Here is a 61,206-nt window from a genome sequence, read left to right on the forward strand (position 1 = left end):
ATAATAATAATAACAATAATAATAATAATAGCTAGCACCTTTCTAAATCAATACAGGTGACAGCAACCAAATTCCAAATTCTGGGAAAGAAAAAAGAACTTGATTTTGCCTTAACTGCTTTTTCACATTCTTTAGGGAAGCAAATGCTTTAAAAGCTTGATGGTCTTTTACTAAGTAGATGAATAAATAAAAAAGAAACTTGGCTTGTTCTTAGACAAACAGACTGTGTTCCTGAATTAACCAATGCACTCAAGGAGAAGCAAATTAAAGTGCTGGTAGTTTAATAACGAAAGTCAGATGACTTTTTATGATTTGTGGAATAAAATTGTGGAGTGTCCCCAAGTGAAGGCAGCCTGCAGAGTAACAGGAAAATGAAAGGCTGAGTTTTTCCCTGGCTTTAGCCTTAGCTGTGTCGTTTGAGAAATATCCCTTCTCAGGTTGGTGGGAAGAGATGGATGGTTGTGAAAACAGGGGTGTAAAAAGAGGTGGGGTGAGTGTCTCCACAGATACAGAGGGTGGATGCTGAGCCTAAAAACTTCAATTTTAGGGTAGTCTCAGCCTGTGTGTCTAGTTCAGCCTTTCTTTTTTTTTTTTTTCATTTGTGCCAAATCTCAGAATGACAGTGAGCAGCAGGTCCAGGATCTGCTTTGATACCAAGCTTGTCACCTTCCAGGAGCAAGCACATGGGGAAGAAACAAGAAAGGGCCGGCAACGGGTGCTTCCCGGGGGGAACTTCTGGCTGCAGAGCTGGCTGTGGCTTTTTGGTGGTGGGGTGGGAAGTGGTATGAGAGCCAGGAGAGCTGCTCGTGCCCACTGGGTTTTCATTTCACAGATTGAAGGGGAGTCGCCAGTCGATTCTGCTCCTGGGCCAGTGGCCGAAACAAGCAGGGAGCCTCTGTCCTGGCAGTCTGATAGATCATCAGTTCAGTCCGTAATTCCTACGTGGCCCTCGAGGCAATTTGCTCCAGCCTGCGGACACAAGATACAGCCACGCTTGGTGCCAAAATGAGATGTCAAATTGCTCTGCCCTTCTGAGCGAGACGAGAAATACGCCTCAGACACTGTCGCATTCATCTCGGAGAACTGCCTGCAAATCCCTCGGGTTTTCCTGTGAGGGAATAAACCTGATGGCTGTGCATTGAGCAGGCTCTCAGACACAGCTCCTCTGCACATACGCTGGGATTTATCCGTGCACCAGGAATTTGCCCGGGGAAGCTGGCGGCTGCCTCCACACGGGTGACCTCCCACCCCTGCCAGCAGCCTGGCGAGCCCACGGCAGCCTCTTGTGCACAAGCACATCCTGTCCCTCGCCGGGTCCTGCGGCATCCCACGGCATCCCGCAGCATCCTGCAGCGTCCTGCTGCATCCCACCATGTCCCTCTGCATCCCACTGCCCTGTCACCCGAGGGGAGCTCATTTACTCTTTTCAGCTGAGCTGGTCCAAGGAAAATACACGGCCTTCCTGACCAGCCTTCCCTGGCTCGAATAGAGACGGCACCTACATGTGAGCAGTGCAGTTTATTCAGCTTATGCCCTTTGACGGAATACAGGTCACTGAGGTAATTTAGGCCAGGGAGGTGGCTTGCTCCCCAGCCAGTCTATAAATGCGTCGCCATTTTGGCTGCAAAGGACCGGAGAGAGGGATCGCTGAATGCCAACATTTATGGAGCCACACGTGTTATCAGGGAGGGGAAAAGACAGAAAACACCTTGCTAAAACTAAGCAGCACCGTGGCAGGCAGAGCAAGGTGCCACTCCCACCACCCAGCCAGCAACGTCTGCAGCCCGGCAGGGCTTTGGGCATGGGCCCGGCAGGACCCCACGGCAGCCCTGCGCCGATGGACACCCCCTCCTCTGGCTGCCCCTCACGCCGTGGCATGGGCAAGCAGGTCACGGAGTTGCCAGTTTCCTTACTCTGCTCCTCCAGGCTGTTTCCCTGCCAGGCTCGCCGCGCTGCGTTAGACTGGGCGGTTCGTTTTTTATTAGTTAATTATTAGTTAATTAACCTGGCCCCAGCCTGTGGTGTTTTTGCTGTGCCCTCTTATGGCGACTGCTTGGTCCTTGTGGTCTTGCTCACTTGCTCCTGGAGCTCCCAGGGTGAACACCTCTGAAGTACAGAACAGCTTAACTCCCGATCAATTTTATTTAAATCTCACAGCAGGCACGCACACACCAACACACACACATGCACCTTTTTATTTTTTAACAAAACTAATTCCTCCCACTATTATTCTTTCTCTGCCGGCTTACGCTTGGTTTCTTTACTGGCTCTAAAGCCCGGCTGCTTACCCTGCATTGCCTAGGGAAAGCTCTGGAAAAGACCAGCCCTGCATGGGAAACTCTTAATCACAGGAGGGAGGGAGCGGACACGTTTGCCTTGTTTAATGGTTTGTTTTGGAGGTTTGTCACAGCCTGACACACTTGAGCACCCGCCTTGTCCCGGCACCACCCGTCCCCCATTGCACTCGTGCACCCCGTGGGGACCCTCGGTGCCTTCGGACAGCTTTCCCAGAAACACACTCCCTTGAAAACCAGGGCAGGGAAAGCAGTAATTAGGTATAGGGTTAGTTAGCAGTGTGCATCCTTTTTTGGGGAGGCATGAAAAACAATTTTCAATATGGTAGGGGTGTTTTTCCAGATTAACAGTAGTTTAAAAATATCCTGACCTTTTAGAATGTCTTCATAAACCTGTCTCAAATGGGTTTCTTAAGGGTAAGCCTCACATAAATCTGAAGCAAATATAATTGAAAATATTCCAGATTTTCATTCACACTTTCTTTTTCAGTTTTACAAGGAGCAAAATGTGGTTCTCTCACTTGGACACTGTTGAAGCTGAGCTTTCATCTCAAGGCACCAGCCGGTCAAGAGAGGTGATCATCCCGCTGTGTTCAGCGTTGGTGCAGCCTCACCTTGAGTCTTGTGTGCGGTTCTGGGCCCCACAGTTTAAGAATGATGTGAAAGTCCTTGAGTGCATCCAGCGGAAGACAACAAAGCTGGTGAAAGGGCTGGAAGGAATGTCCTATGAGGAGTGGCTAAGGACTTGGGGCTTGGCTAGTTTGGAGAAAAGGAGGCTGAGGGGCAACCTCATTGCTCTCCACAGCTTCCTGAGGACAGGGAGTGGAGAGGGAGGTGCTGATCTCTTCTCCCTGGTATCCAGTGATAGGACACATGGGAATGGCTCAAAGCTGCATCGGGAGGGGTTTACACTTGACATTAGGAAGCATTTCTTTACCAGGAGGGTGGTCAAATCCTGCAACAGGCTTCCTTGAGAGGTGGTCAATGCCCCAAGCCTGTCAGTATTTAAGAGGCATTTGGACAATGCCCTAATACCATGCTTTAACTTCTGGTCAGCCCTGAAGTGGTCAGGCAGTTGGACTGGATGATCATTGTAGGTCCCTTCCAACTGAAATATTACCCTACCCTACCCTACCCTACCCTACCCTACCCTACCCTACCCTACCCTACCCTACCCTACCCTACCCTACCCTACCCTACCCTACCCTACCCTACCCTACCCTACCCTACCCTACCCTACCCTACCCTACCCTACCCTACCCTACCCTACCCTACCCTACCCTACCCTACCCTACCCTACCCTACCCTACCCTACCCTACCCTACCCTACCCTACCCTACCCTACCCTACCCTACCCTACCCTACCCTACCCTACCCTACCCTACCCTACCCTAAATAAATGATATAGATTGTGCTTTTAATTAAGTTTTTTTTTTTTCCCTCTGTGCAGAAGCACTTTCTATTTGTAGCCAGCCTTGATAACAAGTGGCTGAAAACGAAGGCCAGCACCAGCGAGTGGAGGGGATTTCAAGCATTGGCTGCGTTCCTGGTGCTGCTCATGCCATAGCAATTGCTCCATGGCCCCAGGCACCCTGTGGCTGCTGCAGTACAAAACACCTGAACGTGTATATTAAGATGTACAAATGTTGGTGCATGGCCAAGCGGTTAAGAATAGGAAAGCAGCTCCAGTGCTGACATCCATCAACCGAATGCTGCCAGTGGGATGGAGGATGGTGAAAGGCTTTTAAAGTAATTTTCTTTTTTTTTTTCCCTTATTTTCTTCTTTTCTATTCCATTTCCTGCACCTCTTCAGCTGTTTCTCTGGAGTCAGTCATGGGGCAATACACAGGTAAAGGCTTGCAGAGTTAAAACACAATGGGCTTCTTTAAGCTGCGGCAATAGAGGGATATGAGGGCTTTGGTGGACTTCAAGTAGTTGATTAAAAAAAAAAAATCCACACTGTGGCAATAGAGCCACTTATATTTGTCCTTGATTTTTTTTCCTGCTCCCAACAAACAACAGAAAATGTAAATTGCTTCTCTCCTCAGACAACACTAAATTACCTCTAAGAAGAGTTCAAGAGCCTATTATTTAAACCTGAAGAAGTCTGCATGCTTCCTTCTGCTTGCTTTGAAAAATAAAAGCTTTCTGCCCTTCAAAAACCAGTCGGTGGGCTCCGATGGCTCCCGAGAGCAGAGCAGAGCTGCCGCTGGTCTTGCCCAGATGGAAGCAGTGGCCTCTGTGCTGCGCTGAAGGTGCCAACTGCAGACCTGTCCTCGCTGTGTGGCAGAGGATGGTGAGCTGAATAGCTGTCCCCAGCACAGGGCTGCTGGGCAGGAGAAACCCTGCAGTCCGAGAGCAGCGGTGGAAGAGGAAAGGGGACTGGCTGAATTTTAATTTTTTTTTAAGCAGTGATCCCAGGGGATGGAAAGTACTGGTGGTGCACCTATGCCTGTAAAATTATTCATGTGGTAAAGCACCTCCTGGTGCACACAAACCTTTTGGAGGTCTGGTGTCCCAGAGCTGTGCCTTGTCAGCCACCCTCCTGCTCACAAAAATATGCTATTTTGTATTTTATTTTTATAATGGACCTCTGGGACAAAGAATGAACCCTGGCTGCAGTACATGAGAGAAAACTGTGTCAATACTATGCAGAGAAGTAAAATTGGCTGGAGCAAGGTCCCAGCGAATGGTTATATCAGACTGAGTGGGGACCAGGGAGCTGGGGGGCAGAGGAGAGTCCATGGGTGCTTGTCTGGAAATGAGTACGGAAATGCGTTTCCTCCGCTGGCGCTGCCGCCCCTGGAGGGGGATGCGCAGGGGCTGGAGGTGCCCCGTGCAATGGAGAAGGTGCAGATTTGCCAGAGGCTGGGAGAGGGCTGCGACCTTTTCCGTGGGGCAGAGGTGTCCACTGAAACCTCTCAGTATTCGACGTGTCCCCAAAACCTCATGGCAGGAAACACTGCTTGACTTCGGGTGAGCAGGACCCATCCAGCAACGCGGTCGCTGGTGGGCTACAACAGCAGCCAAACGAATGCAATGAAACCACACAGGCTTTAGAAAAGCCAGCGTCTCTCTTTCTCTCCTTAGCACCGAATAACCCAAGAGCCCGGCTTCCTTGTGCCGTGGGCCTTCGACTGCCGCTTAAACCAACACTCAGTGGGAAGAAAATACCGCTGCCTGGATTTGATGGTTGCACACGCCACCAGTACAATCAGATATAAAGGAATTAATCCACTTTTAAGCTTCAAAATTCAGCCAACTTCAGATGAATTGCAGCTCTCGGTATCTTTGTTGATCATGATCATTTCCACAGGCACCCGGGGGAGAGGAGCCTGCAATGCCTCCTGTGGTGTCATCATTTGCCCTCGGTTTCCAGATGACGCCAACCCAAACTTTCAATTTCCATCACCTTATGTGGATCTGAAGATTGAATCTTTTTCAGCTGTAACAGTTTTATTGAGTTCTTGGGGGTTTAGCAAAACAAACCAGCTACAAAGTTAATTGTGTCTGCAAAATGACAGGGATCTTACAAACTGCAAGCACCCAGCCCACTCGGGATAAAATTGGTTCATGCAGCTCTAGCAGTACATGCTGAAACAGTTTGTCGTAAATACGGGTTTTCAGTAAATATAACCCCCACATTTTCATCAGCAATTTGATTAAAAAAAAAAAAAAAGCACTTTGCATTTTCATGTTTTCGTGGTGAAAAGCTCAATATCCCCCTTCTTGCTCCCAAAGTTTGGAGCATTCGCATGTAAAGAATAGGACAAGAGCAGCATCAGCTGCCGCTGAGCCCCTTCAGCGGGCAGCTGTGCAGGATGTGACGGACGTATCCGCCGAGGCGCTACTTAAACCAGAGGCCTCTGCTGTTTTCATTAACAAAAGGGCCCCGGAGGCCACACTCATCTTTTGTTTCTGGGCGTGTAAATAGCGAGCAATATCTCTGTCATGGTTTGGGTTTCTGAAGGTGCAAGAGGCTCTTTGTGGCCTCCATGTTTTGGGGAGAAAAGCAGGGAAGGGTGGAGAAGCGGGAACCGCATCCACGCAAGCCCGACCGCAGGGACGGTTCGGCGACTTCATGCATGTAAAATGGGCCATCTGGGAACAAACTGGAGACCTTAAGACCTACAGCTTTTGGAAAACGCGATGACCAAGCACAAGCAATATACCACTGGGAATTTCAGGCCGGGAACCACTAACCTCAGCTACAGCAGCGCGGTGTCGGGTTTTAGCACCCAAAAGGCTACGGGGCTGCGGTCAGAGGCCCCTTGCTCCAGTTCTGACTCAACGCTGCGTCTGGAAACCCGCGGCCTGCCCTGGCTTGGGGCAGCTGCCCAGGTAATAAACAGGAGTTCAAGTCCCAGGACATCTCCCTGCAGGTGCTCCACCTGGTCTGAGCGGCTTTTCTTTGCCCGGTGCCAGCTCTTCGCTGACACCTTTTTCCAGTCTCTCAAAAGGCTCTTTCAGATGCTCTGTCTTCACTAAGAGACTATTTCCACGCATGCGCTATACGTGCTGCAGCAACACCAATGACCACGCTAAGTGTTGAAGTCTTTAATCCACTTTTAACAAGGTTCTTGTTTAGTCACACCGCTCACGTTGCGGGCAGGCGTTACGCAAGACAAGCTGATGAAACAGGACTTTGAGAGCCGACCTAGCTAAAGTCCTTCCAGCAGCAGAGCTGGCTGCAGGACCTGGCTGTCTTTGCTCGCCCTGGCTAGGATGTGCTAAACCTCCTCTCGGAAGGATTTATGTAGTGCTGCATTTCAGGTACCAAGGGAGGCATTACTGCACCGAGCAAACAGCCATCCTTCAAACCACGTGGAAGCTGCTGCTCAAAACAGAGATAATTCCTCATGCAGCTCTATAGAAAAACCTTCCTTAAAAGCGATTCCTTTCTTTTAACTGCTCTTTTTCCATGCAAATAAAACACAATTCTCGTGGCACAGTTACCATTTTCAATAGTGGCTTCTATTTCTGGATCTTGGGATTTGGAGGTGGCCACCCCCCTGGAAACCTTGAAGAAATAAAGGACCAGAGATCCCTCTGAATGTGTGATGCACTACAGGGTTTCACAGCCCAGGACAGCTGGAAAACACTCGTCTCAGTCTGGGTGTCCAGAACTAGAGACGTTTGTAAGTCTTTCCCTGTTATGAACTTCTTAAGTCAGTGTGAAAGTACTTTGCTGTTGTTTGTTTTTAACTGAAGATACATGGGCTGTGACCATGCAGCATCTCCTTATCGTGAAGGAGCCTCAGCGAGCGGCGCACGCAGTGACGCTGGAGCTATTGCTAAAAGCAAAGGCGCCCGTCACGCCCGGCGCGGCGGTCCCAGGCGCGGGTGCTTCAAGGGGCTTCTCCTGGTGGCAGCAGAGGACTTCCCATAGCATCCTTGACAATAGGAAGTACAGTCATCCCAGAGGCTTTCCGATAGCCAGGATTACTATTGGAAAGCATGGGAGAAAAACTAGAGGCAGTGGCACAGGAGTTCCTGATGGAGCGGGAAGGACTTCTGCACCACATTATCTGCTGCTTCTCTTCCAGGTCATTAATCACCTAAAGTTGTCCTGGACGCTGCAAACAAATGCGTAATCTCAGTCTAGTGAGCAGCGGAGGGCTGCTTGTGTCCTGCGTGCGTGGGAGGGCACCAGGGTCCCCCTTGTTCTGCCCCCTGCTCCGGTTTTCGACAGAGGGAAGATCCCTGGGACTGGTGCTGGGACCTGCCCTGGTCACAGGTACTGGCTAGGGAGCACTCCTGACCAGGGCACAGCCAGCATGTTCCTGTTTGCAAAACAAACACCAACTCCATGTCAGTAAGTACAAGCTGCGTTGCTTGACATCAGCTGTTGTCCATGCTCAGCTCCAGAGAACGAGCCAAATTCACTTGTGGTGTAGCTCTAGTGAACTTTAAGGTTGGTATGAATAAGCCCACCAGTGGGTGGAGAGATGTACAGAACCACTTTGCAAAACCAATGCAGTTGGAAACTTCTGAAGGTCCCCTCCTCTCTCTACCCACCCTGGGACTTCCAAATAGCATCTAGCAGTGCTTTTCTTTCCTGGCTTCCTTACAACTGCATAACCTGGTGGCTTCTGCAGTGTCTTTGACATGTATCTGCTACCACCCCATCACAGTGCATGGCCTCTTGTATCAGCATAATTTTTCTGAACTGCCACATGCACTTGGTTACAAAAGCACACTGCTGAATTTAATGTTGGACGGAATAATGCCCGAGGCACTGAGCAGTTTGAAGCAAGTGGTTTGGGTCTGGAGCACAAGTCTTATGAGGAGCGGCTGAGGGAACTGGGATTGTTCAGTCTGGAGAAGAGGAGGCTGAGAGGAGACCTTATCGCTCTATACAACTACCTGAAAGGGGGGTGTCGCGACGCGGGTGTTGGTCTCTTCTCCCAAGTAACTAGTGATAGGACAAGAGGAAATGGCCTCAAGTTGTGCCAGGGGAGGTTTAGATTGGATATTAGGAAAAATTTCTTGACTGAGTGGTCAAGCATTGGAACAGGCTGCCCAGGGCGGTGGTGGAGTCACCATCACTGGAGGGGTTCAAAAAACGTGTAGACGTGGCATTTCAGGACATGGTTTAGTGGGCATGGTGGTGTTGGGTTGGTGGTTGGACTTGATGATCTTAGAGGTCTTTTCCAACCGTAATGATTCTATGATTCTATAAGAACTAGCTGCTGCAAAAACCTGAGGCTATTTTTTTTAGTTCAGATTTTATGATTAGGGCAGGAATTGTCACTCCCAGACGATTCAACCACCTACAGTTCTGATGAAGTTTATTTTAAGCTTAACATCTCCATCTACTGCATCCAGTATCCATGCAAAAACATTTGAGGTAGCACCTGTTATGGATAAACCTCCTCAAATCCTCCATAGCTGCTGTATAGGGATCGGGTGATCAGCCTACAGGATTTGGGATGTATAAGCCTGGAGTGGAGCCAAATGTCAGCATGACACTAGAGAACTGGGCCAGGACATAATGAAGCGGCACTCGTTAATTAAGTGGGTAGAACCTGCAGGAGAAGTACTAGGAGCAAGGACAGACTGTGGCCCTAAGCAGAATCGGGTATGAATAAACGACAAGTCAAAATTCATTGCAGGGTAGATGGGAAAGTCGCACCTTGGAGGCAAGAGCAGTCTCTGGTTGAATAATTTGAAAGGGTCTGAAGAAATTTCACTAGCTAAAGGATGAGCTCTCCCTATCAACAAAGCACTTAATAGAGGGTGCCACTGGATGTGGCCACAGTGAGAAGGCAGCACTATCATCAGCTTTCCAGTTTATGAAAAGCATAACAGATCATTTAACGGCCATCAGGGGCTAGGGCTGTGGTTCCACAGCCGATGCAGGAGGATGGCAAACGGGTGCATGACTGTCCGGGTGCACAGGGCAGTGATGTATAGCTGGAAAATCTTGGAAAAAATAGCAGAGTGTTGTTTTGTTCCTGTTTTGAAATTTGCACGCTCCGTTCCAGTGCACGGGCATACGTGGGAGATATAATTTCTGAGATTAGACTGCTAACCTGATAGAAGGTGCTGGTCGTTTCTCCAAGACCTTTACAAATCCAAGAGAAATTTATAAAATGGATAAATCACTGGAAGTTAGTTCACATAAACAAGAGTAAGAAATACAGAACGCTGCGATGCTTAATTCACAACTCTCTTCTCAGTCACTAATTTCAGCCAGACGGCTCCAGCCGGCAACGTGGAGCAGCTGTAGAAGTCCTTGCGGAGTTCAGCGCAAATATTTGGAAGAGTGTACAGGGGCTCTCCTTGGCAATAGACTGAAACCGGGCATTGTTTTAATTGCCTCGTGGAATCTTTTAGCAAACAGTTGCATGCTTTTTGAGGATTGGTCTCATGAATTTAAAGCTTTGTTTTGTCTGATATGACAACTGCTCAACTGCACCGACAGGAATAACTTTAGAAGTTTATTTCTATTTTATTAAAATCAATGTATACAGCTTCAAAAAGCCGTTAATATTTGTTTAGTTAAAATGTTTCACGTAGTAATAGCAGCTTCAAAACGTTGACAAGCCCTAAAGCCCAGCAAGTAACATGCTTTGATGTGTTTGTCTTCTGGCAGCTGAAGAGAGAACTTCCGATTTGAAATGAAAAGAATTAGTTTGCTTAGTATTTTCTTTCCAAATGTGAAACCTCTTTGTTTTTTTCCCTCCAAACTGTGGTTTAAGTTACATTTTATTTATATTATTTTGCAATTTATCTCCCGTAAGAAAATGGAGACATCTCACTTGCCGATATCTTTCTGACCTGGTTCTCTGCCTCTAGGTATCTCGCAGTTTTGGCACATGGAGGCCTCAGAGCGGCACATCTTCCTACCTGTAAGCACGCAAGCAGTCCTGCTTAGGTCACTGCGCCATTACGGTCAGCAGGATTATTTGGTTTATTTAAGATTAAACTCACACACGTTTGCAGGACTGCCGCCATAGTAAGATATTTTACCTTTTGGTATGAAGGGAGCATTTACACTTTATGCATTTCAAAATCTATCTCTAAGGATTTTTTTTTGCGACAAAATACAGCAGTTTTTGAGGCCTGATTCCCAGCTGGGGTAAGTCAGCTTGCAGACACTGAAGGAGCCACGATGGTTGTAGCAGCTGAGGATCTAGATCTACAGTCATGTTGAGTTTTGCTAAACATGTGACACAAACGTACTACTCACACTCACAGTGGCAGCTGAACACAACTGCCTGGCAGTGCATGAGCATCTCTCAGTCCCAAAGGAACCTGTTTATCCCTTATCTACACAAGCAGTCTTTGAAACACTGAAAGCACAACAACTAAACCAAATCTTGTATCACAAAGGCATGGTTAGCGAGGGATTTATGTTCTTTTTGATGAGAAGATCATCAAGTCCATCTCTGAGCAAAAGCCCGGTGATGTTCCAGCCCTTTCTGCTGCCAGCACCGGGCATGTCCCATGAAGGCCTGCAGGACACCAAACATGCTGTGGAAAGATGCGGATGAGTCAAGAAGCTCAAGAGATCCTCGCCCTCCTGCTGGGGCTGCTGCAGAAACTGAGAGGGCACACATGCGTGGCATCCACAGGAAGCTCCTGCTACAACCCCACGACACTCTTAGACCAAATTTAACATCTTGAAAACCTATGAACTCTGCCTACCTGGTATCTGATCCTGTGCCCTTCCGTGAGATCCTGTTTTACAAGCAGAAGAACGTTTCTAACCAGATGGCAACATTTACACATTTCAAAGTGCCATGTTATTTCCCCTCTGGCCTTACAAGATACTGCACCTACACACAGGTGAGTTATTTACAATGGCAATCACTGAACAGTTTGTGTTAAATCCAGCCAGCTAATCTTGCAAAAAATTACCTGCAAAGTCATCCCAACAGAGTTAGTATCAAGACCAAGGAGGCCAGTAGATCAAGTAGAGATGTCTAAACTCAGAGCTGTCTCACCCAGCGAGAGACACTTGCGAAGGAGGTTTCTGCACCTCAGCAGGGACCCGCAGGCTCCCTTTCCACAGAGCGGAGAGAAAGAAGGGCTCTGAGGGCGCGGGGCTCTGCCCTGCTGTGGAGGCGCGTGTCAGGATGCGCAGCTCAGCGGCTCCCGGCTCGCGCTGGCACCGACCGGGCAGATGCCCACCTACCTTCATGGAAGCAGCGCGCCGACCCTTACTGCCACATTTCTATCATAATTAATATAAAGCAGAGAAGGGTCAAGACTTTTTCAGCCAGTAACCAATGAGTCAGTAGGTGTCTTTTCCTCTGCTAAAATCTACATACATAAACCCATGTTCCTCTTATAACAGGACTAAAAGGAGGAAGTTGTGCTTCAGGTACCTTTTTTTTTTTTTCAATTAATTGCATGCTTAAAGCTGTTCACAGGAGACTGAAAGAGTGAGTCCCTTAGCTCTTTGCCCTGTTCTAGTCAATTCTAATCCCAAAATGTAGTTTAGCTACATGTGGATGTGTCATGTTTTATCAGGGTAACGTTATTTACAGGCTGACAGCTCTTATTTAGATTGCTTTCATCTCTTCCTTTCATTGGCATTTTACAGTTTCATGTTACCAATTCTGTCTTTGGAGAAGAGGTCAGTGTATAACACTTTGAAACAAAAGATCCTGAGTGGATTAGGAAGTGACACAGGGTAGGCACTGTGGCTTAACGGGTTGAGGCAATCCATGCCTGGCACAGACCATGAACAAGTTCTGGCCTTACACAACTGGTGGCAAACAAGGCAAAGGCCATCCGAAAGCCTGCGACGAGGAAACGAAACGCAGCAGCTAGTTCAGATATGGTCATGATGGCTAGATAGGTAAGAACCACGCAGCCCGCCGAGGTTAACCCCCGCTGGGATCCATCAGGTCGGCACAGGCTCACGTACCTCTGCACAGCACTGCACCCTTGCAGCTGGTCAGGCCCCTTCCTGCAAAAACCAACGACTGGATTTAACCCGGCTGAAGCAACAGTGAAAGTGCCTAACAAAACTCCACCCAGCCTGTCCTCCACCCACCCACTAGCAAGCAGGATTGACTTCTTCATCAAAACCAGCCTACTCGTGGTAGTGCTCCAGCACAGAAGATCACAGACCCTTCAGGTCAAACTCAGCAAAACCAGCTCCAGCACAGAAGATCACAGACCCTTCAGGTCAAACTCTACAGAGGACACAATGCACCAGCTCTCTGCCACCAAATCGCTCCTCACAAACAAGCAGCAGCTTTTCTTCAGAAGTTGAACAGTCTGATACAAGGCCATGACTGGCCGAATGCTAGCTACTCCGAGTGAAGGGCTGAGTTACCATTAATGCCAGACTGGGAAGTCACTTTGCAATATGGATGGTCATTTATTTATTGTTTTATCATGACACATAAAATGCTATGCCTGCAATATCAAAATATGGTGTCACTTATAAAATACCAGTATTATTAATGCGGTGGTAAGATACTGTTAACATTTACAGAGAGGTGTATAATAATTCGATAGTATTGCCTAATGGTTTGCTCCAGTGACAAAACACCCTGGCAAGCAGATGATGGGTGGAATACAGTGCCTATTTATTATCATGGTTTTTCCTCCTTGATTACTGGATGGCCTATCAATAATTGTTGCTGAATCTAATCCTTTTTAACATGGTAGACGGTCCTTTGCTTTTACAGTATGTGTCAGAATAAAAGAGAAGCATCTGAAAAATAAAGAGACGGCATTTCCTTACAAAATGAGATGAAAAAATAAAACAATATAAATGGAACTTTCAAGTGTTTCTTTTTATATTTAAAGCTCTTATTTCAATATACTGTATTTAAACATTCTTAAATAATAATTCTGTACCTTTGATTTTCTGTTTCATCTTTGGAAACAAATAGAGTAATCTAACTATAAATGTGTGCAAATAGAAAATATATAAATATATTTAAGGCCCATGTCATAAAAAGGTGGTCTCAGAATTGTCACTTTTACAATGATCAGCTGGGGTCCCTTTCATTTTATCCTGCATGTTATTTGAGCTCTGTTCTTTTAAGCCTTTGAAGTCCACATGCAAAGAAGAGCCAAGCACACACATATTGTCTTGTCTTTCATTTTGTAAACTGCTTGATGACACCTGTAAAACAGTCCCAATGCGACTGAACAGCGGAGTTGATGTGATCCACTTCAACAAACTGAAGTCTGCTTGGTCGACTGCTGAGCTCCATGGGAATGTTGCTCCCACAGGCGACGACTCCATCTCTGAAGTGCCGTGTCTAACTTCATGAAATCCCATGGACCTTTCCAGACTACTGGCTGATGAGGGGAGTTTGTTTTCCCCATACAACAGAGCACTCTGGGGAGAGGCAGCCACAGTCCGATCTGTTGTATGCTCTGCCTTTGTGTGCTCTTGGAAAAGCGACTCGCTTGTTTGAGGAGATGTTGGCAAAGGTATGCTTTGGTTAAAAGCCTTATAACAATCACTAGCATTTGAGCCAAGGCTTGGTGAGAAGTTGTCTGCTAAGAGTTGTGTCTGACATATTGTTTCCTTTACATTCAACTTGGTCAGAAGCTGGGTGCGAATCTCTGGGGATAGTTTACTCAACTGGCGTCCAAGCTGAAGCTGGGTTGGGAATAATGTTCCCTGAAGGGTTCTGTATAGAAATCTGCAAGAGGAGAATATGCACATGAAAAGAACTGAAAGAAGGAAGCACCCAAGATACTATTAAGAGAAAATATCCAAGACAAAAGTACAACACAGAAAAAGAAGAGTTTTACGTGCCTTTCTTATGTTTCTCACAAGAAAGCTTGCAGATGAAAATCTCTAAATGCTGTGCTAATATTTTGATTAATAACAAGCAGTGTAATAAATCTGCGCCTTTAGCCAGTGATCCACCTTGTGATTACATGCTGTCTTTCATCTTTCCTGGTGAGGGATCAAAGGCAATGGGGATCAGTCGGCAGAGCAGGCCTCCTACATGCATAAGTAGGCAAGTAAGTCCACAACACACTATCAGAATTTCTTTACTGTGCAAGTTATGGGAGGACGGGTTGAATCTGGAAGCATCGTGGAAAACCTCACAGGGCAGCAAATCTCTGCATGGCCAGGAGGTTTGACCAACTGCTTACAGTTATCCCATTCCTGCGGTCTATGGCCAGGAGCTGTGGTCTGTTCCTGTGGTCAGGAGCACAGAAGAGGTTAGAAAACCTGACTTCATAAAATCAGCAGCTGATAAAAATTGACTTGGCTGGTAAGGCAAAAAGAAAGAGGGGGAGTGGAAAAAGCAATGTTTCTTGCCCTTCCAAGCACATGCATAAAGTGCTTTGATATGTGAGAAAAGATATGAGAGAAGATAGAATACCTGGGCAGCAACGCAACGACTGGTGATATAATGCAGGTTAAATAGAACATAGGGTCTCCCATGAGCCTTTCCATAGTCCAGTAGGGATTGGATGGAGGATGGCATACTGGGCAGGAAGCATTGTAAACCAGGGCGACAAAGAAAAATAAAAGGATACTGAAGATGCAGGATGACCAGTGGAGAAAAGTCTAGAACAAAAAAAACAACAAAAGAATAATGACTCTATATTCTGAGAAATTTGCTGTGATTCTGAATTAATACTTCTTAATTTCTGGAGCCAACTCCATGCACAGCACAGAGTTTAGAGCCTTGTATTCTCAAAAATTCTTATTAGAGATACAACACTGCAAAGCTGTTCACAGATCACAGTTTAAAACCTTTTTCATCTTTGCTTTAAATGCTTGCTAAAAATAGTATGTGCTGAGGGAATGAAACAACCATCATCTGTTTTTGAAGAATGTCACTAAGAAAAGAATTACATATATGCCAGCACGTTTCTATGTAGGCTGTGGGTACCTTACCCAAGTTTTGGTTTCAATAGCCAAATGTAGTATGATGGTGAAAAGAGCTATTGTGGTGATGGGAGTTCCCCAGGTGAAGATATCCACCTCTGAATCATAGTAAGTCTGTAAAGAAGGAGACAGAATTTAGCCTGAGCTGTGTTGCCAGGTCTCCTCAAAATGCTTGAATGGCTCAAACAAAACACTTACGAAATAGGGGATGAAGAAGCAAACCAGGCTTTGATACATAGCATCAATCATGTTCATCCAAAACATGTGTGGTTGGTACTCCTGTGGCACAAAAGAAGTTAAGAAAATCAGAGCCTAATGAAAATGCTGTTTGCTGGGACAGGTATTTTGAGGGCGATATTCCAATGAGCACTTTAAAGCTTCACAACTTTGCCAATCAGTTAGATACCCTTGGAGACGAAGTATGAGGAGTCTACTGGCAAGTCGGTCTTCTGTCTTCCCCCCCACCCCCTGGCAAAGGGTGTAATTTTAATCTGACACTCAGGTCAGCAAACATTTATGAAGGTGCCCAACTTTAATGCACTACAGTTAGACCACTGATTTCAGGAGGAGCTCTCTGAGGTGTAAGCACGGGACTAAATGCATTTTACATCATGTACATAACAAGTACAGAGTATTTATCCACGAGACAAAACAGAGAATGCACACATAGTTAGAAAAGAATATCCACAACAATGATCTTTATCAAGCAATGCAGTAACGTAGGCTATGTTATAAATATGTCAACAAATATATATACACACACACATATTTCTGTATGTCTGGGCATAAAATTGCTCACTAAGAAAAAATATTAAACAAACATTTTGGTTTAAGGAAATACACAGTTGCAGGGATATGGACTGTCACGTAGAAGACCTGGATATAAAGAAAAATAGTTTGTAAATGACAATTTATTTATTTATTTATTTAATTTTGGGATATAGGTTACATCTGCAACCACTGAGCTCATCAGGGCCCTTTAACTCTATGGAGAATATAATTGCAGACTAAAAATCAGAATTGAGAGATGCTTAGAAACAATTCTGGTGTTCTTCGGCCTACTGAAATAACATGTGGTTAAGCACAGGAACAGGCTGCTCAAAAAGACCACGAAATTTCCATTCTTGGAGACCTTCAAAACTAGACTAGATAAAGATCGAAGAAACCTTACCAAGCTTTGAAACTATTTTGAGCAGGGGGCTGGATCAGATGGCCTCCAGAGGTCCCTTTCAACCTAAATTATTCTACAATTCTACAGGCTTTGAATAGATGATACCTTCTTGAAAGAGATCCTACCTGAAGCAGGATTTTTGGCAAGTTTTAAAAATGCCTTTTTAGGTAACTATTCAGAGAAAATGCTCACTAGACTTCAAACTTAGAATTGTCCCTGGGCCTGCCTATGAGAAGTAATTGTACTGTGAACCTGGGAGACTTCTCAGGTTGCCAGCTGAAGACACGAAGACACAACTTCTCAACAAGCTTCAGCCATTACACGATTTCTATCACCTTAAAAATGTGCAACAAAGGAAGGTATTAAAGTTATAATCTTTGAAGTGCAAAGCACTGGAACAAAATAATCTAGAAAATGGAAAACAACAGCTTGGTGACAAAGAGAGAATTTGGACCAAAGCATTAAATATAAGTTACACTAAGATTCTCCTTTTATCTTTCCAGGACATTGTCTGGCAATGTCACTAGATGTGTAGGGTACCAAATGGAGGTGTACAGTTAGAGGCAAAAGACACTCACTGTCTCCTCTCAGAGGGCATGATGTCAGATACTTTTAAGAAAGGCTTTTGCCTTGGAAGCAATGTCTCAATATGGATAGTTTTGCCAAGCAGATTTTCCCACAGTACACTGTAGCTGTAATTACCAGAAATGGTTTGGCTCAAATCCCTCCTGCAATTCCTTCTGTTTTCATTGTACAATTCAAGCAGATGGGGACAAGGTGTTTTAACCAGACATTTCAGATGAATTTATCATCTGCTGATGACTACCTCCCTCAGAGTCTAAGTCTATCGACTTCTGTGCTTACTCCTAAAGCCATCTTTCCCTTCTGACTGTAAAGGGCTAGGGCCTGAAGTTTTGAGTAAGTACTGTGAGGTTATTCTGTGAAAGTCCACAGAAGATATAATCTGCTTCACTTTTGTGGTTATTTGTGAACCTGGACCATGAGGGAGGTGTTCAGCTTAGGTTGACTTAAAGCATTCAGCCTTCCTTCCTGTTACATTTTTCAAAATATAGCTGGGGTTTTTTGTTTGTTTCTTTTAAATGTACTTTTGGCATTTAGATCAGATGAGGGTGGTGAGACACTGGAACAGGTGTGCCAGGTGTTCCAGGGTGCCCCATCCCTGGAAGTGTTCAAGGCCAGGTTGGATGGGGCTTTGAGCAACCTGGTCTAGTGGAAGATGTCCCTGCCCATGGCAGGGGGGTTGGAACTAGACGATCTTTAAGGTCACTTCCAACCCAAACCATTCTATGAAATATCACAAAATAATAATAGTGTCTTTTCAGACTGTTTTTATCAGTCATCCACTCTCTGGGAGCAGGGTTGGTTTTCAGTTGAAACTAAAGACATCTAGGAAAAAAATAACAAACAGCAAGAAGTTTTTACCTCCATATTCTGGCCACTTTTATAAAGCTGAGGTACAGCAATTAACACTTCAGCTGGCACATCCTTATCCAGCACACCAGTAATCAGTTGTGGAAGAGAAGAGAAGAGTAAATTAAAGAAGATGAGATACCACTGATCAACCATTGATGAGCCAGAGAACCCGCAGTAGAACTGGTACCAGAAGAGAAGGGCCACAAACATCTGAAACAGAATGAACAATGCTGTAAATATGACAACATAAGCAGGATCATCATCCCATTGTGTTCTGAAACCATTCTGATTCCAGTTCTGCAAGGCCTTGTCTATGAATGCTAAACACATGAGCAATCCTTCTAAGGATACCTAGTCTTTAACTTGCTGTTCCTGGTGCCTGGACCACTTCGCTAAGCTACAAACATTTGGCACACCTGCAAGTCTTTGTGCTGCTGGAACCTCAGATCTCAGACATCAGGGATGACTTCACACAAAATTAACTTTCAGTTCAAGTGAAACTCTGAGATGCAATTTAAATAACCGTATAAAGCTCTCCCAATCATCGTTGACCTCTAGATATATGAGTACTGACCTCATAGCACTTACATTACTGTTGTAAGAATAAGCATTTCCATAATAATATCCTCCGCTGGCTTGAGATGTTTTGGAAGGCTCAGCTGGTCTACAACAGCTAAACGCAGAGCTTTTTTCCAAGACCAGCATGAGACTAGCAAGGGAACAGAAGAAATCTAGATCCCTAGCAGGAGAGGTGGAACTGTAAGATCTAGTAAAGCCATGATAACTATTCTATCTCTGCGCTTTGAAATTCAGCAAATTAGCAGTGCTCTAGAGTCCTCAGTCTCCCTTACTCTTCAGCTGTATAAAGAAATCAGCTGCATACACAGCTGCAGTGGGATTGTTCACGTAGTTGGGTTAGAATCATCCAAAAAGGGACAAACCATGCAACTTGTTTCTTCTACAATCTCTGCAGCATGGAGAATCCAGAGCTTTTTAGGACTCGGGAGAGGTGCTGATCTCACCTGTGAGGGGGGATCTGAGGCTTAGAAAGAGATGGGTAGTTTCCTACAGAAGGAAATAAATTCCCAGGGTTGGTCCTCCTAAAACTGCTATTTTTATTATTATTTCTAAAGTGATTAACACTAAATGGAAGGCAACCAGAAAAACCTTGGTAACTGTCCCGCAAGGGTTTTCCCCATTTTAAACATGAAGAAAGGAAATTACATGACCTCTCCTTTCACTTCCTTTTCTTTTTGTATTCTGTTCTCAAAAGCTTTCAGCCTGCTGGAATATATTAACCCTTCATTTTTAGATATACAGAGGAAAATATAGATCTGTTCTATCTGTGCACCAAAATGTGGTTGAAATTTAAATGTAGGAGATGAAAAAAAGCTGTGGTCTGCTTAGTCAGTGAAAACTGCTATAAGGACAGTAAGCCTATCTTTTGAAGGGGAATTGCCATAGAATGAGAGGCAATTCCTGCTAATTTCTGTATATATAGATATATTGTACACATATGTTCAGGCAATGTTTGCATACTACGTTGAAGTGGCTTGTATATCAGCAGTAACATACCTTTCACTGTTTGTGAGCCCATACTATAAACTAACTTATTAAAAGTTAAATGATAGCGTTTTTTTAAAGATCACCTCTAGAAATGTTTCTGTAAATACATTTCATGAAAAATATCTTCCTCTGGCCAAAACAAGACTGAGTTACCACAGCTTACCTTCTTCAGTACAGTTGGCTGGGAGATGGCAATTTCATTTCAAAATTGGAATTTTGGAATTTATTTCCTTTCCACACCCAAAAAATTAAACAAAACTTCCTGAGTCTTTTCTCAAAACGGAATTGCAATAAATATGTGGATTTAGATACTTTTCTCTCACTCACTTGAAATAAACAAAATCCAGGACCAAAGAAATTTTCCTCTCTAGAGCCTTACTAAAATTAACCTGTCTTAAAGAGTTTGTCTCTGACAAAAATGGGTAGTTTGATGAAAATACAGTCAGCTGAAAATTTTCCTACCACCTCTAGTATAGGTCTCAGCAGTGCTGTCAAAGTAAGCTGTACAAATAAATGACATTTCAGTAACCAAGCTCAAATCAGATTTTTTTCCCCCAGAAATTTCATTTTGAACTAAACAAGTGTTTAGTTTAATTTCAAATACAATGTACCCTCTTGCTTCAGTGCATGACCTCCCTGAAAAAGTCAAAACAAACTGACATAAAAATTGAATTAGATTTTAAATAGAAAAGGTTTCCTTTTTGTCCCCTGGATGAGACTGTTGAATGAACGTGGCTCCCGACAGAGTTTATCAGTGAATGAAGTATATGTCAAAAAATGTCCAGTGCTGTCTTGCAGAGATAACATATAAAAGGGAAGAAGCAGTGCATGCTTGTGCAGGTAGAATTTTGTTTACATGAAATCCCTTTTCATCAAGCTCAGATATTTCCAGTCATGCTATGTTTTAGTTTCTATTTTACTTGTATTTTTATTATTTCCGCCAAGCTAAACATCTTCTTGGATAAGTCGTCTGAATTTCCAAATGGCTTTTGCAGCAATCTGGAGTTTAAACTTTGAGTTAGATAGGTTCTAGTGGAGAATGGAAAATTTCATAATATGAACAAATGGGGAAAAAAACACTTGAGGAAACAGAAAACTTGCAGAACATTTGCAGCGTAGCTATCCTGACTGTCTGCGGAGAATCACCCAAAATAGTCTCCTTGCAAAAGGATCAGGCGCTCACATCTTTCATTTTCGAATATTCTTTCCTTAAGGGCAGGCAATGTGTCAGACGTATTCATGTCTATATGCTGGATCCCCCCCCCCCAGTTTTAGAGTCAGTAGCAACAAGTATTGCTCAGAAAGCTCTCAAGGCTGCCAAAGCAGAGCCAACACAAAGAGATATTCTTCAGTTATATTCTAGCCTTGAGGCAGCAGCTTCTGAAAATGTCTTACTAAAAATGGCATGAGAGAGAATACTTGTAATCAAGGGGAGTTGTACCAAAGGAAATGGAAGATTTTAGAAGAGCTGAAAAAAAATGTAGATGTATAAACAACATCTCTGGCTGCGGATTGCTGGAACGTCTTATGTGTATTCTTTTTTAATTTTAATTTAATGTAAGATAGCTCTGCATACACTTCTTGGAAGTTCAGATTTGACAGTGTCAAGCCAAAGGGTATTCTGGAAACATACAGCACTGGGGATGGGAGTACAGACATTTTGCATCACTCAGGATCAAGCCTTAAAACTCAGACATTTGAACACCAGCACATATTTCACTGTTGTGCTTCAACAGGTGGCTCTCCACTCAGTGTAGCGTTATTTAAATCTGCTTGCTGTTTCAGACTCAGGCAGCAGTTCAGACCATCCAGGTCCCTTCTTTCTTTTGTGTCTGGAAGGCTGCTTGCATGCAGTTTCTGATCAGACCACAGAACGTATTTTAACACGCTTGTGTTAACACAAAGACACTTTATTAATTCTTTAGCTCCCTGAGGTATTCCTATGGTGTTCAAAATTCTGAGCAAGTTATGGTCTTCTCCTGATAAAATACCCACCTTCAGCTTGAGATCAGTCAGGCCAAGAGGAATTTGCATTAAAAAGTTGTCACTGATTAAAAAAATTGAGGATTAGATTAAATTTGGAAAGCAACTTTTCCAAAATTGAGAGTTACTTTTTTTCTGGTATTGAGGATAAATCCCATTCTCCCCTTCACAATTCACCCTGGAGCAAACAGAGATCTGAGAACTCTGGCTCTCTTTTTCCTGCTTCTTCATATTCCTTGCTCCCAAGATTTGTAGGTGTTGCAAGTGAGCAGATTTGTGTGCCTGCCAGTGACTCCCACACAGCTAATGGAATTCTTGGTTGTCTTGTTAGGCAGTTTTCAGTCATCTTTGCACTCCAAGATCAATGCAAAAGGCCTTTGTTAGGGCCAACGAGTCAAGCTGCTGCTGGGTCAGTGCCCAGTACCGGAATAACTCCCGTTTCATATGCTAGGGGGGAAACGCAGACCCATAGTCTGTTCTTTACCATGGTTTGCTTCCTTTCTAATGAACTCTTTTCAATAGTTGGGAGTAAGACAAATCAAGAAAAAAACCTTCCCAATCTTTGCATCTGAGACACACAGAGGACTCAAATCATCTCAGGTCACTAGGGAATATGTACAGTGATTCATAAGCAACAAGAAGATAGGGTCAGGAAGAGAAAACACACTCAATTGCTACTCTGGACCAATGCTGGATGGCTTTGGCATTAAAGACTCCTGTGTCTAGCCAGCTAAATTCTGCAAAACTGTTTTTATAAAGAAAATTCTTAAGCAGTGCTTGTTATTTCTGTTACCTAATTTGCACATTCAGCAGCACACTGTAGCTGTTATGGAGTGTGTCCTGTATTTCTGCAAATGGCAGCCAGCTGTCTTTCAACTCTGCAAATTTCTTTGCAACTTATTTATAAACCATTTGAAGGCTGACCTAATGCTCACTTAGCACAAAATAAACCCTGGAAACACGTGGTGCCATAAAGCTGCCAAGTCAAACACTTACTGCATTTTTGTAGAAGAAATACAGCACCATGTTGGCAAGTCGGGAATAACACCAGTGGCCATGAACAAGCAAGAGCTTCTCCAAATGCCGGAACCTTGGGATTGCGAAGTCGCTTGCCATCACCGCCTTTAATGAAAGAAGAGTTGGAGTCATTATTCTAAAGCATCATTTCCAATACCAACAGTGAACCTAGTCATCTTCTTAACTCATACAGTCAATGGAATGATGAAGAATTAAATCCATTACATTGCATCTGAAATGCAGCTATTGCTGCATTGATTTGGAATACCTGCGAGCAAACCTGGCGGCTTGGCAGGACATGCAAGGCGACCCGGTCCTTGCCCAAAGGAGATTACAGTCCTTGTTCCAGATGGTGACAACCAGCAGCAAAAAGTGAGAAGTGGGAGAATGGCTGGCAATTGCAGTTGCATGAGCACGAAGGCTGAGAGCCCACGTGTGAACATCTTGGTGGCTGTAACATCTTTCTCTGTAAAAACTGCAGGGTACTTACAGGGCAAAATGAATTTCCAGAGAATAAAATAAGGAAAGCAGAATTAAGTGATTGCATCGTAATTACTGGACTTTAAAAGACAAAGCAATAAGAATACTAGTTTTAATTAACATTTGCAGTCCTGGCTTATAAAGTTTACTTGGCTGTCCTGATATATCAGTAGTTTGAGGGATTTTTAAAATCGCATGTTTTCTAAAACTGTCTGTGAAAAAATATCACACGAGATGAGACTCCTCTGGGACTGTGCAGACTGCCAAATCACATTGACAAAATGAATCACCCAGTTTCTCTCTACTTATGACTAAAGTATAGGGTACTGTACATGTAGATGACACTTTCTTGTAAATGATGGTGTTATCACGGTGGTTTCATGATCTTCCATATCCCTAGGATCACATTAAGATTTCATTTAATATTATTTTACATTTAATTTTCTATTTTGGTATCACCTTTCTTCTCACAGTTCAGCAAAAACTTGAGGAAAGGTGAAAACCTCCAAAGGAGCAATGTCTTCCTCACACTCTGTAAGGTATATTTTGTCTGTATTTTTAAATGACAGACATCTTTCCTTTTAATTTTTCCTAATTCCCTTTCTTGATAAATCATTAAAAGAGCGTAGTCTTCCCTAGTAAGTGCTTGTAGAAGCTATTAAAATAAAGACGAAAACAGTATGCAAGAGAAGGTGTAACAATGCATTGCAATTTAAGCAGTAGATGTATATAAGCACTGGGACATTTTTTAATATGTTGACACATCCCAGGATTCCTCAGGTACTGAGATACACCTGTTATAACCTCCCTGCACAGAACAGTCTGATTTGTGTTGCAGACATACCGCTGTCTTGCAGTTTGAGGAGAAGAGAGCTGTGCTATGTCTGCTTCCTTGTCCTCCACCTCATCTCAGCCTATTCCAATGTTAAAACAAAACCGCTAGCTTCTTTTCATTTGTGCTTCTAACACAGTACTTCACAACACATCGCTAGAAGTGTCAGGTTTTTTTTCTTTTTTATTCCATTTTGATTACAGTGAGGAACATAGTGTTATCCAATTACATTTGCATGTTTATTTTGTCTCAAAATACCCCCTTCATTTTCATATTTTTATTTTTTCTTCCAGCTTTTTCACAGGAAAAAGTGATTCATACTCCACATGCTTCCATAGAATGTGGAAAGAAAATAAATCAGAGAGTATTGCTGGTTTAGACATCTAAATGCTCAACGCCTTCTGAGTACCTGCATGTGTAAGATTCTGACAGTTGTTTATAGTAAAGAGGCCTGCATAGTTCCTTCGGACCTTGCAGTAAAGGAAGGGATTTATAAACATTTTCCACTCCGTTGAGCTTTCATTTAGAAAAAAACAGGTAGTTTAATGGTTAATGAGCAAATAGCTTTCAGATTTGAATATACTGCAAAAGCCAGGGGCATCTGAGGACTGGTTATTGTAACTGTATGAGCTCAACTGAAAGTGGCATAATGGGGAGAGGAGTAAAAATAAATGCTATGAGCACTGTATGTCTGCATTAGGAAAAAAGTGATTTGAATAAATACATAGATGATAGGAGCCGATAAGTTCATAAGAGATTATAAGACACAAGGAGTTTGGGGCAGACTTATTTGAATTGATAAGCTTGGAGGGGACCCCACAAAAAGAGTCTCCTCTGGGCTCTCTGGAGCCTGGACTGCCTGCAGTGACACTGCAGAAGTTATGCAAATCTCTCAGAGCCTGGTGAAGCCTGTGGAGTAACAAATACACTTGGTATCAGCTTAAGCCAAGACTTCCTTTTTTCCTGCCCTCTCTGGCCATGAAAGTCAGACTTGCAGGGTCTATGGCTGGGGTGCCATATGCACAGTGAATGTCTGAATATTTTTGTGGTAGCTTCTTTCCAGTCTAATTTACTGCTGCTAACATGTTTGGAGAAGCATTTTTAATGGATTGCAGGCCTGAAATCTGTTTGAAGAGCACTGACGGACATTTATTTGCCCTGGAGATTACTTTGACTGAACCCACTGAATGATTACAAGAAGGAGAACAAGTGTAATAGCTCTGCTGGGTCAGGCTGAAGCCCATCTTCCCTAGTATCCATCCTCCAACAATGGGCAACAGAGGATTCCTTCAGAAGAGTGTATGAATAAATAAGAAAAACATCTACTGATTTTTCTCCAGAGTACTGTCCTAGCTTCTGGATGAAGAAAGCTGACATCCAAGTTCATAGCTCAGTTAAATTTTTGTTTCATAAATTTGTGTGTTGACCCAATTAAGTTACAGAAATCCCATGGAATAAAGTTCTATAGCCAACTTGCACACTGTATGAAGGAGGCCTTTCTTCCCTTTCAAGCACAACATCCAGCCAGTGTTGCAAAAAATGAAATGTGGGTCAGAGAAACACCCACTGGTAACTAAGTTAAGGAGCATGCTCATCTGCTCAGGTCCTCAGGATGGAAACACTTCCCATCTTCTCTGAACAGCTCTTTGTGATACACTCAGCTACTTTATTTTCTCATGCAATCAGTCTGCACCCGGCCCAAATACAAAGTCGGTTGTGGAAATGAGGTATTTTCCTCATTCTCTGTGTCATACTGCCACATCTGGTGCTAACTAGGCAACTGAACACCACTAGCAGTAGAGGAGGCAGAGGTAAGAGGTAAAACAGTAGGTAAGACATCCTATACATACACATCCTCTCTTCTCGGGATGGGAGAAATGCCTCTTATACAGTGGCAAATACAGTGATCACAGGCTGAACACATCCAAAAAACTACAGGGCAAGTCCCCTTACCTTGCTGCTCCCTGTGGCAGGAAATGTGGAGAAAACCAAGACTGGGAATAGCGCGTAGGGAGCAGTGGTTCTGCAAAGGGCTGCTATTTTCTCTTTCTTCACTGTTCTGCTGTCTGAATAGGCTGAGTGAAATGTGTGGGTGGTTGGGCTAAGGGTCACCCCCACACTGTGCAAATAAGCTGCACAGCTGGATAGGCTTGCACAGCCACTCTACAGGAGAAGTATACCCAACCATACAGGAGAGAGCAGAGTAGAAGCCAGAATAAGGTGTTCCTGTATTTCCTAAATAATGCATAGCTGAGCTTTTTTCCTCCTTTAAACCAGTATTTAAAAAATTATTTCTTTAAACATATTGCTTAGAGGGATCTGATAAGTTGAATTTTCTGAGAAGGTAGCATGTTCAAACTCAGCACAGATCTGAGAACAAACACAAGCTCAAACTGAAGCTGAAATCATCCTTATGACATGCAACTGGCACTCCCGAGCACAACTTGCCTCTTCTCCTTTATTTGTGCTGGCTATCCAAAGGCAGCTTGGTCAAGCTGACATATGGGAAGTGCCTATTTCACCCTTTCATGGGAGTGCTTTTCAGTGAACAAGCAATATTACCTGCATGCCTTCTTGACCAGAGATCCCCACGCCAACATCTGCTACTTGGATCATGCTGACATCATTAGCACCATCACCTAAAGATGACAAGAAACAGTTTTGTTGTCACTAGTAGACCAGCAACAGTTAGCAGAGCAGCAAAGCAAAGGAAAACCAGCTGTTACTGAGTGTTGGATAAGTATGGTAAGAGAGATGTGGGGTAGGAAAGGATACATCTTTGGAATATAAGGTTCAAAGCTTGGCAAAGCTGCCAAGACATTCTGATCTTTGTTGACTTTTTTTATCACGGAAAAGTAAAAACAAAACAAATCCCTCTCTTATTATTAAGACCTAAAATACAAGTATCTGGCCTGGACTGTACAAATACTACAACACGGGAAGGCTGAGAATGAGCTTCTCAATACTTCTGCTTCCTGATAACTGTCTGCCTGAAATCAGGTATGACTAAGAATGAAATGTGCAAGAAGGCCTAATGCCAGTGAGAATGTCTACACAGTAAAAAATACAATAAAGTTAAAAAGTACATGAATTCTTGACTTGGGTTGACCGGTCTCAGATCTTTAATATGCCCATCACAGGTAGGTTTAACTGCAATGGTTGCACAGTCTTGCTCTGCTTCCAATCATGATGCCACAAGTGCTAGGTGCCATAGAAAGGATGCCAGAGTATCCTCACCAAGAGTGCTGACCTGACAAAGCTGATGTCTTTGTGACTGTGCAACACAACCCCAACTTAGCTCGTGTTGGTTAAAAGGGAGGATGTGCACAGCTAGGCTAGGAGCAGAGCTAGCCAGAGCAGGAGCTTGAGTTCAAATCACAGGCTCAAGATGCTCAGAAACAATGAAAACGTAAGCTGTGCAGTCTCCACCAGTATTTTTAAGCATTCTGGATAATCCAAGTTAACCAGCCAAACATTTTTGACAACATATACAAATGATTATGTCCATAGCCAGTCAGCCAAAGATCTAAATTCAGTACGAGGGAGGCATATTTGAGCTAGATATAGTGAGCATGATGATTGTTACAATTAGCACGCATTTGGTGATGTGGATGTCACAGGAGTCTGGCAATTATATATGTACTTGGGGTTTCTCATGGGTAGGTGTAACCCACATGTGTTCCTGCTGTGAATAAATAAGACAGGCAGATGAAAGCTAATGTGTTTGTGACGATATATGCTGCAATCGTATCTTCTAATGCAATACGAGCCTAAACTTGCCATGGGGAAAGAAGAGCTCGTTGACTTTTCTTATGCAAAAATCATGGAAACATTTAAGACACTGCCAGATTTAAGACAGGGTGATTGACAAAATCTCCTCTTTGCCAACTGAGCAATTAGCTGGGAAGGAGTGTAAGTGCTGGCCCAATGCCAGTTATAAATCCATTCTCTATACTGACAAGGCAAAGTCATATCCTATGCTGTATGTCTGACTTGTGATGAAAAACGCAGATCCTTGAGTTTAAACACGATTGGATGAAACAACACGGAGTGCAATTTTGTCCTGTGTGACATGGTGATTGCAAAATGGCGTTCTGCACAGCATCAGCTAACCCAATTCTTCACAGCTGTGTTTGGACATGCCAAAACCTCATAGCATATCTGGGTCCCAATTACCTAACTTCTGTAGGAAAAAATCCCAAATACTACTCTAGAGTTCTATCTTGGTGTTGAATACATATGTTAGAGTTGTCCAAACCATTTTCAGACAAAACTGGAAAGCTATTTGAGTCGTGAGGCAGCTGGAAGGGTCCTATTGCAAGGAATCAAAATACCAAAATTCTCAAGGCACAATATACATCAAGGCAGGCTAGTTTAAACTGAGATATTTACCTATTGCCAAGGTCATTGCTTTGAGTTTGTCTCTGACTAGTTTCACTACCATGCTCTTTTGGAGTGGGGTAGAGCGACAACACAGTACTGAACGGCATCGCTTGGCTAGTGCAAGAAATTTATCTTCTAGTGTAGGTTCCAGGGCATAAGCTAGAGTCCTTCCGTCAATCACTAGGCCCAAGCTGGAAAGCACAGAGGAAGAGGGTGGATAGAAAGGGGTGAACCCAACAGTCATGTTTCCAGTAGCTTCGTCTATTGTGTTGTTTGAAAATTTAGACTCTACGCATTGCAGACACTGTTCCAGCAAGACAGCACATGTCTCCTGAAAAAAAATTCAAAATAAATATGCTTGAGAGAAAAGAACATGTATTCAAACATTTCTGTTTGCTAGTATATTTAGGCATAAGGAATATGGGGAATGTGCTATATTTGCTGCACTATTAAAGTTTTAATTTCTAATAATCTTCTTTTCTATTCACTCTAAACACACTTAATTCTTGCAGAAGCCATGACAGCAATGAGGACTCAAAAGGCTTAAAATCTCACTCCTCTTTAACATGCAGTATTGTATGCTAAACGAATTTCTTTTAGCTCCTTCTCAGAATAACAGTGCTGGGAAATGATATAATCAGCATCAGTACCAAGTTAAGTATGGTGATGAACACCATATATACGCCTACAACTCAGATCAAATAGTTATGCATTGTTAAAGACCAGTTAGAGGTTGTTTAAGCTGAATTCTCTCTCCTAGCCATACTCAACTAAAAGATGTTATTCACAATACATAAACATTTAAAATGAAATGCTATTGGTCTTATAGCAAAGTACAACAAAATAGAAAGATCATGGAAAATCAATTTACCAGTTCAGTTGATACACTCAAGAACGGAAAATGCTGTTATCTTTTCTTCCTTTTGAAAAGAAATTGGAGCTGGATACTGCTGGCCTACCTCTCCTCTGCTGATCTGAAGTCCAATTTTATCAACCCATTAAAGGACTATAGCACTATCAGTCTGGTTCCTTGTATGTTAAGACCATATCAGTAAACTCTTTGTGACTGTCTGCTTGCAACAAGTTGAGCACAGGAAAGATCAGTAATTCAGAAGAATTAGAAAAGGTCTGTTAGGAAGCAAGGCATTACTGTAGATGTGGTTTTCTGACTCTCAGTGTTAGCATCGAAATTTAAGTATTGCTTCTATCTCCAGAGAAAAAGCCACCTGAGAAAACATGAATGACTGAGTTATCTAAATACTACATTTCAGTGGTGTAAAATAAAGCACAAATTCTCAATAGGTAATTGTTTTCTTCCTCATAGAATCATAGAATCTTTGGGTTGGAAGGGTTGCTTTTGGAGACTCATTAATGCCAATAAGCAAAACTAGGGGTGTTTTGAGAATGCATACCAAAGGAAGGCATTTATGCTGCTATGACATATTTTCATTCACGGTGGAGCCCACTAGACACAGTTACATATCTTCAGTAAGTTTACGATACATGACAGTATGACTTAGAAGCATGAAACAAAATACATTCACTGAAAAGTATTCAAAGAAGACATGTCCTACCTGAAAATTACAGATGAAGCAGGAAAAGAAGAAAAAAAAAGAGGGAAAGGAAAAAAAAGCCATCAAACTTTTAATTGTACAAGTTGAAAATAAAGCAAAGCTAGTTCACAAGTCAACTTGTGTATTGAATCTGCTTACTGGTGATTCAGCATTCAAAGTGATGATTTCTTCATCGTGATCTAGTAGCTTGCAGGCATATGCAATATTAACAGCTGTTTCTTGCTTGTCTCCAGTAAGAACCCAAATCTGCAACCCAGCTTTGCGCAAGTTTGCGATCGTTTCAGGAACACCATCCTGTAAACGGTCTTCAATGCCAGTTGCACCTAAGCACATAGAAAAAGCAAAATATTCTACATCAAATGAACAATTTGGGTTCACCAGAAATTGTAAGCTTGGATTTTTCAAAAAAAACCCAGCAGTGACTTCTATTGGGAAATAACTAAGCTACCAATGGTTGCAAGATTTGGGCAGCTTTTTTGGGGTATCAAGAAAGAGGAGCAGAAAGTAGCTGGGGTAAACATCTGCATCAAGAGTCAACAACAAATCCAGAATTTAAAACTTCAAAAGAAATCTGATGCCACTTCTAGTCTCACGGGTTCACAAGGCTGGTTCACCTTTGCTTATTGTCCCTCTGCTCTGTATCTTCACCGTTTCTTCTGAATGTTGCTAGAGAAGCTATTGTTCCTTCTAGATCTTTTCAGTTCTTAAGGATCTTAACTGCCTTTCCTCAACTAGAAGGGGCTGGGTGACTAGAGATTTCTCCATTTTGAAAGGGAATGACAGCAGGACTGCAGCTTGGCAACAGCACATTAGGCTGCAGACATAAACCTTTTCCTGCCTTGTTGCTGCTCTTTGCTCTTGCAGAAAGACACTGGCTACCAAATGAGATATAGCAGAGAATAAATCATAAATGTTGGCCATGATGTGAAAGTAAAATGTGGCTTTTTCACGCTTTCAATGCATCTTTCTACTTGTTTATAAAAGACTGAGTATCTTTCCTATGCTTTCATAAATCAATTGACAGAGACAAGATTTTTAACTACTGTAGCAAAAGCTGCTCAGGACCAAGCTCAGTGTCACCACTGATACATCAGTGCTCCACTGAGTTTCAGAAAGGCTTCAATGTGAGGAAATGTAAGCCCTCACTACTGGAGAATGGGGAGGTGACAGACATGCAAGTTACCTGGAAAAACAGAAAAGCAAAGTAAACTTTTCTCAGCTATTTATTATTCCTATGGTTGTTCCTTGGAAAAAAAAAAATAGCAAGAGAAGTCCACCTGAAGTCTGAGCACCAGTCATGTAGGTGGAAACACATTCTTAGGGCAATGTCAGGAAAGCTATTATTATCCAAACAGTGTTCAAAGGAAAAGAGATTCCTTTTCCAGACTCACTTTTTTATTCCCACAGCCTAATCATGACTGATCGCTGCAAGATACAATCCACAGTATGAGGTTCTTGGGGAATGACTGAATGGGTAGTTTACCTCTGGCTAGAGCTCAATTATTTGTATGGCAGTTCAATTGCACTTTTTTTTTCCCCTTCCCAGAGTGCAGGCAGAGCCAACAGGCACAACCATGGTGGGATCCTCCTGATTAATGTAGTCTGAATTAGTCACCTCATGTTCCCCTTTAAGTCAGAGGAGAGAAACAGACACTTCAAGGGTGTGATTCATCTAACCCTAAAGTGGGTATCCAAGACAGACCAAATGAACTGCACTTTCTTTTTTTGTCTCCATTGGTTATATGGGGAGCTTTAGAGATCTGTAGTAGATACATCAGAAGCTGGATGAGGGGATCTCATCTCCCAGAGACAGACATGTTGGCAATTAATAAAGGTTGTTATTGCCAACAGTGTTATGGCTGTCCCAGTTTCTTTGCCAGAGAAAGCAATTGGATACGTGGAGTAGTAGTGAATATATATCCATTTTAGAACCTCAGTACTTTCAACATCTCAACTCATCAGATGAAAAGTATGACTTAGTGCTTGGATTACATTTTACATACACTGATTTTAACTGCATCATTACGAAGTACTGCAATCCCCTGCCACAGAATACACAGGCCCCGAGTGCATCTGCTATGCCTCTCACAAATGCAGTTTATGAGCTTTGCTTGATGAGTGTCTCTGGAGTCATGGAAGTCTCTGACATGTTGAAGTGGCACTACGCTAATGAAATTCTGTAGACAGTTTGGGCCAAGTCCTTCTCCTGTTTAGAGCAGCAGTTCCCATTTATGATATTGTGTCAAATTCATCTCTGGTATTACTCCACTCATTTTACTAGTGATAAAATGATGGCAGAAGCAAGGAAAACAGGGCATGTCTGTTATGTTAATTATAGCCCATTCCTTTGTGGTGCTGCCCATGACAAAGTCCAAAAGAAGCCAATTTTGGTACTGTCAGAAACCATTTAAGGGAAATAACGAATTTCATAGCCAAGCTTTCAGAATTTTTAACACGTTTTAATTTCACGTCCAGCTCTCCTTTCATTACCTAGCAGATGCAGATTTTTCTCTATCCGCAGTGCTGACTGAAACAGAAGTTCTTCACGATTTTCAATAGAGGATTCTGCTTCTAAATGACTTTTTAACCAACAGGCATACTCTTCCTTGCTGAGAACCTATTAAAAAGAGTATGTGAGGGCACAGTCAGTGTGATGCAGAGGCATTCATACTTTACTGAATAAAATGAAAAAGAAGTTATGAATCAAGAACAATAAATTAATAAACGCCTGCAGAAATCTTTGTCAAGACTCTCCTTAAAAGCAAGGCAAGATTCTTAATTTACTTACTCTTTTTGCAATACAGAGGGTCCGCAGCCCATCTACAGCATACAGATTAAGGTAATTCTGGGTTTTGCTTTGGATTTTTTTTTGATGTTTGCCCCGAGGGTCATCTAGACAAGAATAAAAAAAGAAATTAGTGATTGAAAAATAACAGCAGCTGAATGGCCTCAGAGAATAAAAACTAGACTATAGTACTCACTGTACCGACACTTTATAACTGATACTTTAAGGAGCTGTTGATGTCCCTGGGAAACTCAAGTAAAACATTCCATTTAGAAAAAAAAAACCCTCTTGTCTTTTTGTTCTCTCTTCTGTCTTCTCTCTTCAAAAGTCATTGTGAATGTATGTTAGAAAGACCTTGTTTTTCTTACTCCTTAATTATTTGCTTGGCCTGAATACTTTAAGAAATCATGATAATCTTCACAGAAAACAATAATGTCAGAAAGAGAAGTATGATTTCAAATACACACTAGCAAATGCTTTTCTACATCTCATCATGTGCGGAAAAATGACACTTACTTAAAAAGAGCACTTAGTTTTCCACCAAGGTTAATATGTCAAAAGAACCAGAAACAGTGTTCTGTTTTGTACATCTAAGTGTATGAAGGTACTTCTGTTACTGCCTTACTGATACTACCTATCAGCCTGAGTTAATGCAAGAAGTTCTGGCCATGACTGTGATTTCCTTTAGAAGAGAATTTACACTTGTGCAGATCTCACAGCTAGCTTCTACCTTGAATGCAGCAGCACAACTTCCACTTAGCTCAACTCTTCACTTAAAGCCATGTGTAAGAACTCAAAATCTGGACTGAGCATCTGTTTCTTTTCTCTCTTTAGCTGGGATTGTTTCAATGTGCTCACATTGTGATCAAAAAGAGTAATGAATATGATGGTAACACATTTTGTTCCATCTCATTACCTGAAATGATGTCTTCAAAAGTTAAAAGCAAGTGATATGCATCTTTTTTATCATCTAGGATCAAGACAGATTCATGTACAATGTACTGTAGTAGCAATCTTAAATAACATGAATTGCAGGGTTAGTACTAAAGTAAATGTACAAGCTGGTAAGTTTTTGGATTGAAACCATTGAGTGAGAATGACCAGTACCTTATGGCAGTTTTTCCTATTCCCTGATGTCATATAATTTTTTTTTCTAAAGTCTGCATGTCTTTTGGGGGTGTAGAATCATTTCAGGATTATAATTTTGTCATTGGAGCTGTTCCGTAATGCAATATTTGTGTTACTGGTGCTTGCACAGTGACCAGTCACAGAGTCGGGTAAATGCCACTCATCACCAGAAGTCCGAGCACCTGAAGTGACCTACTACATATGATCTCAGTTCATAATTGGATGTGCTCATCTCTCTCAACTGACCATACTGAGAACCTATGGGCACTATACCCTTGTATTAAGCACTTAATACAGATATCTAAATTAGATGACACATCTTACTGTTTATACTTTTCGATGCGCACTTCCCCAGTGTGCCTACATACCCAATTTGAACTTGCTTTGTGTGACCATGTATATACACACACCTATCTGTCTGTCCATAAACTTACACAGCATTCAGCACCTTCATATTTATATAGCAGCACGGTGTCTAACCAGGCTTTCAGAGGCTCCAGCACAAACATGTACAAGTATTGATATTGCAGGAAGGAGCTGGGAGCTTGGAATCCCATTCTGGGTTTTGTTCCTGTTATCTCAATCACTTATCAGCACATTTTACTCACATTATAGCTATTTTCTCACCTTTAAAGACTGTCCTATCCTCTCTAGGTGGGAAGAAAAAAGCTGGGAGTGTACAGCTGCTCCTAAGGGACTCAATAAAGACCGTGGTATTTCAAGCATTCCTTCATTTTAGTTCTATCATCTCTGATTAAGGTCATGAATATTGGTAGGGATATTCTGGTGGGCCTGTCCATCTGCCTACTAATGCTACCTATGCTACCACTATAGATTTTCTCAAAGTGTCAGTACAGATGTATTATTCCAGAAGAACATCCCTACAAATATTATTTGCAACTGGAAAGCCCCTTCTTACACTATAGCTTGTGGCTCTGACACACATGCCACGAGGTTCCTTCAGAAGCTGTTAAATCAGCTCATAACTAGATTCAGCTGCAACATGAACTGCAAATGTGCATATGCTAAACTGGCAATCTAACACAGCTTCTTTTAGCTTATTTCCTATTTGTGCATGATAATCTTTTTGACATATGTGACTTGGCTATGTAATATAAGACATTTTTTTCCAGGAGAAGTACTGCAGCAAACCTTCTTGTAAGGCTTCTTGTACTAGTGAGTCAGCTTTTTTAACTTTAGAAGAATAAAGTAGGCAAGCACTCTTCCTAATTTATTGTGATACATTACTATTCTAGAGATAAATGCCATATTTCTTGCATGTCCCACACAAAACTGTCTTATGGGAGTGGCTATTTCAGTCACTCACTGATTTCAAAAGGTGCAAAATTGAATAACACCAAAAGTTGTTCCTGTAACTTTAAGTGTTGTTAACTCTTTCAGGTCTGTCTGAGTACCATGGGCACTAATGCTGTGATCACAATGTCAAATGCTTATAATAACTTCAGTGTAATCCTCTACAAGTAGAGATGTGCCCATTAGTTTCCATGCAAATTCGCAATTCCAGCGTGGAATACTGCATCTCCCTCCTCCACCAGCATATCAGTGAGAGCTAAATCCCTTCTAACCTCTGCACGTGCCTCATCAGTCTTGCCTTGAGATTCATCTTGTGCTCAGAAGTTAAAAGGGGGGAAGGAATCTCTTGCAGACAAAAATCTCTTGGAGTTGTGGAGATTCTTTTTAGCTGGGATGCAGTGTCTGTACTTAGCAGTGTGACCACATGCACTATGGAAGTGAAAACCAGCAAGTAAGTCTTCTCCAGAAGAATGAGAGAGCGCTAGTGGCATTCTGCTTGCTTCATTTCCTTCCATAATCGCAAGCTGCAGAAAGCCAGCCCAGTCTTTGTTTCCTCAATGACTTATGTTCACAGTTCCTGTGCGAGTTGGCTATTGACTCAAACACTAACCTTCTTATTTATGAACATGGTGACTCTTGTGATAAAGTAAAAACAATACACTCTTGGGAATCATTTCAAGGCTTTTGGAAATATCTGTATGCTATCAGAAAATGTCACGTTTCACAGTCTCAACTAGATATACAGGCAGAACAAATGGAGTCAATTTAAAAACTTTTTAAGTTTTGAAGCTTATGGTGATTTCTGATTTGCTGTAAGAAACAACTGAAGCTACAACATAATACATTTGCTTCTAGCTGTTCCTCATGTCGTATTTTAAAATGCTCTTCCTCCCAAACAAACAGGACCTTTGTGTTTGACAGGATCCAGTCATGCAACGTGATGTTAGAGCTGGGAGATTAGGGACACAGTGTTGCTTTGGTCTTTCAGTCTAAGAGCACAAGTACCACAAAGTCTCAAGATGCACGCCTGACTGGTGTACAATTTTCACGTCCCTGAGGCACTAAAATAGCAAAGAGTGAGCACTGGGATTAGCTGTCATGTTGATTCACTTATTGGTCAATTCGTTGAAATGATAAATGCTTGAATTCTTGTAGCATTACATCTCCTCTCACACGTTCCACCATTACCAGAAAACAGGATGAAATCATCAACTTATCCTGCAATATAGGTAATACCCACAGCATAAATCGTCTGAGGCTCCCTCTACGTGGAGAACACCTCCCTGTGACAGGAACAAGATGGCGTTCTCTCAGGAATTGACCACATATCCACTGACATTAGGATACTGCAGGCAGAGACTGCGAATTCAGTTCCAGGAGTGAAGCTGCTCAAGAGAAGTGTCAAACATTTTTCAGACAGATCCGCTGAAATGTACAGAATTACTGAAGCCAGCAGTGTCTTAGAGGGCTAGAGAACAAGGGAAACTGCTTATGAGGTTCTAGTGGCTGCACTTTATATTGCTTGCAAAAGCAAAATATACTAAAGCTCACAGTTCAATTTGGGGTAAAAAAATTAAGAAAAAAAAAGGCACAATTCTAAAGCCACATTCTATTTGCTTGCCTGTAAGGATGGTAGAATGGCTATATTTGCCCAGCTACAGAATCTGCTCACTGCCAGTGCTGATCTTCAGGAATTTCACTCCCCCTTCTCTGATACACACCACCTTTGGTAATGTTGTTATTTGTTTTCTAACTGGCGTTGTTGATTTTACCCAGGTGGGTCCTAGGTCTGCCTGAAATTTGCCTGAAAATTCCTGGATCCATTGAGTCTACTGTGAACAGACACAGCAATTGCAAACACGGTCTGTTATATGGTGACAAAATATTTGAGACTTGGCATAAAATAATCTTTTATTTTCTTTTTAATGCTCAGTTCCCATTCTGAGAACTCATTTCCAAACATTATTTTCTAGGTATGTTATTAGAAATTCTCAGCACTACAAATTCTCTGTTAGTACTCTGGAGGGAAACAAGTTTCCACAGATGCTCTATGTACCTTCTGTGATATCAGATCTTTACTAGAAAATTATTCATGAATACTTTGTTGTTAGTTAAAGACAAGTTGTTCTTAATTTTTTTGGCTCAGCTTTGATTTATATGGCTGTAAACAGAAAACTAATGCCAACATTTTTCTGTATTTCATTAAACTAAAATTACACAGTATAAGCCTTTCACAATTGTTTACTCCAACTAATGTCAAAGTAACCACAAAGTCAATGCATTAGTGAAACATGGGAAGTACCTCTAGCACTTTCAGGCTCTGTCCATTCATACTGGGGTAACCTTTAAACACTGGATTAAATTCAGTGTTGAAAATACAGTAAATTAGATGCAAACTGATTCACACAGACTGAAACTCATGTGTCTCCTCTAACTTCTGAAAGCTTATAGGGTTCTTCTTGAATCCAACTGATTACAATTAGCAGCTATTTAAAGTTGTCCCTGTTTCATGTGACATCTGGGTGCTAGAGAAGTTCTCTATGCTTTAGGGAAGTACTCCATGTTCACAGCTACATGCCTATTCCCTGCTAGTCAACTACATATTTGAAGCCAAGATTTCTCATCTGAACAGCGTCTCTCCTTTTGCCACAACCTTTCTGTTTTGATGGCTGATTGATTCACAGCACCCTTTAGCATCAAACCAGCATAAATGTGTTGATTTATGCAAACACATTGCAGCAAAAGGACATAAAGATTCACAAATGAAACAGAGAGGAGAGCTGCAACAGGAAGTGCTTGGGTTTCATATAAAATACTCAAATAGCCAAGCACTGCCAGACAGGTTTTCCTGAAAAAATGTGAATTGCTTTGGCAGAGTTTCAAGTAATTCCTTCAAAATAAAGTTTGCTAGTAGATCTTGTACAGAAATTAATTTAACTCATACTTGTAAGGTAAGGAACCAGTAATTTGTTACAGAAAATTTGCTATAACAACAAAGTATTATACAGGAAGAGAGATGGCTCCCCTTCTACAATTCCCTATATTAATGACAAAAGCAGGCAGGTCTGCTTGCTAGAGAAGGCAATAAGGTACAATGAGTTCTTCAGCAGTTAAGCAGAACTGCCTCCCTCCCACCCCTACTCCCACAAAGGTAAGTAAGAGGTGTACCTGAAGAGCAGGGTAGAAGAAGATCCATAATAACTGAATCTGCTCCTTTAGTGTAAACATATATTTCATCTGTGAGAGGATGTCTGACCACTACTGACATCCTCTTCCTGACGGAATCAAAGCCCAATGTATGTAATACTTCGAAGCTTAATGTTCCCAGGTGAGGTAGCTCCACTGATACCTGGTCAGACAGCCTTCCAACCAGAGAACAGTTATATGCCCTTGCTGCATAGACGAGAGCAGCTTCATCTGGACTCTCTGCTTCGTAACGGAGTTCCCCTTCCTCAGGTCCACTCCCCACAGCTGTCCGGCCTTGCTGGGAGCTGTAGCCATTGTTATTCATCTGCGCAGAGTATGCCAGCTTCTCTTCCAGTTTTAATAAAGTGCTATCCGTAGATGTAGATGAAAGCACACTTAAACCAAATCTGTGCATTGATTTGCTTGTAGCTAGACTAGATGAACTGCTGCTGTTAGATCCAGAGGTCAAGCGACTTGGAGTGAACCTTCGTATGAAGTCTTCTATGGTTTTTACTGGAGATTTTAGTTCAAATCGATCTCTAACCTTGAGAAGTAAAAAACAAACCAATGAACAAAAAACAAAGCAAAGCTGTACAAGAATTCCTACATTGGTATTCAGTCTAAGCAGCTCCAACTAAAGAGGAGAATAACTCTGAGAACAAAAAGTAATAACATTTGTATTTTGAGAAAGGAAAGTAAATGGACAAAACTGACTTAACAGCAAAAGTCTTACCAGAATTTCAGAATTGTGCCTCTGTGTAAAAGCACGTATGTTTGTATTAAAAACATTTTTAGTTCTTTCACCTCCTCAGATATGGCTAATAGATAGACTATCAATGTTGCACCACCACCAGCATTGCATACTAAAACATATTGTTGGTAGGAAACACTGGCATTCTTTGTGCATATTCAGTGAAAGTAGTAAAAAAAAAGTTATTGAAAGAGTTTTCTATTAAGAAGCATGGTATCAGAAAAGTTTTATTAGAATATACTCATGTTGACAACGTTCTCAATAGGAACATGTTGAAAAAAAACAATTTCTGCTGTCTTCTCTTTCCGCACCAAAGCATTTAACTTCAGTGTTACCACTCATCTCTGTTTACTTAAATCTTTTTTACAGATACAATGTTATTAATAGTAATAGCATATTGATAGTAATATACATTAAATTATTGTGTAACAGTGTAGCATTCCTGAAACAGCAGAATTAAGCCTTCTCCCAATGTTTCCCTGGCACAAAAACATGTCATTTTGCAGACTAGTTCAGTTTTTATTCCAATCTGGAACAGAAACAGCTCTCAACATTTTCTCCAGAGTGGAAATTCCAGTTGCTGGCTAGCTTTAATACTACATTCCATTATATTTTTGTCTTATAGATCATCTTGGGAGTGCAATTTTGAAATTCTCATTCATCAATGGAACTGGCTTAAGCCAATTTAAGCAGTAATGATCATTATTTCTCACAATGACCTTAAGATGCATCTTTTGCACAATTTGAAAGTTTTTAGTGATTTTTTCAAGTATATTCTCTTTTTAAACTTTTAAAAAATGTCTCAGCCTTTTCTTAATTTGATCCATATGTACAAAATATTCACAGACAGCTTATATTCTCTTCTGGGAAGTCTTGCACATTTACAAATGGGTTTCCACACATACTTACACACATACTTACATTTATTAAGTGAATAAGTTACAGTACAAGAAAATGGATAAGTTTCAGTAGTATCTTGAAATTGTACATGAAAGTATATCTTACCTTGAAGGTAAGCTGACATACTCCATTTAACTAATGCTTAACTAAACCTGCCCGTTCACATAGAGGTTCTAAGAGTTGTCTCAGAACTAGTTCTAGTTGTTTCTCGCTAGAACAGGAGGTTTTAATTTCCTCAATTTACAAGATAAATTAGCATCAATGCAAAAGAAGCTTAAACTCTTTTTCGCTGCTGCTTTAACCCACCTTCTGTCGGGGCTGATTTGGTGCAGTAACCACAACTGTATTACATATAGTCAAAGCAATGAAGAAGTCAAAAATGTCACATAGTTCTGGACTCAGATGGGATAATGGTTGTTCATGGCTCCTCATGACCTCCAGATGCTTTGCACATTCATTCACCTTTTCTAACAAGCTCGGGTCAGGTGTGATGTCCTTCTCCTAGCAATAAACAGCAGTGATGAATAGCTGTGATTCTACAAATTTCCAAAGCAGCAACAAACAATCAAAGAATCGAAAGAGTGAGGCATTACACCACAGAGTGGAGGTGGACTGTAAGACGCCCTGTCTAGACAATAAACAGTTAACAATGAGCCTTCCAATAGAAATGGAAATGTCAGCAACTGTGTTGTCAACTTTTTCACTACAGATAATATAGCGGCAATATTAATCTACTTTGGGGGTAGTAGATAGGAGAAGAGCTACATACTAATATTCCTCCCTCCTGTCTAATTCAATACATTTATTATGTATTACTAAAGGGTGGTATACTACACAGACCAAAAGAGTGGAAAAATTAGACAGTAATGACATTCAAAGCTCTGTCTTACATCAGCACAATAAAATGAAACCATCTTGGATTGTTTGTTAGAGAACAACAACCATCCACACATTTGAGAGCAATTCATGTGGTTTTTTTACACTGAAACACAGAGCATTTTCCACTCTATTTCACCGGCACTTTCCACTTATTTCATCTATTTCTTAATAGAGCAAACCTTGGTATTTCTTAAGATAGCAGAACACAGTGATATGCAAGATTAAAAGATAAACCAACCTAAGGCTTGCACTTCAGTAGAATTTTATCTGCTGATACTCAGCAGCTGATGAATCTGAACCCCGTGTGTAAAAAGTGCAACTTTGAATTGTGCCAAAAAAGCTTAGTCTTGACTGAAATCAAGAAGTTCCACCAGTGCAAACAGCATCTTTCTGTGTCAATATTTTTAATCGGTTTTGAGGGTGAATTTTTGTCCACAGTGCAACAATGCAAAATCCCTAGAGAGACAAGACTTGGCTTCTCTGCTGTCTTACTACCATTCATCTCATGTAAAATTTCCATGAAGTTACAACAGCATAAAATAAATTAACCAAAGTTGTAAGAACATAAATTCATCAACATCTTGAAATGTAAAGGTTTTTCTTTCTTTAGAAAAACAGCACATGCAATCCACTGATAATCTTGAATCGCACTAAAAATTATGCTATAGTGTATGTCATCAGTGTCCAAGTATTGGAATACAGTGTCCAGCCCAGCACTTGTTAGTTTTAAAATCCTCTGACAAAAGAGAAAAGAAGAGGCTTTCAGAGAGCAATTAGAATCCTTGACCTCAAACCTTATGCTACTCTCAGCTTCTGTAGATAAAAGGAAGGCATACATTTCCTTTTCAAAATCAAGGTTGTCTTTACCTTTAGCTTGTTCCCACAGAGAAGATACTTAGATAAGATCTATGCCAACACTTGATTGATTTTGTACAAACAACTGTGACTACAGGAGAAAAAAATGCCAAGATGAAGTCTGTAAGAGGTACACAACGTGCTACAGAGTTCTTTACCTTTCCCTTTTCAGGGCATTGCTCTACTAAAAGATACAGGACACTGTGCATTTAGTTCTCATGACTTACCATTGGGCTACTGAATGCGGTGTGCTTCGAGAGTATGCTTGCTCTTTTTGCTTCAGCTCTGCTACCTGTGCGCCGGTGGGTTTTGGTGCTCTGGCTTCTGTGGATTACTTTGATGCTCTGATGGCTGCAGATACTGTCACGCTGGGATAGATTTCCTCCTTTTGGGGCTGCCTCGTCTTCCTCAGACTCAGGTTCTTGGTACATCGCTAAGCGTTTGGCTATCAGCAGAAATACAGAGGGTGAAATGTTGCATATGTTAAATGTGGCTGAGAAAGAGGGAGTTGGACACAGTGACTTTGTTCAAGTGATCCGGTTTTAATATTATATTGTGCTTTCATGGTAAGAATGAATGAAGAAGAATCCACTATCAGGGGATAAAAAAGTCTAGTCTTAATTGAATGGTAGTATCTAACTGAGAATGGAGATAACGTAATTAGAAATGTAATGCAATACACTGCCTCCCTCATCACCGCACTCTCTCTGAAAGGCAGCTAGACTCTGTCATAACTCACTGCGTTCCTGAAGACTATTCCACAGCTCAGCCTGAATCAAGCAAATAATATGGTCTTCATTTGCAGTCTGAGAAGGAAAGAAGCAATCCAGAAAACTTTCTTGTCCTTTCCAACAGAATATGGAAATGTCACAGGAAGTATTTTCCGGCAAAACTGTCACACCTACCCAGTATCAACTAAGTGGCATCTGAATTGTCCTCAGAACAACACACCTACAGAGCACTGCTACCCTTATTTCATATAGAGAGATGAGGTACAGACGGTGTACTAGCCTCGCTGAAGGTCGGGGCCATCTGCTGCAGAGTAGGGACATGTACCTAGACTCTTGACTCCCAGCCTAGTGCTAAAACCACCATGGAGTCCGCTCCTTCCTTTCTGAACAGCATGATAGGCAGGACAATGCAGCATGCAGTATCAAAATCAGGGTGCCCTCACCTGCTGCAAGACTTGTTTCTACCACAATTGGCTGCAGTGGGCAATACCTAGTGTACACAGAACCAAAGAGTTTTTCCAAAGGATACATTTTAGGCAAATGCTGCCTCAGTCAAGAATCCAACTACAATAATTAATGTTAGAAACCAGTCCTGGCAGCAATATGCAGAAGTTAAAAAGGAAACAGAAAGAAGAGGCGTGAAACAGCCATGGAATCCAGCCACTCTAATGACAGGCTCTGTTTAGCTCTGACTGATGTATAGCGTATTTTCCCATTCCTAAAGACCATGGACATTTAATAATCTGAGTTATTAATTAGGCAGGCACATGCCACTTTAACAGGTATCTATTTATTCCTTCATTAGGTATTCATTGAAAGGCTTTTCATCATACTCTCAAAATAATCCACACTACCCAGATATACAGTACAAGTTACATACTTGTGGCTCAGCTTTATTTTGTTTCTCTGGTGTAACAAATTAGGTTTTCCTAATGCCAAATGATAAATCACTAGTATGTAAGTTAATTATTCAGGTATTTAACAACAACAAAAACAAACCATGAACATTTTTCTTCCAAAATACTTTGTGAGAAAAATAATGCATTACATATAGTGAGTTTGGCATGGGATCACTTTTAATGTAGCAAGCTTTACAATCAAAGAAAAACCCGTCCTTGCCATCCGCTGCAATTTTCAAACATGTTTTAGCTGTCAGAAAGCAGTCAGAGGAGCTGAAATCAGACCACACACAGCACATGGTGATACCTCTATCAGTACAGTATTGTACATCAGGGGTTTTTTCAACTCCATTTGGAACATGTATAGGCTCTGTCTGAAAGCTGGGAGCTGGGTGAGCTTCCGGTCCTGGCTACGAACACACAACCGGTCGTTGCTCTAACTGCACGCCCGGAGTTGCAGCATCCTGTGCTGCACTTTGGCTCCTGCTGGAAGAAAATTTAGGCCATGAAGGTAGAAAGGGCCATAGTGTATTTGGAGACACGGAGAAGAGGCTGCAGGGCACACTGCACATCACTTCTGCCCCATAGCTCCAATACAGCCCTGCAGCCCAGGCCCTGAGGCTAATGCAGGCTAACTGTGGGTGACTGAGGAGTTTCCTTCATTAGCGTTATTTGGTGATTCATACTCCTCCGTGTTATGTTGTGGGAAAGAGGTTGAGCAACCGCACGTTCAGCGCTCATCGAGCCACACAGTTGCAAACACAAGCTGTACACAGCACCGTTACCTTCTCCTTTCAGCTCCAACCTTGTCCTTTGAATCATGTGACAGAACACAGCTCAAAGAATTAGGGAGATCATGGGTCTCCTTGGCCCTTCTGTTGCATGGTAATGAGTTGCAAGGAAATAAAGTTCACTTCACCTGCACAGGCTGGTTCCTGCAACTTGTTGCATGTGCTTTGGGACAGAACAGTTCTAACCTGTCCCATCATTCTTGCTCACTAAATCCCACTTTCTTCTGCTCTGTAAGCTCCTATGCATTTTCCCAGTAGAAGGGCAGATCCCTATACTGTGAATTTAATTCAGCTGGTCATCATCATCATAGAATCATCATCAGAGAATATTTTGGGTTGGAAGGGACCTTTAAAGGTCATCTAGTCCACCTCGGCTGCAATGAGCAGGGACATCTTCAACTAGATCAGGTTGCTCAGAGCCCTGTCCAACCTGACCTTGAATGTTGCCAGCGATGGGGCATCTACCACCTCTCTGGGCAACCTGGGCCAGTGTTTCACCACCCTCGTTGTCAAAAATTTCTTCTTTATGTCTAGCCTAAACCTACCCTCTGTCATTTTAAAACCGTTACCCATTGTCCTATTGCAACAGGCCCTGATAAGATGACTGTCCCTATCTTATAAGCCCCCTTTAAGCACTGGAAGGCTGCAATAAGGGCTGCAATAAGTCTCTTCTCCAGGCTGAGCAACCCCAACTCTCTCAGCCTGTCCTCACAGGAGAGGCGTACCATCCCTCTGATCATTTTGGTGGCCCTTCTCTGGACCCGCTCCACAGGTCCATGTCTTTCCTGTGCTGATGGCTCCAGAGCCGGACGCAGGACTCCAGATGGGGTCTCACCAGAGCTGAGTAGAGGGGCAGAATCACCTCCCTCGACCTGCTGGCCACAGTGCTTTGGATGCAGCCCAGGATGTGGTTGGCTTTCTGGGCTGCGAGTACACATTGCTGGCTCATGTTGAGTTTTTCATCCACCAGTACCCCCAAGTCCTTCTCGGCAGGGCTGCTCTCAATCCCTTCATCTCCAGCCGGTACTGATACCGGGGGTTGCCCTGAGCCAGCTGCAGGACCCTGCGCTTGGCCTTGTTGAACCTCATGAGGTTCACATATGTCTGTATCAGAAGGAGTCTGCGCTGAGGGCCCAAAGTGATCTGCAGTGTGTCATAAGCACTGATCCAGGCCCTCAGCAAAGATGTGAGCCAGGCTGGTCACTGTTCCCCCCCACCAGCATGCCAGTTTCCTTCCAAAGGAAAATGAGGCATGCGAGGAAGGAAGCAGCCATGTGGACATCGTAGTGTGTCACTTCAAGAGGATGCTTCAAGTACCAGTATGGAGTGGCACACTGAAGGACTTACTTCTGTCCTTCCCTGCACTGGGGAGGTATGATGGAGTACACACCCTGCGATGAGGCCTGTGGAGGGCAATGCCCAGCCTGACAGTGCAAGTCTGCCTTAATTATCTTCTCTGCAGGCTCCTAGTTACATGCTGCAAACCCCAGGCTGAAAAACCATTGCCCAAGATGGCACATCAGTAAGGTTTTCTGCACTTCACCAATGTTTAGGAATTGTATCAGTCATAAGAAGTACATTTTTATGCCTCATCTTCACTAAGGCTCCTAGCCGCAAACACAGTCTCAAAGAGAGTTGGCGCCACATGTGGACACTCAGCCTCTGTCAGGAAAAGCATAAGAAAAGCTTGTATTTGCCATAGGGATAATCTTCCTCACTGTAGATGCTGGGTATTTGAATGGTAGACTGACAGAATGCTGTACTTCTCGTAACAGGTAATATTCCTTGACAGGGAAAGGACTGGCTACAAGTACTCTTTTCAGCTTTGCAAAAGGTTCTACCCAGCTGGTCCAACTCCCTTCCTAGCAGAATTTTTTAAAAAAGGACACATGGTTTCTTTCTTTAATAATCACACCTAATTTAAGCTTCTGCTCAGAAAATACATCTTTAAATACATGACTGCAAAGACCTGAACTGATTATCATTTTATTCCATGTAAAAAACTCTACGGTTAAGCAGAGAATGCATTTCATGCACAATACATGGTTATGCTTGCACACCTTATCTCTGTATTCTTCATTGCTCCTTCTTACACTACATCTAAAAAAATTTCGTTTTTTCAACATAGCAAAAGCTGTTTCCTAATGCAGAACTCAGGTTATTTATTGGTGTTATACCAAAAGCACAGTCATTTCTAGTCTATGTAGTATTTGGTATCTCTCGCTCTCAATACAGGCTTTCATTGTAACAACTCATTTAATTGTTCCTGCTGCTGAGAAAGAAGAGAAAAAGGGAAAGTAGATACAAGACTGGAATCTCATTTAACCAAGTCAAATGTAATTCTTTCGATACAAATAGTGTTATTTCAGTTTTATACCATCGTAAGCTTCATAATGAAAAACAGGCCTTAGCATCTTTCAACTTTTTCTCAAGTGCAGTCTTACATATTATGAAGCAAGAATTAAGAAGTTTCAAGAAACAATTAAAGCCAGTTCAACTGTTATGTTATGGCTAAGGTTCATAATGCTTCAGCTGTGCAAAGCGTGCTTCTTCAGGAACATGTTGTTCTCTCCACCCATTCAGTCCTCTCCAATTCAGAACCTTTTCCTGTGAACATTATAACCTGAAAGACATTGTTGCAGGATGCTTTTCAGTTTCAGCACTGAAAATTCATGGCCCTGATCTTTTGTCCGATAAGAGATTTTTTTATTAAGGGGGAAGACACAAACAACTTAGAGAAACACAGCAGTGCAATTCATGAAAGTCAAATTTCACTATCCTCCTATTCATTTTATATTTATGGCACAAAGAAGAAACAATAATTAACACTTCTTCCATGAACTCTTCCATTTTTCGGAAGACAACAGTCAGCTATAAATAAAACTCCTGTAGCAGCTGCTAAGTATTTGAAGAGTCATTCTTTTATTTTTTTATTTTAAAAACCCCTTTATTTAATTATTTTTTGGTTTTGCTTGTTTTTGTTTTACCTTCCACTATATCTATGTTCTGTGATGACGCATCCACTTCACAGGCTGATGGGGACACTGTTGCCACTCAACCAGAAGTTCCACTAACTAGAGAAGTGGGGTCAGGAAACTAGTCTAAAGGACTTCCCTTCAAGCAGAATAAAAATGCAGACCCCCTAAACCAGAATAATTCAGCTGTCTGTGTGTGGACCCTGACTTCACCATGGGATAATTCCATTTCGCCCCAAGCCACTGAATAAGGCTATTACTGAACTACCATGAAGTAAATCTAGATGTGCAGTACTCACACAACCACACCACCATATTTCCTTATCATTTTATGAGTGCAAGCTTACTTCATTTGGAAGTGCACTCTAGTGTCTACATAGAGTCAGTCGAGCAGCTAGCATGCTATAAATTTGTACTAGTGTGCTAACATAATCTAACTTAATTTATTTTGCAAGAACTTGCCCACAAGGACACATCTTGAGATTAGAGAACACCAAGATTCTCCTTCCTCTCCCCTTTTGGCATCCCCAGGAGCTTACAATGAATAACCTTAAGTCCCTCATTAAGAACTCTTTACCCCACTTACAAACAGAGATTATTGCTACTTTTCTGGAGTTTTCCAGAGCAATTGTGAGTGTAGGCATATGCTTAGAAAAAAGTATTACCTGTCTCTAAATATGCTATTCTGTCTTCTGTAGGATTTAAAATGGGGCATTCCCAATGTACTGAGTACTACATCTGCTGGCAGTGGTTCTCTCCTCAGTTACCAATGAAAACTTTTCAAAAAGCAATAACAAATGTAAAGAGAAACTACAAAAAAGCTACACAGAGTGCCTGAAGTTCTGCTAAAAGTTTTGATATTTCTGGGAATGGCCTAAATTGACTATCTTGATTTCTGAAGACTGTCAAATTGTAAAGGCAGCAGATGAGAAGTCCCTTTGCAAGCAACAGCTGCACGTATGGAAAAGGTTTTATTAACTTTTATGCTTTTTTTTTTTTTAGTAAAGCCAACTCTCCAATGTGTCTGGAATGTGAAGTCTATGTTCTCTTGACTACATACAAAAAGAGTTAGAAAGTTCCACTACAAAACTGCCCCCCAAACTAAGAAAGATTTTTTTAATATAATGCACTTTCCTATGAAAAGTAGTTGCTGGCCCATCTTCAGCAATAAAAAAATAGAGAGCAGAAAGAAACTCCTCCTTTCTCAGATTTAGTGATTAAGAAATTTTGCTAGGCAAGAGAAAATCACTGAGGTTTTCATCATCTGCCTTCACCCCCATAAACATCTCTTACTCTTATGTTGCCTAGAGTTATTTTCACAGTCATTGGAAGGAAGGGGGAGGAATGCAAAGAATGAAAAATTCAGATTTTTCAGATTTGTGTGGTTGCTTTCATGGAGATTCAACTCCTGTTTTGTCAATAGTTCCACACAATGGGTGGCTAAAACTAGAAAAAAACAGAGATCACACCCCATAGGCAAGAGTGCGATTAATTCAGCATTTGGAAAACAGCTAGGACAAATGTCAGGCCAAGAGCATCTGTTTGTAGCTAAATCATATAACGACTTTCAGAAGCACAGTCAGCTTTTGGGCACCTACTGTCTCTGGGATTAGCACACAGATTTGGAGCATGGCCAGTTCCAAGAATTGTTAGAAGCTGGCTACTAGCCTGAAGAGAAGAGCTATGGTATGGCAACATAATTTTACATATAGGGCAACAATTCCTTTTTTTTTTTTCTTGGTGTTAACATTCTTTGTGCTAGGAGGAGGTACTGACTGGAAGAATGATTCTAGGATTTAACCAGAGTATAGTGACAATGGGTATTCCATAAAAGTCCATGACATTTATGAATGGGACAATCATTCTTCCACTTGGAGTGGTCCCTGACATACCCTGCTCCTGAATTAACAATCCGCGAATCAAGAAGAACCTTTGAAGGAGACAACAGAACAGATTTAAGAATGCAGGTCCCACAGACGTAAGGTGGGAATTCTCTTCACCTGTATTTAGAATTCTAAACCACAGAGAAATAGGCACGTATTAGACAACAAAGGTAGATGTCCAAAAACAGGTCTGATGAATTACATCCCACAAATGCTTAATTTTCTCCAGTAACTGTAAAGTCACTAGATTACTATCTTCCATACATCTAAAGTTAGATTCCTATCAACATAGTCTCCGCAGGGTCCAAATGGTCAGTGTGAATTCCCATAGTTTGATCCCGATCAGTGCATAATCCACCACCAACATATTATAGGTGACCTCAACAATGATGAAGCTTGCATCATGGAACTGTTGCTGAGTATACTCACACTCTCCCTCAGCCTTCACAAGCGTTCCTGGATTCCTCTTTGGTGCTAAGCTTTCACATAGCAGTACCCATGAATAATACTTTGTACTACCTCCAGTTGGCCAAGAGATTCTGTCCCATACTGGTGCAATTTATTGGCTCTATTATTCATGTTTTTGTCACCTCTTGTCTCGACTAAAACAATGCAATCCTCCTGGGCATAGCGCCATCAGCCTCATAAGAAACTTAGAGCTAATAGAGAATTCTGGAGCAAATTCATGAAAATTGCCCCTTATTCCCTGTACTACCTTAAAAACAGTATTAAGTCTTGTTCAGGGTTTCAGTTTTTATTTTAGAAGCATTTAATTGCTTCAACTCTGCATAAGGTCCACATAAGCTTCTGTAATGAAATCCATGATTAAGATGTCCACGTCTGATGCAAAACAGAACTCTCTCTCATGATCATAAAGCTCACCTTTCACATGGGGAACTTACATGGGTTTGTGGAACAAATTTCCAAAGAAAGTAAGGACACTCCCACCACTCAAGAAAAAGACATGCCGTTTCAAATATGCCAAATCTAACACAGTGTAGTGTATGCCTTTTACGTAGCCCTCACACCTAAATAAATTGTGCACTGCATGCATAGGGAGAGAAAGAAGGGGAAAGACCAAGCTACACATCAGGAAAGTGACATACGTTGCTTAATGCACTAGTGGAAGGAACTCTGATGCGATGATGACAAATGTAGTATAACCACCCCTGTAGAACAGAAAAGAACGGGATAACTGCAAAAAAAACTTAGGGAGAAAAGCTCATAATAAAAAAAATTCATAGAAGCTATGCACAATCTGTTGATCGAGTAATTAACAGATATGCAGCAGTCCTTGATTATGCAGAAAAAATACTTCAACAGAAAATTAAAGTTCCAAAGTGGGAAATTCAGCCTCAATCTAGCACTGTAGGCATGACTTTCCCCCTCTGTGTGCATGCATGGCTGAATCCCAGAATATAGGGCCACTAGATGACTTTAGCGGAAAACTTGCCAGAACTTCTTAGTATGGGGAAAAAGTGTGTTACATCTTAGCCTTGATCGTGGATATGGCTGAACAGAGCTGTTCTGATTGGAATTTCTCCCCCAGAATTCATGCCTGAGGCAAACATCTGGCATGGAAAACTTGAACCAAATAGTTAAAGTTTTGTAAAACTATCCATAGCTGAAAACAGGATCTTATCATGAGAAGGGTCAAGCAACTGGAATAACAGGCACAGCTACCCAGCCACAAATGACAGCAGAATGACAAACTTAGGCCAAAGAGCTCAGAACAACGGTGTTTCTACCCTGAGCTATCTGCTTTTACAGTAGAAAATGACCTGCTATCTTCAGCTTTTCAATCTTGACCTGTGTACAACAATGTTAAAATAATTTCTTCATCTAAAGCACTACTCAATTTTATTCCAAGTAACAAACCAGTATGCCTCAAAAATTACCTAGATAAGTGAAGAAAGACACAGATCATTTTTGAAAGAGATAAGAAAAAGCAGATGCATTTTACTTGGTTTTCTTGAGTATATGGCAGCCTCAGATCATTTGTCAAGTGAAAGATTTTAGAATTTTCTAATTCATGAAATCTTCAGCAAAACCTGAAGTGCAGAGAAGGATGGCATCAGTTATAACATATGTCCCAAAACCTCTGAGAGGAATTTGGATATTCTGGTATAGACATAGAAAAGTGGCTGACAAATCATTTGCAAGTAAGCACACAGTAATTAAATGTTCTTGATGCACTCCCTAAAACCAGAAAGAGCTGCAATAGACATTTTACTATATCTAAACAAGAAGGTTTCAGCATGAGAAAAGATAAGAGACGGTTAGAAAAACAGACTAGAGAATAGAGCTAACAAAAGACTTGAATGAAGAATAGTTTCTATTGTATTATTAATCCTGATTATAGGTAACAGAATTGATAGAAATTATCACCATTTACATACAAAATGACAGAAAGACCTATTTTCTGTAGAGGAGAAAAAAAAAAGAATAAAATACTGTGTATAAAATATTGTGTATAAGTTAGGTGTCAATTTAAAAATTGTATTTGTCAGAAATTTTATACTGACTGGAGTTACAAGAAAGCCCAAGCACAGCGATATGTGAAAAGAATGACCAAAAAAAGGATCAGTTTACTGATAAAAGTATTTATTTGATACTTCTGTTTGTAGTGAAATTCACTCTGCTTTCATTAACTTTTATATGGTAATCTGAAATCATAAGAGGGAAGCATGCACAAACTTAGATTTCTGTTAAATACACTACATTTAGAGAAAAAAAATCTGAAACTTTGTACTCAAATTCAGGAGCCTGAGTTCAGCCTACATATTAGCTGATTATACCACGCTCATAAAAATACCCTTTCTGCCCTGTTTTAGTTGGCAGTACCAGCATCATTCCTGCAGAGAATAGAGTACACTCTGAAATCAGTATAATCAAGCAAACGACCAATGGCAAGGAAGAAGAAAAAAAGAATGAATAATCAGAGTCTCACAAGCAGAATTAGGAGTCCAGAAACATATTCTTCATTCTAATTCTTCTCTCTTTCTTACCTATAGTACAGAGGTAGGAAGTCACAGCTTCTCCCTGTTTAAGTTCTTCTTTCTGTAACACTGGGGTAGTAACACTACCCAAACACCTAGTTTCTTGAAAAAGCGTGCCTTAAATGGAAGGTCTCAGTACTACTTTAAAGTAGGAGAAAAAAGAACAAACCTTGCATAATCCAAAGCTTCAAAATATCCTTTTCCAATTTGGAATCTTATGAACTCTCTAAAGCATGTTTTAGATTTTCCTGTGTATTTTGATTATTTCTCTTATTCTGTATCTTATTTCTAAGCCGAACTGCTGTAAGTCTTCAAGGAAACTCTCTAATCAGTGATCTTTATATGTTACGTAGCTTAAGAAACTTATTTTTTGCAAATAGGAATACAATACTGTAGCTATCAATATTTTCCTGCATACAGAGTATGATCTGAAGAGTTAAGATCTGTTATGCCAAGAATGATAACAACAAAATGTTTGAGGAAAATAACACAAATTACAAACAAATGACAAAACAGGAAATTACTTCATAATTTTAAAAAGGTGATGAGATGACACAGGGATGATAACCCTCACATTCCCTTGTGACAAGGAGTGACTTTTTAGTGTTTCAAGAACCTGATACCTGGGGACATTCTCTCAACTGCGGTATTGATACAGCAGTGACGATAGATACCTTAATGCAGACACCCGTCACACAGGAGCACTGAAAAGAATCTAACAAAGGTTAACACAAAATATGCTCTTAGATCAGATTATGTTTCTTGTTAATATGAAAACCAGCAGCTTTGTTTAGATTTCTTTCTCATCACAAAAGGATAATCTCATTCCATGTATTCAATGAGACACTAATCTGGCTGTCTGTGTAAAACTGGTATTTTACACAGTATACTTCAAACATACCAAACAATTGCGCTACCAGTGGTACTATTCAAATTGCTTAAATTAGCCATGTGCTCAAGTGCTTTACTGGATCAGGAGTGAAAGGCAGACGCTTTAACTGTTTTGACAACACAGTGCAGATGTTACAGAACCTTTTGATAAGACTGTCATTGCCAGCTGAACACAGACATCAAATTATACTGATCTGAAAATAGCTATTATGGAGTTCGCTGAGTGGATACATGCAATTTCTTTAGTTTTCCTTTTTGATTTAAGATTACAGTAACTTGTCTATCTCCTTCAGATTGCCCAAAGTACAACTGTTAGATAGAAGACAAGATCATGAGCTCACCGTTATCATCATGGGAATACTCTATTCCAGAAACAGTGCATCTTCGGAAAACCATCTTGTTTTCAGTAAGTGTCCCAGTCTTGTCTGAAAAGATAAACTGCACCTGACCCAAGTCTTCTGTGATATTTAAAGCTCGGCACTGCAGCTGAGAGTCTGTTTCTTCATCATATAAATCTTTATCTTGATGAATAAAGTATACTTGACAGATTTTAACTATTTCAATGGATACATACAGAGAAATTGGAATCATAACCTAGAATACACAAAAAGAAAGAGAATTAGGAGAAACCAGAAGCAAGGATACACTGAATTAGTAAAACCTAGTTAATTTGTTACTAGACCAGAACGTAAAGTGGCTATGTACTTTAAACATGTACTGTAAAGTTATTAGCACATTTGAAAATAATTTATTTACTGTGTCAGATTAAGAAAACCTATGGTGAATTGCAGAGCTGAAATGCATTATTATGTCTAGAAGGGTGATTATCAAAACTTGGACAGAAGCAAACCTTTTTTTTTTGGCTATTAAGGTGAGATTGAAACTAGCTGGGAAAGAAAAAGAAAAAAACCCCAAAACTCAAACAGACAGTACAGTCAGAATCCTGTAAATGGGAAAGAATGGGATAAATTTATTCTCCATAAATAATAAACTGTTTACAAATTCACTTTGCAGGAATAGGAGAAACAAAATGAGAAGTGTAAACCTCTCCACAGGAATAATCTTTTTGGCTTTGGCTTTTGCACTGCAGATTATTTGAATGAAGAACACATTTTATAATTGCTGAAGAAAGAGATGTGAGAAGTTGTTTCTCCAGAAAAGATTTTCAACTGTTTCTTGAGAATTGTCAAAACTCCATGAAATACCTAATTTATACCTGAATTCTCCCCTGCAGATGTTTTTCAGGACAGAAATTCCTGACTGCATAAATTATTTAGCTTACTGAATTAGGCATGAGGGATAAATTATCCACATATGTAAGTGTGTCATTTAAACAGAAACTACAATTAAAGGTTGGTGTTTAAAGAATTCTGTGGTGAATTTTTTTACCCAATATCAGAACCCAATACCTCAGAATAAAAAGTAATTTAACTCATCCTTTTGCATTCCTTTTTATAAAGTAGTTGCTGCCTCCAGTAATAAAACCTCCTCTAGTGTCCCACTGGGCATACTTTCTAATGTCCCATACAGAATCACAGAATCACAGAATCATTAAGGTTGGAAAAGACCTCTAAGATCATCAAGTCCAACCATCAACCCAACACCACCAAGCCCACTAAACCATATCCTGAAGTGCCACATCTACGCGTTTTTTGAACGCTTACAGTGATGGTGACAAGTGACATGAGTCTCTGTTACTTCTCTTAACTTACCACCACCTTCACCATTCAATCTCTCCACGACCAAAAAACTTTTATCAGCATTTGTTATCTAGCTGAGATATGGAGTTGTTAAGAGCCATATCTTTGGAAAGCAGTTTAAAAAGTATACAACTTATGTTCATACCAGGACATTGTACCTGAAGTGGCACCCAGAGTCTTTGAGGTGTTGTTCCACAGTGAGTAGATGTGAAGCATAAAGCTTGTTTTCTCCCAGCAGGGCCCATTGCATCCTATCTCTTCCTACTTGTTTAAAATAAAATACCTGAGTCTTTTGCGAAAGGTTCTGAGATTATTTTCTTCTCCAGTGCCAAGGGAGCTCTGACAGCCTCCTGTGTGCATCAGTTTGTTTACTTTTCAGAGAAGTTATCTTTTTACCACTGCATAGACCACTTCTTTCATTTAATTTAGCTTTCTGGTTATATATTATCACATTCCCTATAGCTAAAATTTAATTTTAAAGTGACTAAATGTACTTCTTTTTAAAAAGTTCTTGATTAGCTTCTTACATGTCTAAGTGGTAGAAGGGGTACTACACATACTGCACATTTATAGCTTTATTACAGAAAACTATGAACAGAGGTGACAGCATGTACAACTTGGTTACCTGGAAAACTATGATCACTGTCAGAAATAAATATACTGAAGCTAAAACAGGAGACAAATATTTGCCATCAGGCCCTGGAACATCAAAAATTGGTTTCCTCTTCTCACCATATTGCCATACCCATAGGCCATGACCTGTAGAAGAGTTGAAAGAGAGAAAAATGCAAATTACCTCCAAGGGAAAATGCTTATGGTATGAATTTGTTCTTCGATTTGAGTTACAAGGAAAAGTGATATTTTTTCCTAAATAGTCTGCATGGCTTTTGAAAAAGGCCCCAAAACCATGTCTTTTTCTGCCTTGGGATTTGGAGTTTGAGAAAGGGGTTTGTCTGGCCTTAAGGACAGCATGCAAGAATCATTACACATAACATTATCCAAATAAAGTGAGCTGGTTAGTCTAAATTAGTCGTTTATGCTCTTTCTGTAATCAGCAGAGAAAACCAAGCTTCTTAAAAAAGTGATTCATTTCAGTGATATTTGATCTGTTAAAATGAAAGAACTCCATTGACTACAGTAGGTGTATCACTAGCCAGCTATCACTAAAGTAGCTTCAGCTGCATAAAGTCAGAAAAGACTTTAATGTTACTGTGTGAATCTCACCCACCATGTCTACAGAACTAATGAAATAACAGAATCAGCAGTCAAGAGCGTGGAAGCTGAGGAACTAAGAACAGAAGAAATTCCAAGCCTTGCTCAAACCCTTTTTTTAACTGATTGTGCCAATAACTAAATAAAGATAAAGGTTATTATTGTTATTTTGGGAAAATGACATTCCTGTTAAAGAGACAGAAAGTTGCCTTTTTAAGTAGAGCGCTAGGATTTGCTCTTCTAAAAGACCTAAAATGGTATGCCTGATGTTTTTAAGGTTAAAAAAAAGGAAGAATTCCCTCACAATAAGAAGTATTCAAACTGCCTTCCCTAGATGTCAGAAATCAGAAAAAAAGGACACAGGCCTACTTTAAAAGTAAACTTTTGTAAGCTACATCTGACAAGGTCCTTTACAACTTCATACATAAAACCTGTGCCAAACTCTTGAAAAATAAAAATAAAGTGAGCAAATTATTTTGTCTCTGTATTACCAATATGAGCATATCACCATACTGATGTCTTTATCGACGTCTGTATTTTTATTCTCGAGAGCAAAAATTGGAAGCCCAACACTGAGAATGACCTACATCAAGACTTGTTTTATAAATATCCTGACTCAGATTTTAAAAAGAATGGGTTAAGTGTCGTACCTCCACTACTTATACTTGCTCAACAGAAGGTACAAAAATTGCTGGCTCATACAGAGCTCAGCTTTACAGGTGTTGAAGCACCAGGCACCTTTGGTTTCCAAGGGCTCAAACAAATGTCTTTCCAGCTGTTTTTGGTTGCTACCACCTCCAGCAGTTTGCTCTGGCCCTCTGCTGGTGGCTTCTGTCCTTGTAGCAGAAGTGACAGAAGGGAAGGCGTGTGTGTCACCCACTGTGTGCCACCTCCTCCTGCTCGCATTCATGCATCTCGGGAGTTGCAGCTGCACTGAAGCCACTGCAGCTGCACAGCCCGCTGCCGCTGCTCGGGGGGCACCACCGCGGATGTGGTGGCAGAGGGGACAGCTGCAGGCAGCGACTCCCTGCAATTAAGCCTACCATGGCACTTCAGCCCTGAGGACTGGGCTCCCCAACACCGAGGCACTACAAAAGAGTGTCATGAACTCAGTGGAAACAAATATGCTGGCTGATTCACAGCTGGAAAAACTCATCTTTAGGCAGCACTTAACAATACCTGGAAAAAGGCACACAGAGACTTATTAACATGGCATAAGATTGTTATTAAACTACATCATGGTTGTTAGGAAACATTCTGGTGTTTATGCCGTGTGACTCACACACAAACATTACAGAACGCACAAACATGAAGGATATAGAATTCATGTGCCATATACAAAGAATCATTTTGGATGCCAAACGTAAAACTCAATTCTTTCTCATAAGGGAATAGAAAAATGGCCTGAAGAGTATTATCCTGAACCTCAGCATTTCCTTAAACACTCCATGAAGTCTAGAGAGTCTTCTACCTGGATTTATGCAGACTTAGACTTTTATTTATTTCTTCTATGTTAAAGCTGCAGCCTTAGGGACAGTGTGGCAATGTTGTACACTGTGCACTTGATTTAATCAACAGTACTGGGGAATAGCACTGTGCTAATTATGTTTATTCTCTGCTCATAAATTACTTTGTTGACTGATTAATGGCATGTTACACTCTACCACCTATAATTTTGAGGGGACTACATATAAAGTGGCTTCTTTTGGACTTAACATTTTTTGGATGCTATCAAGGGTAGTAGAATCTAAGCCTTCAGATCTCTGGTACTAATAGCATATATTTGATTGATGCTAAGAAGCTATTTAGACGAGCTTATCAGGACATCTTGATTTCAAAGAAGAAAACAGAACAAAAAATTAGACAGCATGGAGAAAGCTTTATGGATTTTATGTTTTGGCAGATACTATGTTTTTGATAAAGCTAAGCGCATGTATCCCAAGAGAGTCTGATACTTAAGTTTCTACTTTTAAAGAGCACTTACCGATGGCAGAAAATAGACACATGACTAGAAGTATGAGGACACACCAAAGGACATCGGCATTCATCTGTCTTTCAAGCTTACTGCGTTTGTAACGGGGTCCATTATTATTTAACAAAGCTTTGGTCTCATGCCCTGCAGAAGCAATTACATCAAATGATATCATATGGATTTTTGTTATTATTTTAAGGAAGGTATAAAAATGTGGTATACCTTTTCAGACAGAAAAACAGCTTTTACCTGCATAGATTACTATTCCTGCAACCTCTTCTGTATTTCTAATGGTACATCCACGTAACAAAAGGTTTTCTTTGAACAGTCCATCCTTTTTTCCACTTCTATGTACACTGCAGAAAATTTAAAAACAGAACAAAGCACAGCATGTGAAAACATTAAGCTTGTCAAATCATACTACTCTAATATAACAAGCCCAGGAAACATCTTCAAATTTTAAGAAATTTTGTCAACCTGATGGTGAAATACTTCCTTAGATTTTCCTCCTGGAAAGATTCTCTGGCAGACTTTGAAAACTGAGAATACCTACCCAGGAATCCCAGACATGCAGCAGCCCAGCTGGAGCAGTACCAGTTGCTACTGGATATACAAAGGTACTGGGCAAATGCTCGCTAGAGGCACGTAGGCCAAATCTACAGCATGTGTGCAGCTTATCTTGGGCTTTGGAAATGCATTGGGCTTTCTGTCCATGTGCAAACTGACTGTGCAGTCTCAGGTAATCCAGTCGATCTAAGAGCAGCTGTGTACTGCATATGATTAACCCACTGTTCACACAGTGTTAGCAAAGAACTCCTAGAAAGAAGGAAGATGCGCTAGGGATTATACACGTCAGTTCAGTGAAAAAGAAAGGAAAAAAAAAAATCTATGTGTTCATCAGCGAGAACAAGAGAAATTCCTTTCAGAAGTGTCTCATTGACTCTCTAAGAAAGATGAAATGGCATGTGCCGTGATGACTCTTGCTGACTAGCACCGAAACACATGAGAAAAATGGGACAAAGTAATGTTTCCACTACAACTTATTGTCTCTTGTGTATGGACTGACTCAAATTTCAGCTGACAGAGAAATACAGAAAATAGCCTTGTGAAAATTAACAGTCACCAGGGGAAATGCTAAACAATAATAACAACAATTAAAAAACAGCATTAGAATGTTTTATTAGGTAAAAAAGACAAACCAAATAATCATTTCAAACCTTTTCTAAATGAATAAAATTTAATTTAATCAACTACAGTATCCCGATGCCTCAGAGAATATTAAAGCACAGTCTGAAATGTTTAAATATTCTGCCTTCCCTTACAGAGCATCAAAACCATCATTCTTCTAAAGGCTAAAAAAGGGACTGCAATAAAAAAACACTAGTAAAAGATGGGAGTTCAAGAGAAATCCTGGAAAAGCTCATATGCTATACTAAAATTAACATTGTGCTGTTGCAACATCTAATTTTATGGCTACCTGGATTGGAGCATTTCAAATCCTGTGCCCCCGAAATCTGCAAACTGGCTTAAAACTGTTCCTTTTATAAAAAGTGGGAGTTCTTTTTGTTTGCTTCCTATTTTCTAAGCCTTCACATCTGGGTTAAATCTTCATGATCTGATTGTTAGAATCTTTTGTTTTTCTAAATGAGGACCAAAATTCTAACTGTAGCACATGCTTCTATGATCTCAGGCCTGAAGAACTATATCGAATATCCTGAGGTCTCCAAGACAAAAAGGTTCAAATGGGTGAATCCTTTGTACTCTTCCCCAGCCTAGTAGGACTACATGCAGATTATGCTGTTACTGCTCGTTATGCTATGCAGCCTCTAGTCAGTGCTCTTAGTGAGTAGAATATACCCATAAATAATGTATACATATACTTTCATACATCTCTATATATACACAGACACATGTACACAGTCTTATACACAGTTCAGTATAATATATTATACCCACTCCCTGCTCAAAAATATAAATTAAAAGCAAGGGTGTTTCAACAGGTATGCTTAGCTTTTCACTGTAGGGATGGAGAAAAAGTGGTGCATTTGACAGCCAAGGTAGCTGCAGCAGTGGTAATATCTGACTTAGAGACCAGACACAAATGGAGAAGGAAAGAAGTAGATAACATTAAGTTTGCAATTCTGATACAAAAATGAAGGGTGAGTTTTGGGGTTTTTTTTTCATCAGAAGAGAACTTCCCCTGCTCAGCCCAGCTATCCTCCCTGCTGGCCTCAGATACAAGAACAGATGCTTCACTTCTGTCCTCAGCAAACTTCCTCAACCCTCTGCCTCACCTTCGGCCAAAGGAGCTTCAAAAACTGGGGGCTGCCCAACAGCCCTCTTGCAGTATGCCAACAGGTGTAAGCACTGATTGCCAGCTGCAGAATTACACAAATTTGGCTGGGCTTAAACTATGGGAAATAATTTCTTAATGATTCCATACTGTAGAAATTACACTACTATCAGGATTCTGCCATTCCTCTGCTTTTTAAGGCTGAATTCTACATTAGTCTTTCTCATAAATCATGAGGATGTTAGTCTGAATTTCCAATAAAGTCTCCAAATGATAGTTATGAGTCCTGTTAATAAATGGGATTTTTAAAAGATAAATCTACTTAAGAAGTAATTGCTCTGGCTTATGATTTTATAGCTTTCAGCAATGCTTTACACTTTACAGTAACAGTGGACTGTGACAGGTATATTGTACATGGCAATCTTTATAAACAGTTACTCGTGTATGTGTTCTACACAATTATGTATTTGTTTTTAATATCTTAGCTTATACAACGTCTGAACCTGCTCCACAGCAATCGTGCAACGTCTGAAGTTAACCTGTAGGTGCCAAGACCCCAATCCAATGCCCTGAACAACAGACTGAGCCTTTCCACCACAACTCGTCTTATGCTTACAAGGATTTGGCACTGCTCTTTTCCATATCCAAATGAAGTCAATCACAGAATCACAGAATCACTAGGTTGGAAAGAACCTTCAAGATCAAGTCCAACCATTAACCCAATGCCACCATGTCCCCTAAACCATGTCCTGAAGCACCACATCCATGCATTTTTTGAACACTTCCAGAGATGGTGACTCCACCACCTCCCTGGGCAGCCTGTCCCAATGCTTGACCACCCTCTCGGTGAAGAAATTTTTCCTAATATCCAATCTAAACCTGCCTGGCGCAACTTGAGGCCATTTCCTCTCATCCTATCACTAGTTACTTGGGAGAAGAGACCAACACACACGTAGCCACAAGTCCGTTTCAGGTAGCTGTAGAGAGCGATAAGG

The 61,206-nt window shown here is 41.2% G+C and overlaps 1 protein-coding gene across 1 annotated transcript; it reads right to left on the minus strand.

Moving 5' to 3' along the window:
* Nucleotides 1-13,114: 13,114 nt before the first annotated feature.
* On the minus strand, nucleotides 13,115-58,274 carry ATP10A (ATPase, class V, type 10A; the record flags this gene model as incomplete). The annotated part of the gene is made up of 18 exons (XM_010290137.1): nucleotides 13,115-14,419; nucleotides 15,116-15,303; nucleotides 15,637-15,741; nucleotides 15,826-15,906; nucleotides 18,242-18,442; nucleotides 22,778-22,903; nucleotides 26,673-26,749; nucleotides 28,503-28,824; nucleotides 30,206-30,390; nucleotides 32,558-32,684; nucleotides 32,856-32,959; nucleotides 38,463-39,024; nucleotides 40,438-40,632; nucleotides 42,093-42,310; nucleotides 53,376-53,628; nucleotides 55,360-55,493; nucleotides 57,931-58,062; nucleotides 58,168-58,274. Coding segments are annotated over 18 exons (3,823 nt in total), but the record flags the coding sequence as incomplete, so codon positions are not given.
* Nucleotides 58,275-61,206: the final 2,932 nt, after the last annotated feature.

Source organism: Phaethon lepturus, unplaced genomic scaffold (assembly GCF_000687285.1).
Source record: "Phaethon lepturus isolate BGI_N335 unplaced genomic scaffold, ASM68728v1 scaffold31106, whole genome shotgun sequence".
In the NCBI taxonomy this organism is placed as follows: domain Eukaryota; kingdom Metazoa; phylum Chordata; class Aves; order Phaethontiformes; family Phaethontidae; genus Phaethon; species Phaethon lepturus.